Below are 72089 nucleotides of genomic sequence, written 5' to 3'. Positions count from 1 at the left end.
GAAAAGATTACACAGCCGTTGCCTCACCGGAAGATTGCGTCAATAAATACAGCATGTCTCTCCTCGTCTCTCCTCCCAGTCAGCAGAGCCACACACCCTCGTCACCAGTGAAAAGATTAGAGGAGGTTCACCGGGGTACTTTGAAGCAAGATTTATTGATGTAAAACCGGGAGGGAGACTTACAACGGCCGCTGTCCCCACCGCACTCCGTATTCCTCTCAATGTTCTGTTCCATGCGCTGCGAGCTGCGCACGGCACACACACAGCGCGTGGATCAGAATCAACGAGATACTACACAGGCATCTGTGGAAAAATAGTTTTACTACTTATTTTATGTGGCAACAACGTAGTAGTGATTTATTGTCAAGTTGCCTTTATTTTATAAGCCTGAAAAGCAACAACAAAAGGCTTTGCAGCTTATGCTGCTAATTTCTATTTTAATACTTCCCATCAGTCAGGTGTGGCACCTTCAGACAATTTGCCGTTAATGTCAATAGTGGCCTGCATTCTGGGACTTGTAGTTTTGCTTCAAACTTTGGCTTTAATATCCCAACATGTAGAGAGCCTGGATGGCTTGCTTCTTCTTCTGGTACACAGAACACTCACAATAAGCACAGCTATCAACTGTCCAAGTGTTATGAGTCATGGTGCTTTGTGAAATGTGTAAGCATGTATTCAGCATCCTCAATAAAGCAATGCTACCAATGCATACCAGTTAATATATTTACAAGACACTGGCATATTATGTTGCGTACAAAATATATAACTTTACAAGTGCTTGTAACAGTGATATGCTCTACTTAACTCTGTTTTGATGTGCACTGTTCGTGTATATGAGGTAGAACATTTATTTTGGGTGTGAAAAACACTTGACAGATTGCCCAACTCCTACTTACATTCCTTGATTTTGCTTTTCGGGAACTCGTTGGGATTTGATGTCCTAATCCTACTTTGGCCACCTTCTGTTTAATTAGCCCGTAGCTTCCTTTTTGCAATTTCTTCCTAATTTGCAAAATAGAATTGATGCCCGTTTGCTCGCAAAGTGCACACGATGGACGAGTAGATACAATAAAGAGAAATTTACAAGAAAGCGCTACTACATTGTAGCATATGTAAAATAATTTGTAGTAAATGTTGACAAATGTTGACGATATGTTATAACAAGGCTAATTTTGACTTTATTTTTCTGTTGCTTTTTCTTTTGGGAACACGTTTTAACACTTTTGAACATTTTCACACTAGTCTACAGTACTTGGCACATCTCTTTGGTTTTGAGGGGTTAATTTTTCATTTGAACAGAGCATGGGTGTACCTATTTTTTTTATTATTTTAGGTGCAATACAATGTAGCAGTGTTTCTGTAAGCTCCAGGGAACATATGTAGCATCACAGTGGGCAACAGACGCACTCTCCTGATATGAGATAATACAACTTTGATTAGACCACTGTCGAACGGCGATTCCGGCTTGAATGGAAGCAGATGCCATCAGGGTTCCCTGTATATGCAGCAGGCAGCCGAAATCTTCAGCGAACGATCCCCCCAAAGGACTGATTAGTTTACTACTTAACCCCTTCCCCGCCATGGACGTAACGGATACTTCCTTGGTTGCGGCATTGAGGCGCCAAGGACGTAACTGTTACGTCCATTGACTGGCTCATGGTAGGAGCACACCCCCCTTCATGGGCAGGGATAGAAGCGTAATCACTTCCTGTTCCACCCCTGCCCCCCCCCCCAGTGACGTCTGATGACAGCAGCACGCAATCACGGTGAGTCCAGGGTGGTGTGCTTCACATGGACCTGAACCATTTTCCTATCCGCCATCCTTGCTTGAAATCACACATTTTCCCTAAATTTTTGTGGTGGAAGCTTCCAGAATCTGCAGGAATCCACAAAACTCCTACCACCCAGCATTGTCGCATCTATAACAATAAAAATTCTGCCCCACATATCAGCCTAAATTTTTTTTTTTTCATGCTGCCCTTTTGGACCCGCTTTGCTTCCCCCTCAATTTTGACCTGTTTTTGGCTCTTCCCTGTCACAGGTGCTTGGCCCACCTACAAAAGTGAGGTATCATTTTTATCACGAAACTGAGGGGAACGTTGGGTCGTAGGAAATTTGTGCCGGTACAGTGATCCTTCACAGAAATATGGGAACAAATTGTTTTTTTAGCTAAATTTGAGGTTTGCTGAGGATTCTGGGTAAGAAAACTATGGGGGATCCACTCAAGTCACTCTTTCCTGGACTACCTCAGGTGTCTAGCTTTCAGAAATATTTGGGTTTGGTAGGTTTCTGTAGATGGCTGCTGAGCCCAGGACATAAAACGCAGGTGCCCCTGCAAAAACAGGTAGTTTGGTATTTTATAATTTTGATGTGTCCACGGAGTGCTTTGGGGCACTTCCTGTTGCGGGCACTAGGCCTACCTAAAAAAGTGAGGTACCATTTTTATCGGGAGATTTGGGGGAATGCTGGGTGAAGAAATTTTGTGGCTCCTCTCAGATTCCAGAACTTTCTATCACTGAAATATAAGGAAAAAGTGTTTTTTTGACAAATTTTGAGGTTTGCAAAGGATTCTGAGTAACAGAACATGGTGAGAGGCCCACAAGTCACCCCATCCTGGATTTCCCTAGGGATCTATTTTTAAAAAATGCACAGGTTTGGTAGGTCACCCTAGGTGCCGGCTGAGCTAGAGGCCAAAATCCACAGCTAGGCACTTTACAAAAACACTTCAGATTTCAATGTAAAAATGTGATGTGTCCATGTTGCGTTTCCTGTCACGGGCATTAGGCCTACCCACGCAAGTGAGGTACCATTTTTATTGGGAGGCTTGGGGGAACAGAGAATGGAAGAACAAGTGTTATTGCCCCTTGTCTTTCTCTACATTTTTACTTCCAAATGTAAGACAGTGTGCAAAAAAGACGACTATTTGAGAAATGCCCTGTAATTCACATGCTAGTATGAGGACCCCGCAGTTCAGGGATGTGCAAATAACCACTGATTCTCAACACCTCATCTAGGGCCAGATGTAGGAAAAAAGCTATTTGCGACTTGCAAATTGCGAGTCCTTGCGACTCGCAATTTGCAAGTCGCAAATTGCTATGCAGTTCGGTGTCTCAGACACCGACTGCAACTCGCAATGGGGTCGCATTGACCCACCTCATGAATATTCATGAGGTGGGTCGCAAATTGCGGCCCCATTGCGAGTATAGGCACTCGCTAACATGGAGGCCTGCTGACGTCAGCAGACCTCCATGTTAGCGACCTGCTTTTAAATAAAGCAGTTTTTTTTTTTGGAAGTGTAGCCCGTTTTCTCTAAGGGAAAACGAGCTGCACTTAAAAAAAAACCGAAACCTTTAGTTTCGGTTTTTTTCAGGGCAGGGAGTTTTGCAGATCTGCAGATTTGCCATGAGTTCAACAGGGCCCACTGTGTAAATCTACAATGACACCACTAATGGAACTACTAATTTGAAGTGGATCCCCAAATCCGGAGCAGAATGGAAAAAAAAAGTACACACACTCACTTGACTATCCGTGTGTGGGGTTGGCATTACATGGGGGCTTGGCAGTATAATTGGGTGTAGGGCCATATATATATGTGTGTTTGTGTGTGTGTGTGTCAGTGTGTGTTTGTTAACATTACCTTAACCTTTGTGTTTTTTTAAGTGCATTTCTAAGGAAAACAGATCTTTGTTATCACACCTAACTATACTGTTACTTTAACCTTAGTTTTTTTCAGGGAAATATATCTATATCTCTATATATCTATGTTCACATTTTTTCTCTAAGCGACAGATGTTCCCCGAGAGGAGTTAGAGTTGTTTGGCACTTATGGGCATGCAGAGTGAAATTGAAAAGCTTCATGAATACATTGTTCATCAAAATGAATAGTTTATTCTTCTCTTGAGACTGGTATAAATGGCACTGTAACAAACTGTTTTCTAGTCAGTATCCCAGTTAAAAGGCAAATTCCCTTTCTTGCCGCTGCAACATGATATGCCCTGAGTTATGATATACTCTTCACCCGTATTCTCTCTTTTTCATATTGCAGGATCCTACAGATCATGGGAGTGTCTTCTCTGGACACTGAGATGGAGATCAGTAACAACTTTTTCTGTGTGTTGGCCTGCAAGTCAAAGTGACAACTGGAAAGATTTGGCTAACATTTTTGTTGAAGTGCGTTTTCAATATCAAAACATGTGACAGGCGCATATTCACATGAAAACATGATCTCTCATTATTATTTGCAAAAACATATGGATAGTGCACCACTGACCAAAGTCAGTAGAGTCAAGTAACACAACGTTGTCTTTTAAAAATCTTCATTTTTTATTATTGCTTTTTCTTGAACAAACAAGCAATCAGTCAATGTGTTTCGTCCTACATAAAAGGACTTCTTCAGGGCTTATATTTGCATGGTCTTTAAATTGATTGTCTTTCCATATTATTAGAATTAAATGTCCAACCTATTATTACCCATAACATAAGGGATCAGCCATGTCCATCCCGGTCGGCTTTCTTTACTTATACGAATATAAATCCACCCAAATGAACCCTTTTTAGGAACATTAGGGATAATGAGCAATGGGCAAGAAAACATAACTTCCTAAACTATTTTATTCAGTTTGAGTGCAGCGCCTTGATGACAGCTTGTAACAGTCACTGCTCTATATAAAGCAATAAAAGAATCTCTGTGATAAAGCAGTAATCAACTCAGCGATCCACTTAAAATACAGATCTGTGATCTGCATAGTACACGCTCTTTGCAGCACACATTGTAGCCCCATGCAATACTTTATGGTGAGTCGAAACTGCTACTAGACAAAACCCTGATCTTTCTATCATGCAAGAACATTAATCACAAGAGTTATCCTGACATTTTCTTTTGCATCCTGAAATCTGGATGCACAAGGAGCTCTGCAGCAGGTATTTTTAAATCATTAGCTATTGCTAAACACAGCCCCCCCCCACTGAGTTCAGCAGCCTCCCCTTCTTAGGTCAGCACCCAGTGTTGCACTGCCCTAAAGCCGGCCTTGTTCATATGTGATATTTTTAGTGAATGTATTTCAAGGCACGTTTCCCATCAGTTTACTTGATGTTCCTTGCTAAAGAATATTGGAGATCCATTTCTGCATTGCTCATTTTGATACATTTTTGTTCAAATATAGAAATCAGGTGTCTTCACCCCCTGGGATCCCTGGTGAAGTACTCCAGTCTTCTGGATACCCACGGAGGGGGGTATTTACCAAGTTTTTTTGTGCCAACTGGTTTCCTCTCTGAAGGGTCCTCAATCTCTAAAGATTCAACTGTGATGGTCCTGTTTTTAGCCTATAGACACCTGGTTCAATAACAACTCTGCACCCGGAGCCTGTGGGATTACAATTCCTTACTTCTAGTATTTTCTTACTCCCCTAGCACCTGGGATCTTAACACACTTACCTTGGTTGGGCGCCCCCATTCTTATACCAATTTCTTAGTATATGTTTACCCCCTTGCAGTACATAGGGCCCCATGTAAATATACACTTAGAAACTCTGAATGTTTCTAAGTGTATATTTTGTGTGTCGATATCTCTAAGTCGAGATATACATATGTTAGTATAGTCTTTAGTGCTGTAATAAATAAACCTTTATTTTGCAACACATGGTGTGGTTCTTTCTTACGTAAGTTACTAACTGACTAATGTGGTATTGCAAGCGCTTTACACTCCTCCTAGATAACCTTTAGGTGCTCGCCACAGCTACTACTTGAGGGCTCTTGCTATTTGGACACCTAAACTCTATCAGTAAGGGTTGCCTGGACTCAGTATAGGGTGACACACCATAGGTGTCCACCACAAACTGAGACAGCCTCCTACACTGGGCAATGGGAATTTTAGAGCCCTGTGTGCTCGTTTTACTGCACATGTTTTGTTTACCATATGAAGCACTGCACACTGGGAACTCTGGCATGTACAGGGCAGCAAAGCTTGCAGGGTGCACTCATGGTGTACACACCTACCTTCACCCCCTCCCCATGACCTGCCCGGGCACTGGTGACCTTCATATGGCAGATGATGCGGATTAGAGGATTTGGCTGATAGAACATTTGATTGGCTTGAGTTCTTCATGAAACCTGCATTCTGCATTTTCCCTTGGCTTGCATTTTTTGAATCCATTTGAGACTCCTTAGAAACTATGATACAAAACAAATACCTCTGGGTTGCAGGGCTGCCAGCCTGATCTGCCCCGTGAGCATAAGCTGGTTTAGAGGGGATGTGGTTCACCCAAATACTGATGGCTGAAACTTTACTTTGTTATTGAGAAAATCCACAACAAAAAGCATTATTTATTTTAGATCAGAAAAAGAGCCTGTTAGTGAATGAACTGGTAGCACTATTAGTCTATACTTTTGAGCAATCTTCCTGTATTGTGAATATATATAGACGTGTTTGATGCAAAATAGTAGAATGTGTATTGTTGTTTTTGTGCTCTACCGTTTGATTTATTTTCATTTTGTCCTTCCCTTTGTGGTATAACTATGTTAGGCCGTGCGTGCTTGGGGTTGTGAGGCTAGTAATACAGTATAGAGGCGAAGTAGGCCAATGTAATCGTCTTACCCTAGAAATCACCTGGTAGGACCATCTATACTTGTAATATATGTTTCCAGTTACATGCTGCAGATCTTTTCTGGGATTTTTTTTAAGTGTGCACTCTCGCCACAAACTTGTAAACCTGAGTTATTTTTGCTCTCTGAAGTTTTTTGCACATCATCATTTGTCATTGATGTGATGTGTGACCTTTGAGACACTCCTGGACCCTAGGCCTTGGCAGACAGTTCACAGGGACTCTTTTGTCTCCAAACAATAGTCCCAGAAGTTTCCCACGTGGGGGCAAACAATCCAAAACATAATATGGTTTTCAGGCTGCAGGGCTTGGCAGCTGTTCTTCCTGCCCAGAAGATGGAGCAGGTGTAGGGTGATGTCACTCCATGAGGCAACCCATCCTTGTGTCTTGACTTCTTGAGTGGTGCAGACATGTAAAGCTACGGGTGTGTGGACCTTGGGCTACTGTGGGGCCAGCGTGCATGACTAAGCTGAGTTCAGTTGCTGATCCCAGAATTTGAGCCAACTTTGAGCCTATCTGATCCTGGCAGCTGCTGACTCTACAGTGACCCTGTACACAGACCCAATTGAGATAATAACTTCTAGGGAATGCTCCTGTGTTCTAACCGAACCAACCTGTCCTTTATGACCCTGCTAAAGTGATGCAGGAAGCAGGTAGACCATCCGTGTTTTTTGTGTCACCTTCAACCCTTAATTGAGTGGCAGCTGGCTCCTTGTCATGGAGGTGGATTCCAGACCCTCACTGTCATTTCATGTTTATAGCGTGTGTTGCCACTGGTCTTGCAGCAGTGCGCACAGAATGTGAGCCAGGTACATGTACGCCAGAGTGCACACTGGGTAACTGTGTTTTTGTGCAGTGTCTCAACATCTGTTTCCAAGCACTGTAAATAATAGCTGCTGTCATTACACAGTTTAATATTGCTCACTTGGGCCTTGGACACATTGAATGCTAGCTGAATTTGTAGGTACACAAACTCCCAAAAACAGTGGTAGTGGCGAGCCTGAACTCAGGATCCATCTATCCATCACTGTAAGAATGGGCTTTCGGGTGTTGGTATGGATAGTTCTGTGTTAGCAAAAACTCCAGCTTACAACCTGAGCCAGTTAATGTTTGCGTCATAATATCCCTGTGGCCAGCAGCTCTGCATTCTGGACTTAGACCTCTCTTGGGGCCCCTGGGTGACTCTGTGCATCTCCATGTTACTATATTGCCCTGCCTTTGTTCTGGGTCAGTTTGGGCGACAATGACCTTGAGTATATTGATTATTGGTGCCATTGTGAGAATATTTTGTTTGATCCCATTGCTTTAGAGTGGGCTGCTGGAGTTGGGTAATGTTCCCAGAGATTATAGATGGTATACATATGACACCTGTACAGGCATTACATTTGAATGAACTCATTTTGAAAGTTTGCATTTTTTCAGAAATTGACATGAATCCAACACCTCTGGTCCCAGTTTGTGTATTCTTTGTTAGAGAAAGCTCAAGTATTGTGGCTCAGATAAAGCAGTGTCTAGGGCTTCAGTTACTTTTCCTAGGATCTCTTGTGACTACAATTTGCGTTGTATTAATATATGCTGTCTATTTCTCTTCTTATATTTGAAAATGAGCAATAAGGAAAAGGCAAATACATATTTTCCCTGATTGGAAAATTGCTAATATGTTTGTTTATGTTTCACTTGCACAGCTTTTCCACTGTGCTTGTGAAATCTATTGTATTAAATATATCTTAAAAGGGGCTTACATCCTGCTTTCCTTTCTTATTAGTCCATGTGCTTGTTGATTTTGTTTTCCTCCTCTATAATGATTGTAGGCATTCTTTTCCTGTTGCTCCTTGTGTGTTTTTCTCTTATCAGGGTCCCGTGGACAAGCACTCATCCGTCGCTCGTCACTTTGATGGGCAGAACATCTTTAATTTGCCTGCTGCACATAGTTTATTGTTTAGCTTTTATTAGCTTTTCCTGGCTGAAGGCATTCCCTTCTGAATACATTGAAAGCATGTTCTCAAATAGTATTTTCTTAGCTTTGTTGAATGACTGCAAGCGTTGAAGTGTCCTTTTTCACAGCATTTTTATTGCCTTTGTCCGACGACGATTGCACACATTTAAAGAGTGATTTCACACAGTTGTATCACACTCCTTTCAACTAATGTTTGTCTGATTTCTTTTGAACCCGAGGCTTTGTAAATAATGTTTGCATAATTGCACTAATTTAAAGCATGCTTTTGTTTGAGCAAAAATGTCTTTTATTTAATCTTATCCTCTCAGCACGCATTGTGAATGTTTCTGCGAGCTCTATGATTCATTCATTATTTGGGCTCACTGATTTGTTATATGTTATTTTATTAACATATTTTAAAAAATATATTCAGGGAGATGTGTCGTTTGTATTTTGTTAAATTTCTCAAAATAGTAAATGCATTTAAAGTATGCCTTATTATAGCATTTTGTTGCCTTTGCCTGATGATGATTGCAAACATTAACAGTGTGATGTCACACGGTTGTTTATTTGTTTTCTCAATCTACTGTTATACTACTGAAATAGTTTCTTCTGTTTCAGCACAATCCTTACAAATAATGTGTGTCGCTTTCTTTTCAAGCTGAGTCCTTGTAAATAATGTTCGCCTATTTGCACACATTTAATACCTGCTTTTGTTTGATCAAAACATTTTTTATCTAATCTTATCCTCTCAGCACGCATTGTGAATGTTTTTGAGACATGTATAGTGTTTTTGTTTTCAGGGTGCACTGACTCGTTTTAACTAATCTTAGCGTTATTTTGATAACACATATTATGAAATATACTTGAGGGAGCAGAAATGACCATAATTCTATTTTTACAAGCACTACTTTTGATTTAACACTTTGTTTCATATCATCACATTTATTTCATTAAACCACATTGCAGATTTAACACAAATTCTTCTTCAAAGACATACAACTACTGTACAACTTCCAACAAATAAATGTATTATTGATCGCACAGGCAAAACCTAATGTATTTACCAATGCTTGTTAATTTTGACATTGTTAATCTGAAATGAGGATACGTTTTGGATATTAGTTTAATGTTGACTATAAGTATAGAAAATTCATCTAAGGAGTTTACAGGAAAAATCAATCACAGGTAAAGATAACTTAACCTCCTTCCTGGAGCTTTTGTTCTCGTCTGTGAACTGGTATCCTCCTCAGGCCGACTTGTGATGAGATGACAGCAGCTTGGCTCAGTGCGATGCCCTGTCAACTCCTAGAGGTTTTGTTGACTGCAAAAAAGATTGAGAGCTTCAGTGAGGTGAATCTGTAATTCAGGCAGGGTCACAGTTCTCTGTGGCCTGCTTGACTCTTGTTGACAGGTTGGTCACATTATTAAGCTACAATTCCCACAATGCACCTAGTCAAATCCTTAAAAATATCAATTGTATGCTGGTCACATGGGCTTTTCTTGCAGGACCTGATGGAGGGGACTCTTGCTAGCTCCTTTTTACCTGTGGCTTACAGGGAGTCCACTGCTGAATCTTGAGAGGCGAGGAAAAGTCTTTTTTTGTGGTGAAACCCAGAGTGTGCAGCAGCTGCAGTCCTTGTGGATGCAGTCCTTATTGGTGCAGTCAGGGTTTTTTAGAGCAGTCCTTCTTTTTCTGATTTCTTCCAGCAGAGATCTGGATTGATGGGTAGTTCTTCCATATTTATGCTGGTTCCGGGGTTAGAAATGGGGTGCAGAGTCCCCCTTATAGGATGGCCACTTCCTGTGAAGTGTGCCACATTTCCATCCCAGAAAGCGCTTTGTCTCAAAAATTCAAGACTATGAAAATCTCTCCTGGATGTGTAGGTCTGGCTAAGCCCACATCCAGACGTGGCTAACTTTACCCTACACTCCCCTTACAGCACCTCTCCCAATCCAATTACAAGAGCTCCCATCTGGTTGGTGGTGCAGGGAAGTCGGGTTTCTGTCCCAAGTGTCTTTCCCTCCTTTGAAGACCAGTTTGGCCACCCAGGACCCCTTCCTCCTTTGGCATCAGCTGTTGCAGTTCTCCACCCACCACATGCCTCCTTTGTCTCAGCCCTGGTCACTTACCACCTCATTAAGGTAGCTTGGCTTAGCCAGCCAAAAGCTGACCAGTCAGAAAAGGTCACTACATGGCTGCTTTTAGGTAACTTTTAGAAAGTGTGCTAAAACTCTTCCCCAGTATTAGTTATAATGAATCTGACATTAGCAAGTTGCTTGTGGCGTTCTAACTATTAATTGGATATATTGTAGCTCACTCCTCTCAAATGTTAGACTTTATTAATTTAACATAAAGCTTTCCGATGATAACTGATGGCGCTGTTGTACAATGGAGAAAAACAAAATTGGCAGTTTTTTCCTCACTAGGGATTGTTAAATAACTTTTATAATGCCCTTGCTTATAATTACACTGCACCCTACCCTTGGGGCGCCTAGGGCGGACCTTAGGGTTGACTTACGTTTAAAATTAGATAGTTTGTCACTTTGGAATTACTTTCAATTCCAAAGTCAAATCTGGGCTAAATTATATTTTGAACTCCACTGGTATCCCTAAACCTACATGCCCTACCATACACTAGGGTCCTACAGGTGTCCGACCCAATTATAATTATTCCTAATTACCATTACCTTTTAAACAGAGCACTGGCCCTAGTTAGCAGAGCCCAGGGCACAGTCAGAGCCATTAGCTTCCAGTATTAGTCAAGAAAACGGGATGATCACAGCCAAAAGTATGACTGTCTGATACTTTCAAATTTGAGAGGGGAGAACATGTTAATGGATTATAAACAACTCCATCATGGGAGGACTAAAGGATTCCATATTGAAATTCATTTTCAACTAAACATCATCAAAATTTATTTTAACACTTTCTTTAATTAATTTTGTGAACCATAATTGTAGGAGGCTGGCCTGGCTTATAGTGGGTACCTTGTGGTACTTACATCTGTGCCAGATCCAGTTATCCCTTATTAGTAGATTAGAGGTGTTCTAGCAGTCTAAGCTGATAGAGGTAGCTATAGCAGAGCAGCTTAGGCTGAACTAGGAGACATGCAAAGCTCCTACTATACCACTTATATCACTTAGCACAATATCATAAGAGAACACAATACTCAGAGTTACTAAAAATAAAGGTGCTTTATTTTAGTGACAATATGCCAAAAGTATCTCTGAGGATATACTCCCTTAGGAGGTAAGTAATATACACAAAATATACACACACAAACCAAATCCAGTAAGTAAACAGTTAGAAAAGTAGTGCAAACACTGTAGAACACAATAGAATGCAATAGGAGACAGTAGGCCTAGGGGCAACACAAACCATGTACTCCAAAAGTGGAATGAGAACCACGAATGGATCCCAGGCCTAGTGTTGTGTATAGAGGGTCACTGGGAGTGTAAGAAAACACTAAGGGTGTCCAAGATACCCCACCCCAAGACCCTGAAAAGTAGGAGTAAAGTTACCGTACTACCCCAGAAAGACAGTAAAGTCGAGATAGGGGATTCTGCAAAGACAACAACTGACTGCAAAGCACTGAAGACGGACTCCTGAACCTGAGGACCTGTAAAGGAAGAGGACCAAGTCCAAGAGTCAGGCAAGTGTCTGGGGGGTAGGAGCCCACTAAACCCCGGATGAAGGTGCAAAAGGGCTGCCTCTGGGTGGAAGACATCAAAGATTCTGCAACAACGGAAGGTGCCAGGAACTTCTCCTTTGGTCAGAAGATGTCCCACGGCATGCTGGAGGATGCAGAGTTATTTCCATGCAGAAAGACGGCAAACAAGCCTTGCTAGCTGCAAGAGTCGCGGTTGAAGGTTTTGCATGCTGCAAGGGCCCAGGAAGGACCAGGAGGTCGCCCCTTAGAGGAGAAGACAGAGGAGGCACTCAGCAACATGGAGAGCCCAAGCAGAAGCAGGCAGCACCCGCAGAAGCACCTGAACAGGTGTTCAGAATATCTGAGCATGACAGTCGACTCAGCACAACAAAACGGAGTCCCACGAAGTCAGAGTCCAACTCAGTGAGTTCGGCAATGCACGACAGAGTGCTGGGGACCTGGGATAGGCTGTGCACAAAGGAAGTCTGGAAAAAGTGCACAGAAGCCCTAGCAGCTGCAGTTCACGCAGTACACAGGATTACTGTCTGGCGTGGGGAGGCAAGGACTTACCTCCACCAACTTTGGACAGAAGGGCCACAGGACTGTCGGGGACACTTTGACCCAGCTCCTGTGTTCCAGGGACCTCGCTCGTCAGGATGAGAGGGGACCCAGAGGACCGGTGGTGCAGAAGTTTGGTGCCTGCGTTGGCAGGTGGAAGATTCTGTCGACCCATGGGAGATTTCTTCTTGGCTTCCAGTGCAGGGTGAAGGCAGACAGCCCTCAGAGCATGCACCACCAGGAAACAGTCGAGAAAGCCGGCAGGATGAGGCACTACAATGTTGCTAGTAGTCTTCTTTCTACTTTGTTGCAGTTTTGCAGGCGTCCTGGAGCAGTCAGCGCTCAATCCTTGGCAGAAGTCGAAGAGGGAAGTGCAGAGGAACTCTGGTGAGCTCTTGCATTCGTTATCTGGAGAGATACCCACAGGAGAGACCCTAAATAGCCCTCAGAGGAGGATTGGCTACATAGAAAGGTAAGCACCTATCAGTAGGGGTCTCTGACATCACCTGCTGGCACTGTCCAGTCAGAGGTGTCCATTGTGCCCTCACACCTCTGCATCCAAGATGGCAGAGGTCTTGGACACACTGGAGGAGCTCTGGGCACTTCCCCTGGGAGGTGCTGGTCAGGAGAGTGGTCACTCCCCTTTCCTATGTCCAGTTTCGCACCAGAGCAGGGCTGGGGGGGATCCCTGAACTGGTGTAGACTGGCTTATGCAAGGAGGGCAGCATCTGTGCCCTTCAAAGCATTTCCAGAGGTCAGGAGAGGCTACTCCTCTCAGGCCCTTCACACCTATTTCCAAAAGGAGAGGCTGTAACACCCTCTCTCAGAGGAAGTCCTTTGTTCTTCCTTCCTGGGACAGGGCTGCCCAGGCCCCAGGGGGGCAAAAACCTGTCTGAGGGTTGGCAGAAGCCGTAGCTGCAGAGAGAACCCCGGAAAGTTATTTTGGCAGTACCCGGGCTCTCTGCTGAATACCTGGGGATGCATGGAATTGTCCCCCCAATACCAGAATGGTATTAGGGAGACAATTCAATGATCCTATACATGTTGCATGGCCATGTTCGGAGTTACCATGGCGACGCTACATATAGGTATTGACCTATATGTAGTGCACATGTGTAATGCTGTCCCCGCAGTTACAAAGTCTTAGTAAATTGCCCTGAACAATGTGGAGGCACCTTGGCTAGTGCCAGGGTGCCCTCACACTAGGTAACTTTGCACCTAACCTTCACTAAGTGAGGGTTAGACATATAGGTGACTTATAAGTTACTTAAGTGCAGTGAAAAATGGCTGTGAAATAACGTGAGCGTTATTTCACTCAGGCTGCAGTGACAGTCCTGTGTAAGAATTGTCTGAGCTCCCTACGGGTGGCAAGAGAAATGCTGCAGCCCATAGGGATTTCCTGGAACCCCAATACCCTCGGTACCTAGATACCATATACTAGGGAATTATAAGGGTGTTCCAGTGTGCCAATCAGAATTGGTAAAATTAGTCACTAGCCTGCAGTGACAATTTTAAAAGCAGAGAGAGCATAAACACTGAGGTTCTGGTTAGCAGAGCCTCAGTGATACAGTTAGGCACCACACAGGGAACACATACAGGCCACAAACTTATGAGCGCTGGGGTCCTGGCTAGCAGGATCCCAGTGACACATATCAAACATACTGACAACATAGGGTTTTCACTATGAGCACTGGGCCCTGGCTAGCAGGATCCCAGTGAGACAGTAAAAATACCCTGACATATACTCACACACAGGCCAAAAGTGGGGGTAACAAGGCTAGAAAGAGGCTACCTTCCTACAATAATCCTAAATGTTAAACTTTTGACAAAATCCAACTACTGAAAGCATCAAACATGTGGGTATGTGAAATTAACATAATTTGCTTTTGCATAATTACATGAAGTTATGAATGATGTCACTTGTGTTCTGTTGTTTAAGTATATTTGTAGTACATTTTTACAGCGAATGATGCTTTTTGCAATAAATGTTTAAGCAATATCATTAATAAGAGTTTCACCTACAGTTAATCAAAACAAAGTAAAACAGGTAATATTTCAGATTTGTTATGGTTTTATTAAATCTCAGTAAGGTAGAAAAATGTTGAACCTCTTTCACGAAGGCAAGTAAGGACACTTTAGGTGTGGAGATGATAAAGGGAATTAGAATCAAACTAATATTTCGCTACATGTTGAAATTTTATATCAAATAAATAATCTAAAATTAACAAATTGTTATGTCCCCATCTCTTTGAAATGTCCCAAGTGTCCCAAGTGTCTTTCCCTCCTTTGAAGACCAGTTTGGCCACCCAGGACCCCTTCCTCCTTTGGCATCAGCTGTTGCAGTTCTCCACCCACCACATGCCTCCTTTGTCTCAGCCCTGGTCACTTACCACCTCATTAAGGTAGCTTGGCTTAGCCAGCCAAAAGCTGACCAGTCAGAAAAGGTCACTACATGGCTGCTTTTAGGTAACTTTTAGAAAGTGTGCTAAAACTCTTCCCCAGTATTAGTTATAATGAATCTGACATTAGCAAGTTGCTTGTGGCGTTCTAACTATTAATTGGATATATTGTAGCTCACTCCTCTCAAATGTTAGACTTTATTAATTTAACATAAAGCTTTCCGATGATAACTGATGGCGCTGTTATACAATGGAGAAAAACAAAATTGGCAGTTTTTTCCTCACTAGGGATTGTTAAATAACTTTTATAATGCCCTTGCTTATAATTACACTGCACCCTACCCTTGGGGCGCCTAGGGCGGACCTTAGGGTTGACTTACGTTTAAAATTAGATAGTTTGTCACTTTGGAATTACTTTCAATTCCAAAGTCAAATCTGGGCTAAATTATATTTTGAACTCCACTGGTATCCCTAAACCTACATGCCCTACCATACACTAGGGTCCTACAGGTGTCAGACCCAATTATAATTATTCCTAATTACCATTACCTTTTAAACAGAGCACTGGCCCTAGTTAGCAGAGCCCAGGGCACAGTCAGAGCCATTAGCTTCCAGTATTAGTCAAGAAAACGGGATGATCACAGCCAAAAGTATGACTGTCTGATACTTTCAAATTTGAGAGGGGAGAACATGTTAATGGATTATAAACAACTCCATCATGGGAGGACTAAAGGATTCCATATTGAAATTCATTTTCAACTAAACATCATCAAAATTTATTTTAACACTTTCTTTAATTAATTTTGTGAACCATAATTGTAGGAGGCTGGCCTGGCTTATAGTGGGTACCTTGTGGTACTTACATCTGTGCCAGATCCAGTTATCCCTTATTAGTAGATTAGAGGTGTTCTAGCAGTCTAAGCTGATAGAGGTAGCTATAGCAGAGCAGCTTAGGCTGAACTAGGAGACATGCAAAGCTCCTACTATACCACTTATATCACTTAGCACAATATCATAAGAGAACACAATACTCAGAGTTACTAAAAATAAAGGTGCTTTATTTTAGTGACAATATGCCAAAAGTATCTCTGAGGATATACTCCCTTAGGAGGTAAGTAATATACACAAAATATACACACACAAACCAAATCCAGTAAGTAAACAGTTAGAAAAGTAGTGCAAACACTGTAGAACACAATAGAATGCAATAGGAGACAGTAGGCCTAGGGGCAACACAAACCATGTACTCCAAAAGTGGAATGAGAACCACGAATGGATCCCAGGCCTAGTGTTGTGTATAGAGGGTCACTGGGAGTGTAAGAAAACACTAAGGGTGTCCAAGATACCCCACCCCAAGACCCTGAAAAGTAGGAGTAAAGTTACCGTACTACCCCAGAAAGACAGTAAAGTCGAGATAGGGGATTCTGCAAAGACAACAACTGACTGCAAAGCACTGAAGACGGACTCCTGAACCTGAGGACCTGTAAAGGAAGAGGACCAAGTCCAAGAGTCAGGCAAGTGTCTGGGGGGTAGGAGCCCACTAAACCCCGGATGAAGGTGCAAAAGGGCTGCCTCTGGGTGGAAGACATCAAAGATTCTGCAACAACGGAAGGTGCCAGGAACTTCTCCTTTGGTCAGAAGATGTCCCACGGCATGCTGGAGGATGCAGAGTTATCTCCATGCAGAAAGACGGCAAACAAGCCTTGCTAGCTGCAAGAGTCGCGGTTGAAGGTTTTGCATGCTGCAAGGGCCCAGGAAGGACCAGGAGGTCGCCCCTTAGAGGAGAAGACAGAGGAGGCACTCAGCAACATGGAGAGCCCAAGCAGAAGCAGGCAGCACCCGCAGAAGCACCTGAACAGGTGTTCAGAATATCTGAGCATGACAGTCGACTCAGCACAACAAAACGGAGTCCCACGAAGTCAGAGTCCAACTCAGTGAGTTCGGCAATGCATGACAGAGTGCTGGGGACCTGGGATTGGCTGTGCACAAAGGAAGTCTGGAAAAAGTGCACAGAAGCCCTAGCAGCTGCAGTTCACGCAGTACACAGGATTACTGTCTGGCGTGGGGAGGCAAGGACTTACCTCCACCAACTTTGGACAGAAGGGCCACAGGACTGTCGGGGACACTTTGACCCAGCTCCTGTGTTCCAGGGACCTCGCTCGTCAGGATGAGAGGGGACCCAGAGGACCGGTGGTGCAGAAGTTTGGTGCCTGCGTTGGCAGGTGGAAGATTCTGTCGACCCATGGGAGATTTCTTCTTGGCTTCCAGTGCAGGGTGAAGGCAGACAGCCCTCAGAGCATGCACCACCAGGAAACAGTCGAGAAAGCCGGCAGGATGAGGCACTACAATGTTGCTAGTAGTCTTCTTTCTACTTTGTTGCAGTTTTGCAGGCGTCCTGGAGCAGTCAGCGCTCAATCCTTGGCAGAAGTCGAAGAGGGAAGTGCAGAGGAACTCTGGTGAGCTCTTGCATTCGTTATCTGGAGAGATACCCACAGGAGAGACCCTAAATAGCCCTCAGAGGAGGATTGGCTACATAGAAAGGTAAGCACCTATCAGTAGGGGTCTCTGACATCACCTGCTGGCACTGTCCAGTCAGAGGTGTCCATTGTGCCCTCACACCTCTGCATCCAAGATGGCAGAGGTCTTGGACACACTGGAGGAGCTCTGGGCACTTCCCCTGGGAGGTGCTGGTCAGGAGAGTGGTCACTCCCCTTTCCTATGTCCAGTTTCGCACCAGAGCAGGGCTGGGGGGGATCCCTGAACTGGTGTAGACTGGCTTATGCAAGGAGGGCAGCATCTGTGCCCTTCAAAGCATTTCCAGAGGTCAGGAGAGGCTACTCCTCTCAGGCCCTTCACACCTATTTCCAAAGGGAGAGGCTGTAACACCCTCTCTCAGAGGAAGTCCTTTGTTCTTCCTTCCTGGGACAGGGCTGCCCAGGCCCCAGGGGGGCAAAAACCTGTCTGAGGGTTGGCAGAAGCCGTAGCTGCAGAGAGAACCCCGGAAAGTTATTTTGGCAGTACCCGGGCTCTATGCTGAATACCTGGGGATGCATGGAATTGTCCCCCCAATACCAGAATGGTATTAGGGAGACAATTCAATGATCCTATACATGTTGCATGGCCATGTTCGGAGTTACCATGGCGACGCTACATATAGGTATTGACCTATATGTAGTGCACATGTGTAATGCTGTCCCCGCAGTTACAAAGTCTTAGTAAATTGCCCTGAACAATGTGGAGGCACCTTGGCTAGTGCCAGGGTGCCCTCACACTAGGTAACTTTGCACCTAACCTTCACTAAGTGAGGGTTAGACATATAGGTGACTTATAAGTTACTTAAGTGCAGTGAAAAATGGCTGTGAAATAACGTGAGCGTTATTTCACTCAGGCTGCAGTGACAGTCCTGTGTAAGAATTGTCTGAGCTCCCTACGGGTGGCAAGAGAAATGCTGCAGCCCATAGGGATTTCCTGGAACCCCAATACCCTCGGTACCTAGATACCATATACTAGGGAATTATAAGGGTGTTCCAGTGTGCCAATCAGAATTGGTAAAATTAGTCACTAGCCTGCAGTGACAATTTTAAAAGCAGAGAGAGCATAAACACTGAGGTTCTGGTTAGCAGAGCCTCAGTGATACAGTTAGGCACCACACAGGGAACACATACAGGCCACAAACTTATGAGCGCTGGGGTCCTGGCTAGCAGGATCCCAGTGACACATATCAAACATACTGACAACATAGGGTTTTCACTATGAGCACTGGGCCCTGGCTAGCAGGATCCCAGTGAGACAGTAAAAATACCCTGACATATACTCACACACAGGCCAAAAGTGGGGGTAACAAGGCTAGAAAGAGGCTACCTTCCTACAATAATCCTAAATGTTAAACTTTTGACAAAATCCAACTACTGAAAGCATCAAACGTGTGGGTATGTGAAATTAACATAATTTGCTTTTGCATAATTACATGAAGTTATGAATGATGTCACTTGTGTTCTGTTGTTTAAGTATATTTGTAGTACATTTTTACAGCGAATGATGCTTTTTGCAATAAATGTTTAAGCAATATCATTAATAAGAGTTTCACCTACAGTTAATCAAAACAAAGTAAAACAGGTAATATTTCAGATTTGTTATGGTTTTATTAAATCTCAGTAAGGTAGAAAAATGTTGAACCTCTTTCACGAAGGCAAGTAAGGACACTTTAGGTGTGGAGATGATAAAGGGAATTAGAATCAAACTAATATTTCGCTACATGTTGAAATTGTATATCAAATAAATAATCTAAAATTAACAAATTGTTATGTCCCCATCTCTTTGAAAAGGAATTAAATCAAAATCTGCAATTACAGGTCAGAGATAAGAATAACTTTTATTTCTGAACTAAGGAGTATTCAATATTCATTAATAAATAATCAATTTGGGACTGTGAGTGATGTACCAGAGAGAAGAAAAATACTTTCTCCCAGTAGGACTGCATTGACAACATATGTCAATCAATGATAGTTGAATTTACAGCAGTATAAAATTGTTTGTGAATATATTTCACCTTAGTTCCTATCTGCTATGGAGTTACAATATCATCCCAACATTTACCACCAAGTTCTAATAATAATTTAGAAATATTGTTTCAAAAGTAATTCTTACCTGAGGTAAGAACATAAACATTAAAAAATGTTGTAAGGCTGACTGGTCTAGCAGTATTCCTTTTATAAATAACATAAAAATACATCTACATTCATCTTCTTTCTATTGAGAAACCACTGTGATGTCAGGAATGTTATTATATAGAGTAATCACTTCATTCTTCTCATACAAATCAGGGGATGCGAGAACAGTGTTTATTCAACATCTTCTGCATTTTGGTGCTTCTTTTTCAGGAAGGTGTGATTCTATATCTGCCCTAAGTCTGGTACAGTGTGATAAAAATATCTGTTTTTAGGGTTACCTAATCCTTTAACAAAACAGGTTCCAAAACTTAACCTTTTTGGTGTGAGTGTCGGTAAAGGGCCAACACCTGCATTCCCTCCACAGTGTGTCTGTCGACCATTGGCTAGCAAAGTGGAGGGTATAAGGGCCCCTCTGGTTCTTTGCACCAGAGGCAGTCTTATATTTTTTTTATCAGGCTGCTCGGCGCAAAGGATGAGCTGATGTAAATACAGTAAACTTAAAGCAAAATGAGGCAAAAGGGTTATTTTACTTTACTTTCAAAGAATCAATGCCTGGGGCATATCTCAGCCCCTTGAGCACTGATCCTCCTGGGAGAGGTATCACTGGGAGGAGGATAATCTCCCCTTTCTAATGGTACCTCTGCCCAGCAGATCCCTGCTTGGGAATTGCAGGGGAAAGTGATCCCCAAGAAGGGATCAACTTACTAGCAACCAGAGATAGAGGGACCAGCCCTTTGTGCAAGGGGTTGTGCTCCCCCCCCCCCTGGAAATTTGAGTATTTTAGTTCTTCTGCCCCCTTGGATGGCAGAATGAGGCAATTTTAAAACAAATATAGGGGTAGGGGCTGCCACTGCCCCAGCTAAATTGGACAACAGTCATTCTACGTCCCTGGGTCACTAGTTGCAAGGGAATATTATTTTTAAATGTAGGGGTTGGGGTCAACCACCATGGGCATGGTTGTGCCCCTAACTTGGATATCAGTGGTCTTCCCCTCTTGGGGGCAGATGGGAGTAACTACCCCCATTCTTTGCCCGGGGGTCATAAAGCCGACTAGACACTGGGGACTGAATTCATACAATTGTTTGGGGGGGGGAGAGCGGTTCACCTTTATCATTCTCCCACCCCAGAGCCAAGGGGAGTTTCTGCCCTCCTATGCGGCAGAAAAGTACTCATCCTAGTCTCCCATTCCCTTCCAGGGGACAAAAACCCCACTAGACATTATGGATTTCAAAATGGTACCAAAACAAACAAAAGGATGTGGCAGCTCACTCAGATAAAAATCCACCTGACACCAGTGATTTTGCCATTATGACAAATGAAAATGGTATGGTTGCATTCTGGGATTGGCCACACCCCACCCCAAAAGGGAAAAAAGCTGCCCCCCCCTCCAGGAGCAGACATAAAACATCCCAATAGCAAGCAAGAGGACAATAGATTTTTTTGGGTGCTGTTTTAACATATGGGCCAGGAGAGTGTGGGTAACTCCCAATATCGGCTCACTTGCAATGGTGAATGGCTGCACTTATTGAGCTTGGGAAGGCTGCATTTGGTCAAGACCTACCAGACCCAGATAGTTCTGAAGCTTAGATGTCCAGGAGAGTCAAGGGTGCTATGCTTCAAAAGTAACCCACATCATAGTCATACCCACAATGCCCTGCAAACCTCAAACCTTGACTAAAAACAACAATTTTCCTCACATTTCTGTGATGAAAACTTATGGAATCTGTAAGTGCCCTATATTTCCTACCACACAACTGAAAGTGTGCTTTAATCAAAACTTGAGGTTTTCAAGGGATGCTAGGTAAAACAACCCAGTGACAGCCAAACGTCACCCCAGCCTAGATTCCCCAGTTATCTAGTTTCTGAAAATGTGCAGGGTTGCTAGGTTTCAAAAAAATCGACAGCTACTCACTTTGTAGAAAAGGGTCAGTTTTGATTGAATGATTGCGTTGTATCCACTATGCGTTTTGACCTATTTCCTGTTGCAGACACTATGCCTACCAACATAAGTGAGATACTGTTTTTAGCAGAAGACTTAGTGGATTGCTGGGCGGTAGGAAGTTTGTGGCTCCCTGCAGATTTCAGGACTTTCAATCATAGAAATGTGAGGAAAAATTGTTTTTTTTTTATAATCAAAATTTGAGGTCTGCAAAGAATTCTGGGTAAAAAAACCTGGTGAGAGCTACGCAAGTAACCCCCCAGATTTCTAGTTTTTGAAAATGTGCATGTCCTGAGTTAGAGGATAAAATCCATAGCTACCCACTTTGCAAAAAAACAAATAGTCAACTTTGAGGGGAAAGTTTGTTGCTTTCAACAGATACCAGAAGTTTCCATCTCACAAAGTTGAGGAAAAGAAGAGCCACAATAGTCACCCCACCCTATATTCCTCCATGCGTCTGGTTTTAAAAAATGTGCAAATTTGATAGGTTTCCTTAGGTGCCACCTAAGTTAGGGCCAAACATCCACAGCTACACATTTTGCTAAAAAAAAGGGTCATTTGTGAGTGGACAAATTTGATCTCTCCATGTTGCATTTTGGGCCTTTTTCTCTTCACCGGCACTATGCCTACCCTTACAAGTGAGGTACAGTTTTTATCTGGAGACTTAGAGTAATACAGGGTAATAGGAAGTTTGTAAATCCCCATACATTCCAGAATTTTCTGTCACAGTATTATGCGGAAAATTTGTTTTTTTAGTCAGAATTTGATGTTTGCAAAGGGTTCTGGGCAAATCAGCCTGCTGAGCACCATGGAAGTCACCCTATTCATGATTTACCTAGGTGTCTAGCTTTAAAAAATGTATAAGTATGCTAGGTATACCTAAGTGCTGGCTGACTGAGGGCCCAAAATCCACAGCTACCCACATTGCAAAAATGGTCATATTTCAAAGGGAGTATGTAATGTGTCCTTGTTGCATTTTGGGCCATTTCCTGTCACAGGCACTAGGCTTACCCACACAAGTGAGGTCCCGTTTTTATCGGAAGACATGTGAAAGCTTAGAATAGTAGAATATTTGGCATTACCTATTGGATTTTACTGTTTTTTGCCTTCCAAATGTTATGCCAGTTTTTAAGAAAAAATACATTTTTAAAAATACCCTCTAAATCATATGCTCATATAGGTACACACAAATACAGAGATGTGCAAATAACCACTGATCCTATTTCAGAAATACATAGTTTTCCTTCATATCCTTTTTTCAATTTACATTTTTCACCAACACATTTGGTCTATACTCAATACATAATGAAAACCCATTGCACTGTGCCATCTGGTGTTGAATCTGGGTACCTCGGGTTCTTGGAGAACCTACAAACCGTGTATATCCCTGCAAAGAAAGGAGTGTAGCAAATGCTATGGCACACTGCTTTTGAAAATCGGTCATCATGATAATAAGATAAAAAGTTGCAGAATAAAATATTTTCAAAAAAGCTGTTTATTCCTAATCGTTTTTAATATCTCTTTATTTCAACATTTTGGGGTTGATTATGACTTTGAGGGATGGAAAAGCCCGTCTGCCGAAGTCACAATGGGCAGGTTGCCTTCCAGCAGGCCCCATTACAAGTTTCCCGCTGGGTTATTTCTGACCGCTGGCCCAGCGGGAAACGGCCTACAGCTTTGTCTCCAGCTCCTAATAGAGCCGGCAGCAAAGCTGTAGTGTGTAGAGTGCACCAGCATCCATCGCAATGGTCACTGTCTGCAAAGCAGACACTGAACATCACGATGGGGCTGACCGGGGGAGCCCTGCACTGTCCATGTCAAGTGGGGCCTAATGGGGCCCCTGCACCCCGTCTCCGCCACCCATTTCATGGCAGTGTTACTGCCATGAAACCGCTGGCGGAGAGGGGAGTCTGGCCGATTAGGACTGCCAGCACTACCAGTCCGTCCTGTGACAGGAAAGTGGTGGTGCTGGTTGTCCATCCGCGGCCCTACCACCGTGTGCGTAATGGGTCTTAAGACTGCCAGGGTCGTAATGTGGGCTTTAGTGTTTTACACATATGAGCCATTGCTGAATTTGGAATTTTTGCGTATTTCTCAAAAACATATTGCTTTCCTGTGTAACTCATAAGTTTCACACTGGTTTCCACCACAAACTGGAAACAAGTTGAAAGCACAAAAAATAGGAAAAATGGACTACCTCTCAACAAATGCCAAGATTGTGGTAAAAATGTAGGGTTTTTATTCAGCTTTGCATGTTCCTGAAAGCTGTGAAAGTGGTTACTGTTCATTGATGTCATATTTAGCAAACAAAACAGAGACTTTTATCCAGAATAATTTGTCCCAAATGACTCAAAATCTATCTATTTTTTGTTTTTTTTCTCAGTCCCCTCCAGGGGAACCTACAAACTATGGATACTGTTAGACTTTTCATCCTTGGTGTGGTCTCCCTTAACTTTTTGCCTCTGTTTCCCAGGTTGTTAATGTGTGCTGGACTCTGATTTTGCTTTTTTTTTGTTACTCTGGGCAGTTTACCACTGCTAGCCAGAGCTAAAGTGCAAGAGCTCCTTCACAAAATGTGTATGTAATGGGCTTATCCATGATTGGCAAATTTGATTTATTAGTAAGTCCCTATACAGTGCACTAGAGGTGGATAGGGCCTGTAAATCAAATGCTACTAGTGGGCCTGCAGCACTGGTTGTGCCACCTACATAAGTAGCTCTGTAACCATGTCTCATTTCTGACATTGCATTGTCTGTGTGTGCAGTTTTAACTGTAAATTCGACTTGACAAGTGTACCCCCTTGTCAGGCCTAAACCTTCCCTTTTCTTACATGTAAGGCACCCCTTAGGTAGGCCTTAGTTAGCCCCAAGGGCAGGGTGCAGTGTCTGGTTAAGGTAGGACATATAGGCCCTCATTACAACCTTGGCGGTTGGTGTTAAAGCGGCGGTAATACCGCCAACAGGCTGGTGGTAAAAAAAAAATGGAATCAGGACCACAGCAGAAACCGCCAACACATACAGCCACTTTAACATTCTGACCGCCACTGCGGTAGCAACAAAGAGTAACCGCCAACAGCCAGGCGGAAGACAATGTACCGCCCACCACATTACAACCCGCCCATCCACGAGCTTTTCCGGGTCGGTACCAACGCCATCAAAAGCACAGTGGAAACCGTACTTGGAAGGGAAACCAGTCACCTCTCAACACTCAAGGAAGAACCAGGACACCATGAAGCCCGAGTTGCACGTCCTGCCCATGCTGGTGTATCTTCTCATATATCAGGAGTACCAACGTGGCGAGGACGACCATGGTGAGTACAGCACCTAGTATACAGGGGAGGGGGGAGGAAAAAGAGAGTGAAACACACATGCAACACGCAACATCCCCACCCCAACCCTCACCCCCAACACCATACACACAAACACATGCAACAACATTACAGATATACCCTGTAACCCTCTGGAAGAACGCAAGGACAAAAGGAATTGAATCAAATTAGTGTAATATTAGAATTTTCGAGAAATAAATTCATAAATAAATAAACAGTATGTACAATAGATACAATATATACAAAATGAGGGACAATGTCCACACAAAAATAGTCAGTGGCCCACTGGGCCATAACACATAGGCCAAGCCCACACTTGACTCCTGCCTCAAAACGGAGAAAACACTGCAGGGGCATCAGGTAAAAAACACACAGGCACCTCAGAGGGACGGGGAAGGTGGGGTAACCTCAGCCGGAAGATAGTATGACGCCTCTGCTCCTGGAGGGGGCTCCATGCCCACAGCAATGTCCTGGGGAGTGCAAGGCCACAGTCTCTCAAGTGGGTGGTTTGCCCACTGCCTGGTCCTGGGGAGTGCAAAGCCACAGTCTCTCAAGTGGGTGGTTTGTCCACTACTTGGTCCTGGGGAGTGCAAAGCCACAGTCTCTCAACTGGGTGGTTTGCCCACTGCCTGGTCCTGGGGAGTGCAAAGCCACAGTCTGCCAAGTGGGTGGTTTGCCCACTGCTTGGTCCTGGGGAGTGCAAGGCCACAGTCTCTCAAGTGGATGGGTTCTTCTACTGGTTCTGGAGGGGCCATTGTGCCCAGTGTGCTTCATCCCGCCAAGGATAGGGTGAGTGGATGCCTTTTCTGGAGAGGGCTTAGTGCCCAGTGTGCTTCATCCTGCCAAGGATCGGGTGAGTGGATGCCTTTCTACACTGGTTCTGGAGGGGGCTTTGTGCCCAGTGTACTTCATCCTGCCAAGGATAGGATGAGTGGATGCCTTTCTCCACTGGTTCTGAAGGGGACTTTGTGCCCAGTGATGCAGCACTTGGGGCGTGCCAGGTCACAGTCCCTCACCTGGGTGTCAGAGCCACGAGATTTGCAGTGATCAGGATGCATGATAGTCCATGGATGCAGGGCTACAGTCCATCCGCCGGCGGCTACGGCTTCACAGTGGTGGTAGTGCTGGTGGTGGTGGGGGTGCTACCAGTGGTGGGGGGGGGCTCCAGCCCTTCTCCTGCATCCTCAGATGGCTGCCCACTGGGGCTGGTGCTGCTGACAGTAGTGCTGCTTGCGACGGTGCAGGTGGCAGTGCTTGCGGTGGTGCTTGCGACGGTGCTGGCCGTGGTGCAGGTGGCGGTGCCAGGCCATCCCCTGCAGGCTCTGACAGCAGAAGTGCCTTGGCTGGTGTTTTGTGCCCCTTCCTGCCCTTGGCAGCTGGTGGTGTCACCTTGGGTCTGGCAGCTGGAGTCTTTGCGGTGGCCTTGCTGGGTGGTTGTGGCTCCTTGCCCTTACTGGATTCTGACCCCTTCTTCACCTTTCTAGGGGGCAGAATGTTCTTTGCCTTGGCAGGGGTTGGTGGCACAGCAGATGTGGACTTGGTGGCTGAGCTGCTGCGCTGGATTTTGGCCACCCGGGCCCAAGGGGAAGGACGGGGCGGAGGGGTAGGTCAATGATGGCTAGGAAAAGCTTCTAAGGGACATTGGGCCGGGGAGTGGCGGGAAGAGGCTGAAGGTTTGGGAGTGGAGGAAGAGGGAGTGGTTGCAGGAGGTGTCAGTCTGCTGCATTTGGGTGCAGGTGCATGAGCCGGATGTTGTTGTCAGGTGGATGGCTGTTGGGTGGGTGTGTGCTTGCGTTTGTGTACTTTGGGAGGAGGGGCCATAGACACAGTGGGAGAGGACACAGGGGACGTGTGCATGAATGTGGGGGTAGTGACTGCCAGTGAGGGGAGTGTAGTGATGGGCGTGCTGGTGATGGAGGTAGTGGATGAGGATGTAGTGCATGCAGGTGTGAGTGGAGACGCTACTGGGAGGAAGGTGGACGAGGAGGAGGAGGGAGACACAGTGAAGACAGTGGATGTTGGTGTGTCTGCATGGGGATGGTGCTTGTGTGAGTGCCTGTGAGATGAAGTGTGGTGCTTGTGTTTGCCTGAGCCACGTTTGTGAGGGATCTCAGAAGGTCAATAGCCTCCTCACTGAGGGCAGCAGGGCCGACTGGGGCAGGGCCTGCGGTGCCTGGCATGAAGGAGATGCCCACCCTCCTGGGTGAGTGGGCACGGGTAACACGCTGAGGGGCTGCTGGGAGGGCAGTGCTGGTAGGTGGGGTGGTGGCTGTACCTGTTGTTGGGGTGGGCACAGAGGTGTCCGCCACCACCAGGGAGATTCCATTGGAGGAGGAGTCGCTGTCTGTAGTGTCCCCTCCTGTCTCCGTCGTGGTGCTCCCCTCGCCCTCCGTCCCACTGGTGCCCTCACCCTCAGTGGATTTGGCCTCCAGGGATATGTGGGATGCAGCTCCCTCCTTCGGTGCCTCTGCTCCTATGCCAGATGATGCTAATGCACACAAGGACAGGGTGACAAAAAAAAAAGGAGGGGTGAGACAGAGGATGCACTTGATCAATGCCAGCAACAACACTACCATTGGCGTACACAAAACAGGGAGCTGCCATATGCACTAGGCCATGCTCTACCAGTTACAATGCTAGTCACCAGCCCATGGGGGACATGGCATAACGCCATCACCTGCACACCTGAAACCCACAGGACCCTGCCCAGTAGTAGATGCCCACTAACACCATTGGGTTTGGAGTGCTTCAGAGCCTGCCCAACAAGGGAACTACCCTTCCATGTTCGCACTGGGCTAGGGCCACTCACAGTCCACATCCCCCACCCAGGTAAAACCTTAACGCGTGAATCTGAATTCTGATGTGATGCCCTCAAGCGCCCATCCAACTCTGGATAGGCCACCGCCAGGATGCGGAACATCCGGTGGGTCAGTGTACGACGGGCACCCCTTCCTCGTTGGGAGCCAAGCCCCAGATGGGCCTCCGCCGTCTTCCTTGCCCAGCAGCGCAGGTCCTCCCACCGTTTGTGGCAGTGGGTCCTCCGCCTGTCAAAGACCCCCAGGGTCCACACCTCCTGGGCGATGGCACGCCAAATACCCTTTTTCTGATGGGCGCTGACCTGCAGGAAAAATACAGCAGAAAAGGGATTAGAAATACCGCCAGTACCATCACACTCATGGCCCACCATATCCCTCCCATCCACTAAAGCACATATACTGACCACCATACATGCAGCACTCTGCCCAGGACACCTCAGCCTACCCCTACATGTGGCTTAAACACAGCACTCCATAAATTCATGGCACACGCATCATGCTCACAGTATACTCACCTATTTGGCTGGAGGACCATAAAGTAAAGTGTACTATGGTAGGACCCCATCCACCTGTCTCTCCAACTCCTCCACAGTGAAGGCAGGGGCCCTTTCCCCAGACACATGAGCCATTGTCGCTTCCAGACACAGGTCACAGCAGCACTTGCAGTGTAGGTCCTCTCCTGTTGAGTCAGGTAGTAAGTGAGTGAAGAGATAGAAAATTGTGGTCACGTCCGCAGCAGTGCGTACGGTCACCGCTGGCGTACATCGCCATTGGCTCCTGGAACCCGTAGGGCCCAAAGATAACCAATGCGAAGTTGCGCTGCTGTCGTCAACCGCCTACCGCAACTGCGCACAATTTCCACTTGTCTCTCCTCACAGGTCAGGCATCCATCATTTCAGGGGGGCACAGGCGATGGTACCTAACTGCTTCACAGCAGACATTGGCACATCAGCTGACTCTTGGGTTCACATACTGGTTCTGTAAATGAAGAGATGCATCATTAATGCAATAGATGTGTGAATATGACCCTCTGCTCACCGTTTTCCTCCCTAGGCTTCAACTGCTGAGGATGAATATGAGATGGAGACATCTTCCAGTGTACAGACCCCTGGTGGATCCTTGCGACAATGGAGGACAGAAACATTATCCTAACATACAGACTTGATTGGGCACAATCCAAGAACTGTGTTACCAATTGGAGCCAGAATTCTGACTCAATGCAGGTGTAATCTAATGGGAGAAATTGGAGCCAGACCTGATGTCAGCTATGCGCCAGCCCACAGGTATCCCCCCTCTAGTGCAGGTCCTGTCAGTGCTCCATTTCCTGGCAAGTGGTTCCTTCCAAACAACAGTGGCCATGGCATCAGGGATGTCTCAACCAATGTTCTCAAACATGTTGACCAGAGTGTTGTCTCCCCTGCTGAAACACATGCACAGCTACATCATATTCCCCCAGGTGGAGGATTTGGCCACAGTGAGAGCTGACTTTTATGCCCTGGCACATATCCCCAACCTCATTGGTGCCATAGATGGTACACATGTAGCATTTGTACCCCCCCCATGCAGCAGTACTTCCAGTGACACACAGGTAAGACACTGTAACTTCACTTTACTTTTCAGTTTTCTGTTGGATATTGCACATGGCAGCATGATTTTCCAATGTCTATGGCCACTTACTGTGCCTTTTGGCATCTCTATTTTCAGATCTCTGTGCCCCACTCTGGCTCCTGGTATGCTTACTGCTGGCCACTACAGGTCATACCAATGTATACATTACTGTACATATAAAAATGCAATGTTTTCAGAATGTTGTACTAACAAATATTTCAATCAATTGACAGACTCCAGAATTGTATTTGTTCCAAGGGTGTTTATTTAAGTGCTAATAAGTAGAGGGGGATGTGCAATGGGCTGGGGTGATGGTGGTGGAATGTCCAGTTAGAGTCTAGTCTCTTGGTATCACAGGTGCATTGTCCAAAGGAAGGGGAGCAATGGTATTTCAAGGTGGACAAGGTGAGTGGGACAGAGGGGTGGCAATCAGGAGAGTCTTATTTCCTGGCGGGGGTCTTGGCAATGTTTTCTGGCTATTGCCTGGATCGCAGGAACCCTTTGCAGGGTGTTTCTCCTTCTGTAGGGGGTGGGGTGCTGATGGCCTGTTGGTCCAGTGGCAGGGCCTCCTGTCCACTAGTGCTGGTGGAGGTGGAGGGCTGTTCATCAGTGTGGCTAGTGTCAGGGGCCCGTTGTTGTGCCACTGCCTCCCTCATGGTGTTGGCCATGTCAGCCAGCACCCCTGCAATGGTGACCAGGATGGTGTGGATGTGTTTGAGGTCCTCTCTGATCCCCAGGTACTGTCCTTCCTGCAGCTGCTGGGTCTCCTGCAACTTTGCCAATATCTGGCCCAAGGTCTCCTGGGATTGTTGGAATGCACCCAGGATCCCTGCAAGTGCCTTGTGGAGAGTGGGTTCCCTGGGCCTGTCCTCCCCCTGTTGCACAGCAGTCCTCCCAGCTTCCCTGTTGTCCTGTGCCTCTGTCCCCTGAACCGTGTGCCCACTGCCACTGACCCCAGGGCCCTGATTTTCCTTGGTTTGTGGGGTTCCCTGGGGTCCTTGTAGTGGTGGACACACTCCTGATTGACGTGTCCTGGGGACAGTGGTATGGGCCCACTGGGTGGGTGCTGTGGTGGTGCTTCCTGAAGTGGGAGGCTCTGTGGTGGTATGGGACTCTGGCAGGGTAACCGACTGTCTAGAGCTCCCTGATGGGCTAGGTTGGTCATCGTGATCCAGGCGTGCAGAGCTGCTGTCATCACTGTGGGCCTCTTCTGTGGGGTGACTGGATGTTGGTGGCACCTCCTCTCCGGTGACGTTGAGTGGGGGTCCTGTGGGGATGAAAATGCAGTGTTATTGTATCTGCATGTGCCATCTTGTGCATGGGTGTGTATGGTTGTGATCGCCCTGTCAGCTTTGCCTTGTGTGCGTGGCGATTTTGTGGGCTAGGTGATTCTCTCTACTGGGCATGCTGTGGTGATGGGTGTCCATGCAGGTCTGTGATGGGGATCCATGCATTGGTGTGACATGCAGGGCTTGGTATTGGGATGGGAGGGTTGTGATAGTGGGGTATATTTGAGGTGGTGGAGTGATGGGGTGAGGGTAGGGGTAGGAGTGTGTGATGGAATGCAGGTATGGTGGGGGATATAGTAGTAAAGTTTTGACTTACTAGAGTCCAGTCCTCCTGCTACTCTTGCGAGGCCCTCAGGATGCATGATCGCCAACACTTGCTCCTCCCATGTTGTTAGTTGTGGGGGAGGAGATGGGGGTCCCCGTCAGTCTTCTGTACTGCTACCTGGTGTCTTGCTATCACGGAACGCACCTTCCCCCGTAGGTCATTCCACCTCTTCCTGATGTCATCCCTTGTTCTGGGGTGCTGTCCCACGGAGTTGACCCTGTTCACGACTCTCCACCATAGCTCCATCTCCTTGCAATGGACGTCTGCTGCACCTGTGATCCAAAAAGCTGTGGCTCTACTCAGATGATTTCCTCCACCATGACCGTTAGCTCCTCCTCAGAAAACCTGGGATGTCTTTGGGGTGCCATGGATTTGGTGTGAGTGGTATGGGTGAGGATGTATGGGGTGATGTGTGGGGTGATGTGTTGTGGTGTGTGCTGTGAGATGCGTGGATGGTGTATGGGTAATGGTCTTCTGTGGCTCATATTGAGTGGGTGCTCGTGGCTTGTCTCTCTCTGTTGGCAATCTTTTTTTTTGTTGAAAGGGTTGTGGGTAATGTGGGTGTGTGTTTTATAGTGGTGTGTAGGTGTAGTGTGTGTATGTGTGTCAGGTGTGTATAGTTTGAATTGTCCAATGTGGTGTAGTTTTGTTAGTGTGTGTGTATTTTTAGCGCACCACCAATGGTTTACAGCATTTGAAAGACCGCCGCAGTGATTTGTGGGTCCTGATACTGTGGGTGTATTCCTGTTGGCGTAACGGTGGGTTTTTGTACCGCCAATTTATCAATGACCTTTGGGCTAGCAGACTTTTGTGAGTGTCTGTATAGTGGTGGATTTCTCTGTGGGTCATAATACCCGTAGCGGTATACCGCCACGATCACGGTATGCTGGCAACCATCAGCACGAAGGCAGGCGGCATTTACCACCAAGGTTGTAATGAGGGCCATAGTAATGTGTTTTATATGCCCTGACAGTGAAATATTGCTAAATTCATTTTTCACTGTTGTAAGGACTGTCCCTCTCATAGGTTAACATGGGGGCTACCTTTAAATCTGATTAAAGTGTAGACTCCCTTTGGGAGCGGATGGACATCTGGAGTTTGGGGTCTCTGAGCTCACAATTTAAAAATACATCTTTTAGTAAAGTTGATTTTAAGATTATGGCGGTCATTATGAACATTGCGGGAAAGACCGCCGACCGCCGTGTCGGCGGTGAACAGAATCCCGCCGTTGGCGGCGAATGGAAACCCACCATATAATTCCCAGACCACCACTCCCTGCCAGGACCCTGTCGGCGGGAATCCCGGTCCACCCCACCACGCCACCGCCAAGGGCACCCACAACCCGCTCTCCAAATAATGATGCACAAATCACCTCGGCGGACAGTGGCAGTGACCGCCACGGGCAGCAAGTGGACACAACAGCAACAAGTTCACACATTGGATAGGCATATCACCCACACACCTGACACACACCCAGAACCCCATAAAACACCCCACACACATCCCACAATCCCTTGCAACAAAACCAGGACCAGAAGACGGAGAGCACCAGAGCCAGACAGCGAACACCAGCATACAGGCATATCGACCCACACAGGAGCACCCATACCCCGTCACCAGTTCCAACGCCATCCACCACACTCACCATGTCCCCCCCAAAAAATCCACACTTCACCGAAAGGGAGCTAAGGACCATGGTGGATGAGATCCTGAAGGTGGAGCCACAAATATTCGGGGCCGAGGTGCAGCACACAACCATCAGGCGGAAATTGGAGCTGTGGCTGACCATTGTGAACAGGGTGAATGCAGTGGGACACCATCCATGCATCAGGGACGACATCCAGAAGAGATGGAACGACGTTCGGGGGAAGGTCAGGGCCATGGCATCTAGGCACCACATCGCAGTGCAGAAGACTGGGGGAGGACCGCCACCAACACCACCCGAATACACCGACTGGGAGGAGAAGTTATTCGCCATCTTGCACCTAGAGGGACTCACTGGGGGAATGGGCTTGGGTAAGTCATCTACAATTACCCCATATACAACACATCTGCAATGCATGCACCACCCCACCCCACCCACACCCACCTAGACCTACACCCCACCCAGCCATTACCCACCACATCCACCACCCGGCATCACCTACAACCCACTAACATGCCCATATCACTCCCGCTGTGCACAGCCACCCACCCCTGCACGTACCCACAATGGAATAATACCCCCCACCACAATGCAACCCCACCACTGCCACTAAATGCAATGTTCATCTCAAAAAGGCACCCTGGAAGGCCACAGAAAGTAACACCAGCACAAAATCTGTACACCTCAAACCTTCAGACATATGTAACAGATATGTCTATGTCCCCCAACAGGCACCACCACCCATGCAACCCTAATGGAGGGGACAAGGAGTGCCACAGCCCTCCAGGGAGATAGAGGCACATCACAAGACCTTGTCGAAGGATCCCTGGACACTGATGAGCAGGCAGGCCCCTCACACAGTCCTGGATTCTCACCATGCAGCAGCCCCACCCAGGAAACCACTGTCACCCCTACCACCCAGTCAAGACCAGCAGGCCAGGTTAGGCGTACCCACACCAGTGTACCCAGGGCACAGACTGGTGGAACACAGCTACAGAGAACACATTTCACACCTGTAACACTGTCCCTTGCCTTCAATGTTGAACAAAGTGGAGTATGGATGCAACTGGCAGAGAACAACTTTATTGTCAATTTGTGCTTGATGGTGGTACTGTGTGTATTAAATTAGGCAAGGAGGGAATGCATATATTGTCTGTCAGTACCATGCAGAAGTGGTCCATGTATCCCCTATCATGACTAATCCCCCCTATATGACAGAGCACACTGACGGTATCAGTCACTAACCAAATGACAGGCTTAAGTCCCACACAGTTATTGGAAGTAGAGTTGTATCAGTTGGTTCCTGGAATTGACATCTTCCCCTTCCTCATCCTCACCATCACTCTCCTCACCTCTCTGAGTTAGCTGATCAGGACCTATATCACCCTCCACCTCCAAAAGGGGGATAGAATGTCTCACTGCCACGTTGTGCAGCATGCAGCATGCCACCACTATTCTACACACCTTATCAGGCCCATAGGCCAGGGAACCCCCAGATATATGTAGACACCGGAATCTAGCCTTCAGGAGACCTATACTATGCTCTATCACCCTCCTAGTATGTCCATGGGCCTCATTGTATTTCCTCTCTGCATTCGTCCTGGGATTCCTCACTGGTGTCAGGAGCCAACGCAAGTTTGGATATCCAGAATCACCTAGAAAATGGTTTAATACAGAGTCGTTATTGTAATGTCCCTTAGTCAGACAGGCTGGTTTTCTGCAATGTGTCAGTTAGTGACAGGCAAACTTACCTATGATCCACCCTCTGTCCTCTTGTAGTTGTTCCATCTTCTGTGGCACACTACTGTTCCTCAACACAAATGAATCATGGACTGAACCCGGAAACATGGCATTCACATGGGAAATGTACTGGTCTGCAGTACACACCAATTGGATGTTCAAGAGGTGAAAGTTCTTCCTGTTTCTGTATACCTGTTCACACACTCTTGGGGGGATGATGGGTATGTGTGTGCCATTGATGGCACCTATGACATGGGGAATGTTTGCAAAGGCATAGAAGTCAGACTTGGTGGCAAGAAGGTCAGCACTTTGGGGGAATCACACATAGGGCCAGATGTAGGTACGAAAACATTTGCAACTCGGAAATAGTGACTCCATGCAAATCGCTATTTCCGACTCGCAAAATGAAATTCCAGAAAGAATCGCTAATCCAAATAGCGAGTCGCAGAGGAGTCGACCGCATTTTGCAACCTCGTTTTTAGCAAGGTCGCAAATTGCACAAAGGGTGTGGTCTGGTGTCGCAAATTGTGACTGACTCGCAAATTGCCTGCAGGTGGAACAAAACAGTTGAAATACCCACTTTCTGGTTCTGTGTGATGACATCAGGACCAGGAAGTAACCAAATGGAACAGGGAGGAGGGAGGGGCCAACCCGTCCAAACTGCAGAGCCACACCCAGTTGAGAGAAGCGGCAGCAACAATGGCTACACAGGAGAAGGAGACACCCAGTGGAGGCAGAAAACAAACAATCAAGTTTTCTGACAAGGAGTTGGAGGTGCTGACTGAGGAGTGCTGCCTGCACCATGAACAATTATTTGGACAGGCAGCAATGAGTGTTTCTGACACCCAAAAAAAGAAGATCTGGCAGGACATCCAGAACAAGATCAATGCCATTGGTGTCAGCTAACGCACCCTGGATGAAATCCACAAAAGGTGGTATGACCTTCGCTCCAGGAACAAGGAGAGGGTGGCGGAGCGCATGAGGGAGATGCATGGCACTGGAGGAGGCCCATCCACTGTTCCACCCCCTACAGCAATAGAAACCATGGTGGAGACAACTATGGAGCCAGAGCCTGTACTGGGCATTGGAGATGTAGACAGTTCGGCACCAGGAACATCAAAAAGTAAGTACCAAAATATATTCATTCACACCCACAAATGCACTATACACACAATCCCAGTACACATCAGCAGGCACCTCCAGACTAACTCCATTCACAGTCTAGCAACCTCTAGAATAGTGCATTATGGGCAATGTAGTACAGTAGCCCAAATATAGGCAAATGTTTATTTTGAGGCATCAAACATATGTACAAGACTGACAGTGTTTCCCCTATGTCCCACAGGTCTCCCACAAGGCCCCCCCATCAGCACCACTATGCAGGGAGAGGAACATGGCACAGACCCACAGGAGGAGGCTGCCACTAACACTGCAGGAGAGTGCAGGACAACACCACCCATGGAATTGGCACAGGAGACCATGGACGATCCTGCGCTGGGTATGGAGGCAGCCGTTGCAACACCAGGGCCAATGCCTATGGAAAGGCACACACAGCTATCATCAGGCACAGTGTGTAGACGCCACCGCAGATTGCAGTCTGTGCGCAGTGAGGATGTTCCAGATGTAGATTTTGTGGGACTTGAGGCATCCTTATTGCAGGATCAGCACCTGCAAAATAGACAAATGAGGTTAATGAACCGGAACCTCTCAAGACTGCAGACCCCTGTCACACATGGGCTGGCAAATGTGGACAACCAGTTCACAACAATGAACACACATCTGGGTAACCTGACGACCTATATTGACAATTTGGTCAGGGAACTGGTGGCTGACAGGGCACAGGCACGGCGCAGGGAGCTCAACACTGCTGCCCGTTTAGACAGCTTGCTGCATCCATAGGGCGCCTGGCAACAAACACGACCTGCCTGTCAAGGCGCACTGTCAGCCTGCAAGTAGAACTGGGGCATTTTGAAGGAGATGTGGCACGTGGACTTGACCGCATCAGCCATGTGGTGGATCTGCTGGAGACCAGACAGGCTGCAAGGGGCATAGGGGATACCCCGCAGGACAGTGAGGAGGGCTCAACAGTGAGTAGTGTGTCTGCCACTGATGCACGTGTGCTGCGGAGTAGCAGTGCACAGCGGGACTCTGGGGACCAAGCTGGAGTGAGCCATGGTGGCCGAATTTGTAGGAGGCTGTGAGCCACTGTCACGTACTGGTACAGAGGCACATGAACATAATGTGTCTGATTTGACTGTTTCATTACCATACTGTTGCATAGTTCACAATGATATCATTATAGTTCTGCAATAAAAAGGTTTTGTTTGTTTGACTACACAACTGGGCTATGTGTGTCTGACATTAGTGGGTGTGGCCACGGTTGGCACGTACCTGCCAAAGTAGTGGGATGCTATGTGGTTCTGTCTCTGTCTGCCCTCCATTGTGATGCTTCTATCCCCAGGCTGTCGGTGTGGTAGCTCTTGCTCCTCATCCTCCGTATCTGTGTCTTCAGGGGTGAGATATAGCCCACGTCTGGTGGCAATGTTGTGTAGGATGGCACAGGTGGCAACTATCTTGCATGCTGTTTCTGGGGCATACTGGAGTGCGCCTCCACTTTTGTGGAGGTATCGGAATCTTGACTTTAACAAGCCAAACTTCCTCTCGACTACAGTTCTGGTCCGCCGATGTGCAATGTTGTATCGCCTCTCATTCTGATTGGCAGGTGTTAGGTGTGGGGTGAGTATCCAAGGTCTCAGGGCATATGCACTGTCACCTGTTTGAAAAAAGAGGCAAATTTAGCAGGGCATCACAGGGTTACACAGTGACCTGTATGTAAGGCTTCAGAGTGTAGACACCAATACCTAGTAAATATCCTTCTCCAAACTACCCACGTTCTAGGCATTGGTGTATCCCACTCTGCCTGAATATGTATGAGTCATGTGTACTCCCTGGATATTTAGCCACAATGTCAGTAATAACATTATCGGCATCACATACCATCAGGATGTTTAGTGAGTGGGTACATTTCCTATTGCGAAACACATATTCCAGATTTGCTGGTGGGCAAATTGTTATATGTGTCCCGTCCACACACCCTATTACATGGGGGAACTTGGCAATTCTGTAGAAGTCCAACTTGGTGCTGTTCATTTCTGCCTAATTTCTGGGTAGATATATATATATGGACATGTGTGCAAGTATGGCATCTACAAAACATCTGAAGAATCGTGAGAGTGCACTTTGGGATACCCCACCTGCCACTGCAATTACCCCCTGATAGCTACCCGAGGCCAAGAGGTGCAGTGAGCATAGCACTTGCACATGTGTGGGGATGGCGCTGCCACGCATTGTCTGTCGTTCAAACTGAGGTTTCAGCAGTTCAATAATCTCTAAAATAAAAGGACTGCTCAGTCTGTATTTGTCATAAATCTCCTCCTCAGTTTGTTGAAATAGTGTCTGCCTGGTTCGGTACATCCTCTCCTGTCTCTGCCTCCTCCTCCTCTGCTGGGCAGCCTGGACTCTCCTCCTCCATGCAATCACGTATAGTGCAGCCATTTTGAGTAGCCCAGATGTCTTCTGGGTCTCCTTTTATACTTTGGTTCTGGTTACCACCTGCTGTGAATCAGTGGTAGTCTGGGTGTGCAAAACGGGCTTTTTGAGACTGGCTTTTGCATACGGTTTGCGACTCGCAATTTGCGGGTTCCTAATTGCAGGTCGCAAACTCAGGTCGCAAATTTAGCGAGTCGGTGATGGGTTGCATCGCTATTTGGTGATCAGAAATGGGATTTGTACATCCCATTTTGGATTTTGCGGGGTCGCAAATAGCGATGCGAGCCGTTTGTGACTCCCAATCCTTTGCTACATCTGGCCCCTAGGATTGCAGATGTTGTACAAATTCATTCAGAAATCTTGTCAGTACCTGGCTGAACATTGTCTGTGAGAAACCAGCACCCATGCCCACTGTCACTTGAAAAGAGCCTGTGGCCAGGAAATGGAGTGCGGAGAGCACCTGCACCTCAGTTGGAATGGCATGCTGATTATGATTTCCGGGAGTTAGTGCAGGATCCAGTAATGCACATAGGTTCTGAATAGTTGCACGTGTGAGCCTGTAAGTGATAATGATCTGACGCTCCACCATGGTCCCCATATCCACAAGTGGTCTGTATACCGATGGTGCCCTTCCTCACCACAAGGTTCGGTACCTACCAGGGGTTACAAAAAGGAGTGATGTGCACACATACATAGGCAAAATGTGCAAAATACATGCACTGCATTGTTCATGGTAGTGTCTTTACAATAACTGCTACCTGACAGATGTACATGTACATCACTAGTAGGGAACAGAGTAATTCATGTGTGCTACTATACGGAATGGATAGAGGCCTAGGTGCTTCATGTGGCTGATAGGCCCTGCATTGTGAGTAGTAGGAGTTTCAAGATGCGTAGGTGATGGCAAAATGTCTGCCCACTGTAGTTCTGCCTCTTCATTGTGGAAGTGACCTAATATCGCTAGCGGTTGACGCCACAGCGTACGGCAGTGTTGACCGCTGTGCGCACCCTCATTGGATACCATGGATGCCAATGGGGAATCCTGGTGCATCATGATTGCCACCGGCGGTGACCTTGCATACCGCCGCGGAACGTATGCGCATTCGTCATCGTTTGTTCACTTAACTCCCTGATCTCATGCGGACAGGTACTCCACTCTGTGTACTGCTGTGGCCTGCCTCTGGCTATGGATGTTCCACGTGGTGCAGAGGAAAGGGCCCCGGCCTTCACCCAGGAAGAACTGGAGAAGCTAGTGGAAGGGGTCCTGCCCGTGTACAGCAGACTATACGGACGGCCAGAGGTACAGGTGAGTCTGGCTTAGGGGGGCACTGTGTGAGTAATGGATGGTGTGGATTGCACATATGTGTGCTCTTCTGAGCCTGGATGGGCCATGGTGCACGGAATGCTGTGTGCCACTGTCCTGCATGTCTGAGAGTACTGTCAGTCCTATGTTGGACAATCTGCCAGCTGTTCCTATCGTTCAAGTGCCTGACCTCTGTGTTCCATTTCTGTGTCACCTTTCTAGGTCAGCGCCCAGCAGAAGAGGGCACATTAGCATGCCATCGTCAAGGAGGTTTGGACCCTGGGGGTCTATAACCGGCGGAGCACCCGCTGTCGAAAGAGGTGGGAGGACCTGCGGCGCTGGGCGCAAAAGATCACTGAGGCCCAACTAGGGAAGTTGTCCCAACGTGGAAGGGGTGCCCGTCGGGCACTGACCCCCCTCATACAAAGGATCCTGGCGGTGCCGTGCTCAGATCTGTATGGGCGCTTGAAGGCTGCACAGCAGCCACAAGGAGATGAGTACTCACTGACCATACTTCAGTCTGGAAGGATGACTGTGTGTGCGATAGGGCTCATGCTGCTTAGAGCAGGGAATTTGACTGGTGTCCATCTACTGTATGTTCCCCAAAGGGTGTAGGGAGTGTCCCTGTCATGTTTCACCTACCTCAGCTCCAAAAGTATTTCAGGGGATGGTTGTAGATCAGTATTTTGGTCAGTAGTCAGGGGCATGGTCATGGGCAGAGTGCACGGTGCTGCCTGTTGGGTGTGTTTGCTGGGTGGGTGTATGTCTGGTCATTGTGTATCAGCATTCAGCTATTTACAAGTGTCGCTCCTGTTTTGTCTCCCCATCCCTGTTCTCTTGTGTTGGTTTGGTACAGCATCAACATCAGGTGAGGGAGCTGAGGCATCGGCAAGTGGGGAGGCAGCGGCCCACAGATCCTCCTAGGCAGAGACAACGGACGCCCAGGGGACCAATGGATGAGAGGGCGAGGGGAGTTCCACAGGGGAGGCTACTACCACAGGATGTAGTGACTCTGAGACCTCCTCCGATGGGGGTCATCTGGCAGTGGCGGACCCTAGTGCACACACTACTACCGTGAGATCTTCCTCCACCACCCATACCATCACTACCCTGCCTTCTGCTCCCCACCAAGTTGCCCGTGCCCGCCCACCCACAAAGGTGGGCATCTCCTTCGCCCCGGGCACCTCCTCTCCTGCCCTAGTCAGCCCTGCTGCCCTCACAGAGGAGGCTATTGACCTCCTGAAAACCATCTCTGTAGGGCAGACAACCATCGTCAATGCCATCCAGGGTCTGGCATCAGAGGTGCAGGAGACCAGTGCCTATCTGGATGACATTCACGGTGCCGTGTCTGCCCTCCAGAGATCTTTTCAGGCTGTGGCCTCCTCTCAGACGGCAGCCAGTTTCCCTGGCCATTCCACCCCCCCTCCAACCTCCTCTACCCCTTCCAGCAACCCACTCCCTTCACCAGTCCAAAGCACACAATCAGACACGCTTGCAGGCACATCAACACACAAGAAGCAAACTTCAAAACAAAAGCACCACACCTCCCACCACAAGCATTCACACAGCCAACAGACACCTGCACACACAACAACGTCCACTTCCCCCAGTGTGCCCACCTTTTCCGCCTCCCTGTCTGTCCCCTCTACATTGACACCCTCATGCACTGCACCTTCACTCACTGTTACTACTCCTCTTCCTGCACTCCCCACAATAGCAGACAGCCATACATGCACCCCATACACCACACCTGCACTCACCACCTCTACTGTAGTTGACACATGCATCACACTCACCAGACTTGCAGACACCCACCCAACATACATCCACACTAGCTGTCTGTCTTCCCCCACTGTGTCCACCCCCCCACCTCCCAAAACACACAAACGCACCAAGGCACCCACCTATCAGACATCCACGACACCACAGCATACTGAGCAGTCACCTGCACCCACTACACGCACACACACACCCCATACATCAACTCCCTCTGCCTCCACTCCCACGCCCTCATCCACGCCCACCCCAATTGCTCCCAAAAAACTTTTCCTCTCCCGTGCAGACCTCTTCCAACTCACTGGCCCACCCTGTCTTGTCCCCAAACGTGCCCACCTCCTTGCTCTTTCCGCTCCTTCCACATCACAGCCCACCCAGGTCCAGCCTTCCCATTCCCGTGCACCTTCCCCAGTGAAGAAGAAGGCCCAGTCAAAGCCTAGGCCATCCAGCTCCACCTGAGCCAAACAGCCCCCACCCCCTTCAAAGGAGAAGTCCACCCTCCCAACCTCCACAAAAAAGTCAAAGTTCCACCCCGTCGAAAATCCCCACCCCCACCCCCATTCCATGAGGTGCCTGGATCCCCATATGGTGCCCGTTCTGTGGAGTACCCAGCACTTGTGGGAGTCAGGTGTGGCCATTTGTGGCCCAGGAAAACATACATTTTATGGACTGGCCATTGGCCCTGTTAGCACTGTTTGGCTCAGTGAGCTAATAATTAAAGTTTCTGTGTGGAGTGTGTTTGGGCTGCACGCAGTTACACTCTGGTGTTTGTTTTAATTTTTTTATGGGTGTGGGGCTAATGTGTGTACTATGGTCAAGTTGCAGTGGCCTTCGGTCTGATACGTACCTCTTGGTGTGGGGTGTCTGAGGTGCTGCTTGGAAGGGTTGGGGGGGCGTTGCAGTGTGGGTGGGGTGGGTGGGTATGTAACTATGCCCTTTCCCCCTTGTGTCGTAGGTTGAGGTACTCACCGTCGTCGTCTTCGTCTGCGGTCTCGGTCATGTAGGTATATGGCAAGGAGAAGGGCTGGCATGATCAGCAGCTCTCTGTCCATGGCTGCCACTGCACATTCTGTGGAACTCCAGTGAGTGTTTCCTTATATTTGGTTCATTTCCGCCTGGCTTTGTGTGGCGGTGGTTCCCGCCCCAGAACTGGCGGCGCAATGGTGGTTCATAATTTGATGGGCGGGTTGGGCCTTTCCGATGGCCTGTGGGCAGACTCTGCCATCGTCGGCGGGACTCCTTTCCTGGCAGTGGGTGGTTCACGGGATGCATGTGTTTCGTTCGGATCATTATTTGGCCGTCCGGACCGCTCCTCTGTTGACGGTTTTTACCTCCGGCGTAGCGGAACAGACCGCCATGTTCATAATGAGGGCCTATGTGTTTGAAAAGGCCACTTTTAGAAAGTGAGCATTTTCTTGCTTCTACCATTTCTGTGACTCTGCCTGATTGTGGATTGTCTCTCTGGGCCAGTTTGACAGTTGTGCTGGTTGCACCTCACACTAGACAGTGACACAAAGGGAGCTGGGGTGCAGCCTGCATATCCTGATGAGCCATCTGTGCTAGGAGTGAGGGAAGGAGTGCTCACTCACACCTGAAAGGGATGTGCCTGCCCTCACAAAATGGGGCCTGGCCTGAGTAAGGCAGGATTTCACATTCAAGAGAGACTTTGCTTTGAAGTAGGCCTAAGAAGGACACCCAAACCACAGACTTTAGAATACTTCTGGAAACCAAGAGGAACCTCTGCCTGGAGAAGAGCTGAAGAGCTGAGGAAGAAGAGCTGCCATGCCTGTGACTGTGCTTTGTGGAGCTATCCTGCAGTTGATGCTTCTGCCAGAGTAAGAGGGCAAATACTGAAGTTTGTGTGCCTTTCATCATGTGAAGATCTCCAAAGGCTTGATTAAGAGCTTGCCTCCTGTTGTTTAAAGGGACAGCAAAGACTTCTCTCTGCAAGCACCTGGAGTCTGGAGAGACTCCTACTCTGCTATATGGTCCCCATCCAGTTCCTGGGACCCTGAAAGGAGAAGCTGTCAGCCTAAGAGGAAGAAATCCACGCACAGAACGCTGTGCGGGGAAAAGATCAACATGGCTCCGATCTGCGGCTGAAAAATAGACGTGCCGCTGGCTTCATGGCTGAAAATCGACGCTTGCCTGCAACATGACCGAAGAATCGATGCACAGAGCTGGAGAAATGACGTGCAGCATAGCTGACGGAGGCTGGTGAGATCGCAACCTGCGCTGTGTGGTTTTCGGATCATCGTGCGGCTGGATTTCTGACACAAACACCTCTGGGCGTGTAAAAACAACGCATGGCCTGCCCGGACCCGAGAGTGCTGACCGGATCAATGCATAGCTCTCCAGTGGAGAGAATAAACGATGCACCCCAACCTGATGAAAGGAGAAACGATGCAAGGTCTCTCTCATGAGTGGAATCGATGTATCTCAAGCCCTTTTTGACACACACTCGCACGTGCAGAGTTATTTTTTACGCAGCCAAGGTACATTTTCACTCTAACAGCGTTGGGGTGTGCTTAAAACTACATAAAGACTCTTTTTGCTTTTTAATATAACTTGACTTCTGTATTGTGGATTTGTGTAATTTTGGTCTGCTTTTGTTTAGATAAATATTCTCTATTTTTCTAAACCTGTGTTGTGTCATTTTGTAGTGTTTTCATTCAGTGACTGTGTGTGTTGGTCCAAATATTTTCACCTAGCACTCTGAAGTTAAGCCTACTGCTCATGCCAAGCTACCAAGGGGGCAAGCAGGGGTTAGCTGAGGGTGATTCTCCTCTATCCTGACTAGAGTGAGGGTCCTTGCTTGGACAGGGGGCAACCTGACTGCCAACCAAAGACCCCATTATTAACATTGGTGATCAGCAGATGGGATTGGACTTGTATTTGTACTTGACATACAGTAATTAAGTGTACACTACTGTTTTGAGTTCAGACCACTAGATGACCACATACTACTTGTCTTGTGATTTTTGCTTTTCTCTTTGGGACTTCATTTTTTGTTCTATTTCTCGCTGATCCCTTGACTGACTTTTTTTTAAAACTTCTTTGGGAACTTGTATTTCTGCCTTTGGAACTTTGCACTTGTTTTTTAATCTTCATCATGTCTCAATCTGGAGATGCATCAGCTGAAGTTGCATTTGACATAGAGAAAGCGGAGAGCCACACAGTAGCTCAGGTGAAGCAATTTTGCAAGGATTTGTCCTGTCCCTTTAAGAGCTCATCCAAGAAGGAGGAGCTGCAAAAGGCGCTGAGGGCCTGTGTGACAGCCAAACAAGCTGAGGGGCACACAGAGGTTCAGCAGGAAGGGTAGGGGGAAGTGCAAGTAAATCACAATAAAGTAGTGGGTGGGCCTGATCTGCCTAGGGAGCGAGCCTCTAAGGCAGGTAGCAGTGTGTCCTCCTAGGGTCTGACCCCTGAAGAGTTACAGGACAGACAGACAGAGAGAGAGTACCAATTGGAGCTGGAAAGGCTCAAGCTCAAGAGGGAGATGGAAAGGGAGGACAGGAGGTTGGACATTGAGGAAAGAAAGATACTTCTGGCTCATGAACTTAGCTTAAAGGAGTTAGATCATAGGAGCCAGTCCAGTAGAGATGGTGGCAGCAATAGCACAGTGCAGCCTGAAAGAAGGGTACACATCCAAAAAGACCTAGTGAAGGATTATTAGAGAGATGATGACATATACTTGTGGTTCAAGGGTTATAAGTCTGCTCTCCACATGTATCTGGTCCCTGAAGCTCATTGGAGGGTGGTTCTGTGGAAGCACTTTGAGGTAGAGGGGAGGGATACACTGACAGCCTTAGGGGATGCTCAGAGTCTCACCTACACTATCATGACAGATGCCCTACTCACAAGGTATGGTCTCACCCCTGAGAAGTATAAGGACAAGTTTAGGTCCTCTAAGAAGAAGAAATCCCAAACATGGTTAGAATGGTTAGATTCTTATTGCAGGTCACTGGATGGTTGGGTGAAGGGCAGTAAGGTAACTGCGTATGAGAGGCTTTACAATCTGATTGCTTGGGAGCACTTGTACAGTTTATGTTTTCCAGAGCTGCACCAGCACCTGATTGACAGCAAGCTGACTGGTCCCAGGAAGCTTGCACAGGAAGTGAACCACTGGGAGAGAACCAGGGTCCAAAAGAGGTATGGGGGAGACCACGCCAAGGGTGGGCAGGGTCCCTCTCAGAAGAAAGGGGGGGGTAAGGGTAAACAGGGGGAGTTCTCTAAAGGGCCCCAAACTGATTCCCAGGGTAAGGATTCCCAAACCCCCCAGTGAGAAGAAGCCATGGTTCTCCCAAAGGAAGAAAGTGGCAGGTGGTCCCCCATGTAAATGCTATGCATGTGACCAGGTGGCTCATGTGAGGGGGGACCCCAAATGCCCCCAAAGTACACCGGCACCCACTGGTGCGCCGTCCAGGGTTTAGCCAGTGTAGCACTTGGGGAGGAGTTGGTTCCAGGTGTGTGGGAGCCAGCTGAGATGACCCTTGTCTCATTAGGGGACAGTGAGATGTTCCAGAGAACCCTTGTGCCTGAGAACACTAAGAAGTTCAGGCAGTGGGTGACCATCAATGGACAGAGGGTGGAGGCTCTGAGAGACACAGGAGCCAGTGTGACTACAGTGCGGAGTCACCTGGTGTCTGAAGAGCAGATTGATCCCTGGGTACTTCACCAAGTAGTTGCAGTGGACAACTCAGAGCGCCTGTGTTGAGTGGTATAGGTTTCCTTTGAATGGGAGGGGTCTAAGGTTACTTGAAGGTAGCTGTGAGTCCAACCATGCCTGTTGATTGTTTGCTAGGCAATGACCTGGAGGATTTCCCTTGGAAGAAGGTGGAACACAGGTCTCGCTTGGAGATGTTGTGTCTTCCTGAGTGGGAATGCATATCCACCTGGTCAATGGCAGCCTGTCAGGGGGGTAAGGAGCCCTGGAGCCTGAAACAGTGGCCCAGGGGACCGCCAAGAAGAGGAAGGGCAGGGGGTGCGGGAAACCGGCCCCAGAAGTTCCCACAGTCCAGTAGGAGGCGGAGCCTGAGGGTGACGCCCGGAGCTTACAGGGGAACAGGTGGCTGAACTGGGGGAGGTCCCTGAGCTGTCGCAGTGGCAGCAGGAGAGGGGACCCACCAGGGTTGCATTCTGTGAAGCACAGAAGACTTGTCCTACTCTTGAGGGACTGTGGCCGCAGCCTGCAGCCCAGGCGGCTGGAGAGGAGCCCAGCACACACCTGATCTATTGGGAGGATGGCCTCCTGTATAGTGAGCCTAAGGTTCCTGAGCCTGGGTCAGCTTGTATGCTGGTGGTACCCCAGTGCTTCAGGGCCTTCCTACTAGGGTTGGCTCATGATGTACCTTTGGAAGGACATCTGGGGCAGGACAAGACCTATAAGAGGCTTGTCTCCCACTTCTATTGTCCCCAGACGAGCAAGCATTCTACTGCACACTGTAGGTCTTGCCCAACTTGTCGGGCAAGTGGCAAGAGAGAGGGGAAATGTAAGGCTCCCCTCCAACCTTTACCTGTGGTTAGTACTCCCTTTGAGAGGGTAGGTATTGACATTGTGGGTCCTCTGGACCCCAAGACAGCCTTGGGTAACAGGTTTATCCTGGTCTTGGTGGACCACGCCACCCAGTACCCAGAAGCCATTCCTCTGAGGTCAGTCACTTCCCCTGTGGTGGGTCATGAAGTGATGGGGGTTTTTACCCGCATGGGGTTCCACAAGGAAGTGGCATCTGATAGGGGTACCAACTTCATATCCACATATATGAAGTCTGTTGCAAGTGTGTGGGTGACCTACAAGTTCACCACACCTTACCACCCCCAAAGTAATGGTCTGGTTGAGAGATTCAACCACACCTTGAAAGGTATGATTCAGGGCCTGTCAGAGCCCTTGAGACGAAAGTGTGACATCCTCTTGCCGTGCCTTCTGTTCACTTACAGGGAGGTGCCTCAAAAGAGACTTGGGTTTAGTCCCTTAGAGCTCATCTATGACCACCCTGTGAGGGGACCCTTGAGTCTGGTGAAGGAGGCTTTGGAGAAAGCTCCTAGTAAACCCCCCCAGGATGTATTTAGCTACATGCTGGCTTTGAGAAACCAGACTGCCCGCTTCAGGAGTATCGCACAGGAGAACCTGGAACAAGCCAGGACGATATGAAACGGTGGTATGACCGGAATGCCACTCTGGTCGAGTTTCAACCTGGTCAGAAAGTGTGGGCGATGGCGCCAGTGGAGCATATGGCGCTCCAGGATAAGTGGACAGGGCCATTTGAGGTGGTGGAGCACAAGAGTGAAGTCACCTATCTGGTGGACTTGCAGTCTCCAAGGACCCCTTTTAAGGGTCCTGGATGTCAACTGCCTCAAACCTCACTTTGAGCAGACTGAACTGTCCATGCTCCTTGCGACAGATGATGGGGTGGAGGAGGAGAGTGAGCCTCTTCCTGACCTCCTGTCTGTTAGGAGAAAAAGATGGGTCTGTGGAGGGAGTGATCCTCTCCCCCTCCCTGACTGAAGAGTAGCAGATGAAAAAGGTGCATTCACAATTGCAAACAAATCTTCATCAAGCAAAGAAAAAATATAAAATGCAGTATGACAACAAACACCAGCCTGGTCCTCAATATACAGACAAAGATAGAGTTTGGTTATCCACAAAAAACTTTGTATTCAAAAATAAAAATATGTTTCATCCAAGATTCATAGGGCCTTATGAAGTTCTACGACAAGTAAACCCAGTAACATATAAACTAAAATTACCATTGTCTTTGAAAATATACCCAGTGTTTCACACTTTGCTTCTTAAACTTGCTTCGCCCTCAAGTGTCACACAACCTGCTTCTCTAGTAGTGCAAGGTCATTGGGAGTATGAGGTGCGATCTATTTTAGACTCCAAATATCGAGGATCTTCTCTTTGCTACTTGGTGTCCTGGAAAGGGTACGGACCAGAAAATGACTCTTGGGAACCTGCAAAAAATATCCATGCACCACGTTTGGTGTGACGATTTCACCTCCTCCATCCTGATAAACCGGGCCCAGGACCGCGCTTGGGTGAGGGGTGTAATGTCAGGAATAAAGCTGTGCACGGTCCAGGCCCCACACGAAACTCTGCTGTGCAGATTTGCGGCGCTTTATGCGCGCCACTTGTCATTTCCGCTTGTTCCAAAAGTGGCCATCAGTGTCGTCTGCCCTGTGGTAATTGGACATTGGTGGACAAGAGGCACTTATCAGTGCTATCCTATGAAAGGACTACAATTCCCATGTTTTTAGAGGCAGCAGCCATCTTGGGGTGTGACAGGCCTATAAAGCCCAGTCACACCCAAGCACATTGCTCACTATTTTGAAGACTTCGATGCAGTCAGTCCTCGTGGGGGTTTCCTCTGAAGAAGAGCAGATTTCCTGCAGAGCAGATTAGCAGTAATTCAGAGTATCCTTGTATCCATGGTGAATTCAGATACGAGTAGGTCGTACTCTTAGCGGTAAGGTCTTGATGAACCCAATCTAGATGGGAGTTATTACTTCCAAAGGTAAAGCGACCCCTTAGCATAATGAGCCAAGCGTTTCAGGCCACATTGGTAAAGCACCCCGGGCACGACATTCCAAGCGCTTCGGTTCACAGGGGTAAATCGCTCTTGGCTCAATATTCAAAGCGCTACATTTCACAGGAGTAAAGCGCTCTTGGCTAGATATTCAAAGCACTTCAGTTCACAGGAGTAAAGAGCACTTGCCTTGATATTCAAAGCGCTTCAGTTCACAGGAGTAAAGCGCACTTGCCTCGATATTCAAAGCGCTTCAGTTCACATGAGTAAAGCGCATTTGCCTCGATATTCAAAGCACTTCAGTTCACAGGAGTAAAGCGCATTTGCCTCGATATTCAAAACGCTTCAGTTCACAGGAGTAAAGCGCACTTGCCTCGATATTCAAAGGGCTTCAGTTCACAGGAATAAAGCGCACTTGCCTCAGGATTCAAAGCGCTTCAGTTCACAGGAAGCAAAGCGCCTTAGGCTCGGAAAGCAAAGTGCTTCAGTTCACACGAGTAAGGCGCCCTTGACACAGCATTCAAGCGCTTCAGTTCACAGAAAGTAAAGCGCCCTTTGCACAGTATTCAAAGCGCTTCAGTTCACATGCGTAAAGCGCCCTTGGTCAAATAATCAAAGTACTTCAGTTTAAATGAGTAAAACTTTCAGGCCTAGATGGCAATTGTTAAAATGTTTCAAAGATAAGCAAATCAGTTTCATTGTTTTTGGAAGCATAATATGTGAGATACATATTTAAGTCTTTGATGATATGTGAGATATATATTTACGTTTTTGCAAATTTCTATACTGAGATCAAACGTTTTATGCTTATGAATGCATAGTAGTTGCATGATTGATATTTAGAGTATGTCCATAGTCTAAGGGTCTTGCCTTCTCAAGGTTCAGAGGTCTCAGTTCATTACTTGTTTCATGATTCAAAGAAGGGGCTATGCCCAATTCATAAAGGGTCTCAATCTGATATTACGGACACGCCTTTACTCAAGAATCTATTGGCGAGTTACATTGTTATGAATGAATACATGCATATTTGTTCTAACCTTTTCCTTTCAGATCTCTCTCCCTGCAGTTCCCTACCCTAATTCCCTTCCCCCTGCCTGGCTTCATCATAACTCTGCTATAATAGCTCTCTGAGTTGGTGACCCCGGTAGGTGGGCCTTTTTTTTCAGCAACGTGCAGATCCAGAGGAAAGGGCACCTTGACAGTAGATATCTAACTAGATCATGTGTTGGTAGATACATTGAATGTTCATCCACTATTTCAATATGTGGAGGAATGTGTGTTGTTGGTTAATTTAGATGTCTTGTTTTGCTTAATTTGAAGGGCAACTATTAAAGTTAATTTTGTTCCGGGTGAAGGCAACTCCAGTAAGGGTTATTAGAGAACATTGAGTGAAAAAGAATGGGAATATGAACTGATATAAGCTTATATATAGAAATTAAAGGATTTGCAGAATGTTGCAGAACTACTAATGAACCAGGAGTATAATATGTATGTATAGCAAGTTCTTCAATAAAACACAAAGAATATTGATACACTCTCACAATATGGAAAAACAAAAAGAAGACAATGACATATATCTGTATTTGTACCACTACATCATAAATAAATAGGTATTTGAATCTTGTCAGCAGACACAAAAAAAGCAAAGTTCACTCAAGAGTGCATATTTAAATAGCTCAAAGTTGTTTTCTTGAAGGTAGTCACAATGCCTTCATATCTCTTCCATGTACAAGTTGTAAATCTATACTGAAATTGAGAAATTGGGTTGTTGGTTGACTGGGGTGTGAGCCCTGGTCAAGCAACAGACACAATTCCTTGCAGGGCGAACCACAAAAAGTCACTAATTTAGCTTGTGCTTAACCCTGGGTAGCTTGCACAAAAAACAGTCAGGCTAAACCTATAGTCAACATGTTAAGTATTAATGCAGTACACAAACAGCAACACAGTGAAAACACAAAGCAATAACAACCCTAAAGCAATTAGAGGAATAGAGAACATCTTAACAAATTATTTGACACCAAAATCATTAAAATCCAATTAGTAGAACTGAATTTATGATTTTTTTAAATATAGGCTCAAAATAGCAAGTGCTCAGTTGTAATGCCCAACTGGGTACCTTCAGCACATCAACCAAGGGTCCAGGAGTGGATGGAGACCTGTTGGTGGTTCAAAACACTCAGGCTGGGTCCCAGGTACAGAGTTAATATGTTGGGATCCTGTTATGTCCCTGGGGCTCTGAAACGGGGCCAGCAAAACTAACCCTTTGAGACACTTCTAGAAGTCTTGGGTGTAGGTGAAGATGCAGGGCTGGCTTCTGAGGGTTCAAGACAGGTTCCAGGCAGCAAAGCAGTCCTTCCATGTACAGCAGCATTCTAGTAGAATGCAGAGCAAGTCACAGTAGCATGTAGTCCTCTGAGAGTCCTTCCGCAGGTCCAGTAGTGAACTGAAGAGTATATCTGAGAGGCCTATGTTTATTATTCCCTGGTGTTCTGCTCCTAGAAGTTGAGAGAAGTATCCAGAAGGGTTCTCTAAAGTTCCAGAAATGTCTTACTCCTTCTGCCCTAGCTCCTAGCTGGCTCCTTTGACAATACAGAGTGATTAAGCCTCTTGTGTGGTGGCAGAGTCCAGCCTATTCATTTGTAAGAGGGGCTGTGCTTTAGCTCTGCCTATCCATCAAGTCAGTTAATGGCTCCTTCAGGCTCTGCTAGTCCCACTATTGTGTGACTGTCTGGGGTGAACTCACAAAGTCTCAACTGTCAGTTACATCGAGTCACGTGCCCTAAGGCAGGCTAAATACACAGTGGGCTAAGGGCAGGACAATGGCAACTTTTTAGAAGTGGAATTTTCAAACTGACAATGATAAGCCTGATTTTACCATTAAAGATGGGTTATCATTACAAGTTCATAGATGCCAAACATGACTGATCTACCACCTTTGGTTTAGGAATCACAGCTTATTAAATATAATAAGGAATTCCCAATGTTATTTTGTTGGAGGGGTAGGCCTCACAGTAGTGAATAAATGAATTTGAATGTACATGTCCTACCTTTTAATGGCACAGAACCCTGCCATGTGGGGCTACCTAGGGTCTGCCTTAGGGGGTGACTTATATTTGATAAAAGGGGGATTTAAGTCTTGGCAAGGTGTTTTAAATGGCAGATCAACATGGTTGTGGGACACTGCCTTCAGGCTGCAATGGCAGGCCTGGGACATGTTTTAAAGTGTTACCTAAGTAGATGGCACAATAAGTCCTGTAGATCCACTGCTAGCCTTTAATTTGGAAGCTCTAGGTATATGTTATACCACTCTACAAGGGACGTACATGTAAAATAAATATGCCAACCAGAGATATGCCAATTAAACCAAGATTTAGGGAGAGAGTATAGGTACTTTAGAACCGGTTTGTAGTGGTAAAGTGTACGGAGTCCTAGGACAAACAATAAACAATCCAGCAAAAGGTAGGAGGAAGGCAAAGAGTTTAGGGGTGACCCGATAGAGAGGGCCCTTTCCAACACTGAAGGATAGCTTTTGGCAGCAAAATATTTGCTACTTGTTGGCAGGTAACTGTTGAGTGAGTCCCCTGGCTAGGTGTTGTATTTATTATCTTGCAAATTGCCTTGAACTATTTAATATCTGTTTGTTTTCAGTTCTAAGTTTGCTGTTGATGTTTTTACTTGATTTTTTTATTGTACATTTTTTGTTTTTTTGTTTATTGATATAAAGGGAATAACGTGAGAAATCTAATATCTATTGAAATATCTCTCACAGATATTAAATCTCAGCTTTCCACTGCATTATGAAAAGGCAATTCTATTTATCTTCATGAAAAAGGGAAAGTATTATTTCTTTAAAATATTGACATCCAGTAGTTCTAAATTCAAAGATGACCAATGTCTTATTGAAGACAAAGAATGGCAAGAATTACACAAGCTTCTTCAAAAAGTGGTCATGATCCTATTCAGAATCTACACTTGATGCAGTTCTCCAAAATATTATTCTATTGATGATTAGGTTCTTACAAAATGTTCATCACTGCTTGAATTCAAACCACCCATCAATTGAAAGAAAGAAAAAAGCCTGAATTAACAACAAAAATGTCTCCATAAGACTCACCGTTATAGAGAGTCTTCAGAACGTAGCCATTTTGCACTGCATCCAAGGCACGCCCCCCCTCCCATATTTCATTTAATTCATTCCCCTGTGCTGGATTTTTGGGAACAGCTCTGTGTGTTTCCATTGGGTATAAAGGGTGGGGGTGTAGAATTCAACTTTGAAAGATAAAGATCTCGCTCCATCTTAGAGGCACCCTTAGGTTCATGAACTCACTTCAGATTGTTCCCAGTGCATTGCCATGCCAAGGTATATGCTTCAGCAGCCATCAACTGGAATGAAACATATAGCTGTTGAGATCAGGAAAAGTAAGGGAATGTATTTCCTTTCAGTCCTCCTCCCCACTCACATTCATAAAACTGGCTGAGCAGAGTACGCATTCCAAGCACCAGACAAAAAATCCACCTTGTTCTCAGACAGTCCCACATGAAATAAACAACATATCATTCTCCATGCACAACAACTATCAAATGAGTGCATATAAAAAATTGAAAAAAAATCAAACAACAAAAAACAAAGGCTAACTAAATTAATGTTAATATGTGGATGAATGAAGGAGTAGGAAATACATTGTATTAACTACAATTGATATCAGAAACCTAGGAGGAAATAAACAGAAGGGATACAATACACAACATATACCAACAGTCAACTGGTATGGAAAGTACGACATGCACCAATGAGCTGAGAACATTTTGAACATTTAGGGCCAGATGTAGGTAGGTAAAATTTTGCGACTTTCAATTTGCGAGTCATACCGACTCGCAAATTGCAACTCGCAAAAGTGCATGCAGAAAGGTGTCTCAGACACCTTCTGCGATTCGCTATGGGGTCACAAAGACCCACCTCATGAATATTAATGAGGTGGGTCGCATTTTGCGACCCCATAGCGAGTCTATGCACTCACAGGGATGGTGGCCTGCTGGATACAGCAGACCTCCATGTCTGTGACTGCTTTTTTAATAAAGCAGTTTTTCTTTTCTTTTTGCAGCCCGTTTTCCTTAAAGGAAAACGAGTTGCAAAAAGAAAAACGTCCGAAACCATTTGGTTTCGTTTTTTTCAGAGTAGGCAGTGGTCCATAGGACCACTGCCTGCTCTGAAAAAACATTTTTTTCGTCATTCACAAAGAGGAAGGGGTCCCATGGGGACCCCTTCCCTTTTGCAAATGAGTTACCACCCACTTCAAGTGGGTGGTAATTGCGAGTTGGTTTGCGACCGCATTCGCGGTCACAAAGCAACTCAGCATGGCGATGCGGTCGCAAATAGGAAGGGAACACCCCTTCCTATTTGCAAGTCGCAGCCTCAAATTGCGAGTCGGTACCGACTCGCAATTTGAGGTTGTGCATCGCGTTAGGCCTTTTGCACGTCGCAAACTGCGTTTTTCGCAGTTTGCGACGTGCAAAAGGCTTTCTACATCTGGCCCTTATTTTACATAATCTTTCATCCAGTTTGGCAGGGACATCCAGTGATCTTAGAAAATAATGGATATAATGCTTACGCAACATTCCAGCAAATGAGTGAAAGTGAATGAGCCTGACTTCTTTCATAAGGTTATGCACCCAAGACAATTTAAAACAATAGGGTTAAATAATAAATGCAACTGCATCATTTTGACATCCATTTGCTCAAAAGGAGCCATTGGTGTGCCAGTGCTGGTGAAGCAGGAAACTCCAAAGTAGTAGACTAGGGGCCTGATTTAGATGTCAGAGGAGGGGTTACTCCATAACAACAGTGAGGGATAACCCATCCGTAAAAATCTAATTCCGATAAGAAACAATGGGATTTAGGTTTTGGCAGACAGGATATCTGTTACTGTCGTGACAGAGTAACCCCTCAGCTGAAATATAAATCAGGCCCTTAATTTTTTACAAATTGTGATTTTTTGTGGTTCTCTTCTAGATGGGAACTGGAATGGCCAGTTTGGGCAGCCCGACACTGTTTAAATCATAATAATTCACATAAAAATAAACATAAGCATACACAAAAACTTGTGGGTTGTATGTTCAAAATTATCTTTGTTGTACCATTGCCATGGGAGTCCTTATGTAAAGGCCTGTCCCCTATATGCCAAAACCAGCATTTTGCCATGATTGCCTCTGTTTGCCAAGAAATACTCCCAATGTAACAATATTTTGACACAGGTGCCAATAATGATGTATACTGTGTTAGCATTTCACCATGGTTGTCTCTTATGCACAAATTATCACTAGTATGCCAGCACCAGTATTTTGTTGTGGCTGTCCCTGATGCAACTAACTACTTCCTGAATCCCAGCACCAGCATTTTGACATCTGTGCCTTTTTTGCTAACAGGTTCCTCCAAAATTACAGCACCAGCATTTTTCAACATTGCTGTCCCTTAAGCCAGCTATTTCTAATGTGCCAGCACAAGCACTCTGCCATGTGTACCACATTTTGCCAAGAATGACCTTGAATATTTTATGTTGATACTCATATATGAAATCACAGTTGTATTTAGTCAAATGCAATCAATAGCTCGCAATGAGAAATTCTTCTTTTGGCCCTGACTGATAATGGTGGTCACTTACTCCGAATGCAACCTGGACCCTTCTAACCAGACCCAGGGCCAGTACTCTTTAAAAGGTATGTGGTAATTAGGCATACAAATAATTGGCTCTGACAACTTACCTAAATGGCCCTAGTATACAGTAGGACATGTAGGTTTAGGAACCACAGTGAAGCTAAATCGTTTATGGGTGCACTGCTGTGGTACCAGATGTCATTGTAAAGGCTGGTTGTCTTGCTAGATGTTTTTAATTTAAAATTAAGCCGAAACTTGACTTTTGAATTAAAAGTATTTCCAAAGACTTAAACTGCCTTATTTCTATTTATGTCACCCCAAAGGTGTAACCTAGGTGCCCCAAGAGTTGGGTGCAGTGTAACCATAAGCAAGGACATTATCAAAGTTGTTTAATAAGTACTGGTGAAGGCAAAAACTACCAATTTATGTTTTCCCTCGTTGTAGTGCATTAGATCTATAGGCTAACACGGGAAGTCTTTATTTAAAATTAATAAAGTCTTACTTTTGATAGGAGCGAGCTAAAGATATCATTCTAGGTATTGAATTCAGGTATTGAATTGTTAAATCAAACAACCTGGCAATGTTATATTTATTAGAAATATTACAGGAAAATAGTTTTAGAACTATTTTCTGAAGTTGCATAAAATCAGCCCTGTAGTAGTCATTGCTGATTGATCAGCCTTTGACAGGCCAATCCCAGCTACCCTAATGAGTTGTGAAGTGACCTAGCTAAAATGAAGGAACCATCTGGTGGGAGGAGAACTACAGCAGCAGATGCCAGGGCAGGAAGGGAGCTGGGTGGCCAAACTGGTTTTCCAAGGAGGGACAGACAGTTAGGATGGAGACCAGGACTCCCTCAGCGCTTAGAGACGTCACCATTTTCCACTCTAGAGGGTTGCTTTCAATTCAAGGTGATGCCCTTCGATTTGATGAATGTCCCTCTCACTTTCTAAGGTTTGGTGAGCAAATTCCTGCCAGAATTCTAAGGGAGTTGTCATCACAGAGGGTGGCACCCTGTACCATAATGGTTAGGAGGGTCTCACTGCTTACCAGTCCAGAAACCTGGATAAATATGGGAGAGCTGCCGAGCAATTCAGATTATTGACTGGAAATCTCAAGAGAAGAAGGACTTTCCTGCTGAACCCCCAGTCTGCACCACAAGAGGACTGCACTTATGAGGTATTCACCTGCAACTCACTCTGGTCTTCATAAAAAGAGGATGTTAGGATGATTCCAAGATTAAGGCATGGACTCCCTGAAAGTAACAGGTACAAAAGAGCTACCAAGACCCAGCTTCATCAACTTCAGAGCCCAGCTGACCAGCGCTTAGTGGACTTTTAAGGATTTGACAATGTGCATTGCGGGAATTATAGTTCCAACACTCCAAGGGGAAACTCAGAGCTTCTGAAACTTTGGTTAGTGTTGTGGACCCTTGAGGGACCCAAAACAAATCCAGAGAAAATGGGCGGCCGGGGTGAATGGCTGATGTGTATTCCAAGAGGACTGCACTCTCAAAGACTGGACCTGCTGCATACTCTGGTCTTCACAAAATTACAACTTTGCTTTGCTGTCAAGTATAAGGAGTGGACTTCGTGATGAGCAACAGGTAGAAAAGTGCTGGAAGAGCTATCTGCATACATCAACAACAAGGACAACTCCAGTTGAAAGCTTCACCTGGATTTTACTTGCACTGACCAGTTGCATTGTGGGTGTTGTAATCCCAGAACCCAAAAGGCAAATCTGAGCTTCTGAACTCTAGCCTGGTGTGGTGGATCATGTTCCTGCATAAAGAAAAATATCTGTAAGCAAGTGTAAAAGTGTTACATCGCAGGCGGACTGAACTCTTGGCTTTGTGCAGGTCCAGTGCAACCTTTTTTAACCCTGCAATTGCTAATTGCTTCTAAGCACCAATTTTACTTTTAAACTTTAATATGTCCGGTTCCCAACATTGGGTTTTGGTCACTTTGGTGTCATTTTAATCATAAAAAGGTTTTCTACTTTTATAAAGTGGTATCGGATATTTATTGTGTCGTGTCTTACTTATTTACTGTATTAGTACTTTTAAATGCTTTACACACCTTTCTCCTAAACTAAGCCTACCTGCTCACAGCCACGCCACTAAGGGTTAAGCAAGAATTCATTTATTGAGAACTTTATTTGTGATTGAGGTGTTACTACTAGCTGTAGGTATCCACCTGCACTCACTAATAAATCACTTTCCTACACCCACACACATACTTACACACCCACTCACAGACCAACACAGCCACTCACACACTTGGACTAAAGTATGGTAATATAAATATTACTTTACGTAATAAAAACAGACGAAATTCACTGAAAAAAAGAAAGGTTACAATGACATTATAATAAGGAAAAAGAATTTTAAAAACCTTAGAAATTCACTAAAAAAAGCAAAGGGAACAAGGATGTTATAATTATGTTCAGAATTTACACACACAAACCACAGACATTCAGTATAGTTAAAGTTAGCCCAAATAGCAATAACTCATGACCTAGGGTCAATGTAACTCATTGCCGTCATCATGTAGTGATAATTACCACTCATATTACATCAGTCAGACACCTTCAATTACAGAATAATATAACTGCAACATTCATAAATATATATATATATGTCTGTCTATCTATCTATCTATCTATCTATCTATCTATCTATCTATCTATCTATCTAGCTATCTATCAGAAAACAGTTGGGAACACACTGCCTCACAAACCAGCATGCATCTTGCACCATTGCGTTATGGTGAATGTAGTACAAATTCGTGCTTACTTCATTTGCAGTCTGTAGTTTTTCACCTTAGTGGGTGCGGCTGGTGCTGTATATCTCTAGACATGTGTTTCTGGGTGTAGACCTTCATCAGTAGAGAGTACCAGGTTTTTTTCTGGGGTTGCTGGAAATGCTGCCAAAGTCCTCTCAGGTCCCAGTGCCACTCACTGGCACACAGGTGCATTAACCACAGCTCATTAGCTTGCTGGCTCAAGGGAGCCTTTTTAAATAGGAAACAATTGGGTGCACACTGCCTCACAAACAAGCATGGTTTGCCCCATTGCAGTATGGTAAATGCAGTACAAGTTTGTGCATACTTCATTTGTAGTCTGTAGTTTTTCACCTTAGTGGGTGCATCTAGTGCTGTATATCCTCAGACACATGTTATTGGGTTTAGCCCTTAATTATTATAGAGGAGCAGGCTTTTTTTCTGTGGTTACGGGAAATGCTGCCAAAGTCCTCTCAGGTCTCAGTACCACTCACTGCACCCAGGTGCATCAACCAAAGCTGGGCAGCTTGCTGGTTCAATGGATCCTTTTTAAGTACGAAACAGTTGGGAACACACTGCCTCACACTCCAGTATACAGTTTGTCATATTGCTTTATGGTAAATACAATACAAATGTGTGCTTACTTCATTAGTAGTCTGTAGTTGTTTGTCTTAGTGGATGCAGCTAGTGATGTATATCTCTAGACATGTGTATCTGGGTTTAACATGTTTAAAAGGCTCTCTTGAGCCAAAGAGCTGACAAGCTCATCTAGGATGCACTTGTGTGTCTATGGGCTGGTATTGTGACCTATGAAGACGTGGGCAGCATACCAGCAACCCCAAGTGACTTTTCAATGCTCTCTGCTACTTCGGCTCTCTACTGATGCAGGGCTAAACCCAGAAACACGTGTCTAGAGATAACAGCACTACTTGCACCAACTTTGATTAAAAACTACAGCAACTTTGAAGTAAGTGTACTGCATTTACCAAGATGCAATGGGGTGAACTGTGAGAGGCAGTATGCTCCCTCCCCCTTCTATCTATCTATCTATCTATCTATCTATCTATCTATCTATCTATCTATCTATCTATCTATCTATCTATCTATCTATCTATCTATCTATCTAGCTAGACACAAAAATACACACACACAGTTATATACATATATATTTCTGTACAGTGTTCCTTGCAGAAAATGAGAATCAAGCCCAAGTGGGCATGGTACACTCGAGCAGCAAGGTATAGCAGGATATGGACCTCAATCAGTATAATATTGAGCCTGAGGTTTCAAATCCAGCTAAAAAAGCTAATGTGGCCCCGTAAAGAGCAGAGCCCACAAAGACCCTGGGGTGCCATCATATACTAGTTACAGTGCTGTCAAATAATTCCTCCCCAGTTAGGCAAGACAGCGCTGCTGTGAGACATGGCCTGTAGATTAAAGTGCAGCACTGAAGAGTGACATGGCCTCTGGGTCTGAGTACAGTCCGAATGGGAATCGCAGGACGCTTATGTGGAAGGAAGATAAAAGGCTGCCCAGTGAAAGAACATAAATAAAGGCTGCCAGTAATGGGAGTTGGACAACAATCTCACTAGATTCTGTAGAGAATACCAGTCCGAAAACAATTAGGTGATTAAAGTGCAAAAACAGACCACAACACCACATGAGTACCACTGTCCTGGAAGATTAGGATAGGGAAACCTGGCCGGGGCCTTATCTCCAAACCTAGCACGCCAGGGAGGAGTCTCTTATCCTCCTCCCTGTAATAAAAACAAAGTAATATCACAAAGTTGAATAAAAAAACTATACACATCAAAAATCTTCATGAAGTTTCATAACTAGTTTGCCCCTCACTTGAGCTGCTGTTTTGAAAGTTTCAGGGTGATCCATGAAGCTGGGGCCAACAAAAATGGGGTCCCAAAATGCATTTTCCCCATGCAATTTCCCATAGGGATTTTGGAAACCACTGCAACCCGAACCCCTAGACAGAATTAGACTGAACTTGGCAGAAAACTAGATCTTCCTTCATTCATCCCTAGGGGATGTCTAGAGTGCATGGCTACCAGAAGGGCCTCTCGGTGCTATGGCAATTAGGTACCAATCAGAGAAGAACTCAATTAGAAAAGTGTTGATTTTAGCAGTTTCCTGAATACAAGTTCTGATTTAGTTTGCCCTAGGTTCTGTGGGTGTGTTCAAGAGCTTGGGTACAAGGAAAGCGAGGGGTCAGCCACTCCTGCTCCTCATAATCCTAGGGACTACAAACAATTGCTGATTGATTGATGCATTGTTCCGGTGGGGTTGTACGGAGTGAGTACATTTTAAATCAATTTGGGACCCTTTTTATGCTGTCGCCGTTTTTTAAATTGAGACTCGCCCCCAGGGCCCGAAACTTTACTCATAAGTGTGATAAGAGTGTCTGAAAGGGATCCCTCCTGGAGATAAATTTTCGGAAAAAAAAAAATTCACATGCGTTTATCCACAGGTCCATGGCACCCCACAGTGTGAATTCATGACAGATCAGTGAACCCATAGCCCATTCAAAAAAAAAAATATACACCCACTTCTACACACACACAACTACACTTACAACAATTTGCACATCCATGAACCCACTCACATACCCACTCACACACTCACTAAACCAATCACACACCCACTCAGACCCACAGAACCACTCATCCTCACTCACACACCCATATAGCCACTCACACACCCACTCACATACCCACAAAACTATTCACATACCCATTCACACAACCATACTGCCACTCCCACACCAACAAAACCAATCACACACTCACACTCAGAGACCCACATACATCTCAAAGACACACTCACAGACACACACAGCCACTCACACACCAACTCACATACCCATACAACTACTCATTCACCCACTCACAGACCCACACACCCACTCACTGATAAACACAATCAGTCACATGTTCACTCACAGAAGCACACACCTATTCATACACCCATTCACAGACTAATACGACTACTCACACACAACTCACACACCCACAATATGATTTACAAGCACACCAACTGTAGCAATTGTCAGGTGGTTCTCCTAAGTAGAGGGATGTGTTTATTTCTGATTAACTTTTATTACAATGATTTCATCAATGAACCTAATCGTTGTTTTGATGGTCTTGCTGATTGCATTTCAGAAATTATAGAGTGGAGACCACTTAAAGGCCTAGAAACTTTTTTATGTTTAGCTAGTGATGTCAATGCAAGACTGAACACAGCCCGTACGGGGGGAGAACTAAACAATTACAGTAGGAGGGACAATAGAAGAAATGAATTGGACGCTTTACAAGCCAGTTTTGACTTGTTTAATTAAGTAGATATTGTGGGTAGAAACAATTTGGGTTGCCTACGTTTGGGGGAAGAAATTGTAATTCAACAATTGGCTATATTTTTGTATCTCATAACTTAGTTGATGTGCTGCAATATGGAGTGATTATTAGTGAAGATTTCGGAGACCATAACCCATTGGAAATTGCCATCAATGTTACACTCAGAAGGTGGTTCCAATCATTAGCAGGTCTCATCAATGTATCCTCAACAACTGATAATCTTAGAATATGCTGGAGACTTGCCAACATTTTCAGTGTCTTTCTAAACCTGTTAAACCTAGGCAACCGGTCCCATGTTGGTTTGACCAGAAATTATCTCAAGCCAATCACCTCCTGTGAGGGCACTATGTAGAGATAATGCTCCTGTAGCTTCTAGGTGGAAAGAATACAAAATAGCGATAGGGAGGAGACGCAATAAAATAATTAGCAACAATTGGGATTTATTGTCATGCTGGGTACACACGATGGATAGTAAATCATTTTGGAATGCTGTGTCAGGCATACACTCGCTAGATAAAACCACCACTGTCCTCAGCTGCCATATAAATAGTGCTACCTGGGAGGATCATTTTTCTGCAATATACCAGTCTCCCTAGGCCCTGGTAATGTGTTGTCAGAATGTTATCCCCACTTTGTTTTTCAAGTTTTTCAAGTGATACTAGAGGAGTCAACCATTTCTCTGCAGCAGAGCAACGTTAGTAAGGCTCCAGATCCGTATATGTTTCCGATCATTGTAATTAAATGTGAGGTGGATTTTTGGGCACCACTGTTGGTTAATGTTTTTAACAACTTAAGTTATTATGGTATACTGGTCTCCTGGAGGAACTCAGTGATTGTCCCCCTTTTTAAGAAAGGCTACAGTTCCAAACCCCACTTTTACCATCCACTTTGTTTAATAGAAATCACAGCAAAATCTCGGAAAGAGTACTTCATAATAGTATATTCGATTAGGCACAAGAGCATAATATTATAGATGTATGCCAGTATGGGTTTTATTCTGAGATTGGAACAGTGGGACACTTCTTAAATTTGAATCTAGTGATAAGAAAGTACACAGTGGCAAAACAGTCGCCCATCTACTTAGCCTTATGGAACTAACAACGGCGTTGATCCTTCTCTCCCGCAAGAGAGTGATGCGTGGTTCAGGACGGGCACCTCAGGTCCGGGTAGGCTTTGCATTGATTTTCCACGCCCAGCGATGTTGCGTTGAAATCATGTCGCACGGTGTCAAGAAATCGCGCTGCGTGGGGACTTGCGTCATTAACAGCAGCCGCTTTGAGTGTTGCACATCGTTTCTCCGGCCGTGTTGCGTCACTCTTCCAGTTGCGATGCAGGTGGAGTGTCAATTTTAGCCACGAGGCCGGCAGCATGCCGTTTATCAGCCACGAGGCGGGTGGTGCACCAAACGTTTCCCTGCAAGGTGGTCTTTCAATGGATTTCTGTCCTTTTCCACGAGCTGCACCTTTCAAGGGCCTACAGACAGGTTAGGGCACCACATGGCAGGTAGGACTCTCAGCAGAAAGCCCAAGTGCAGACAGAGAGAAGTCTTTGTTGTCCCTGAGACTTCAACAACAGGAGGCACGCTCAGTCCAAGCCCTTGGAGATTCTTCTTAATCAGGAATGCACAACAAAGTTCAGTCTTTGTCCCCTTTCACTGGCAGAAGCAGCAACTTTAGGATAGCCCATCAAAGCACAGTCACCGGCAGGGACAGCATTTCTTCTCCGCTCTTCAGCTCTTCTCCTTGGCAGAGGATCCTCTTGATTCCAGAAGTGATCTGATTCAGGGGTTTTGGGTGCACTTTCTTATACCTCTTGCTGCTTTGGAGTAGGACTACTTCAAAGAGAAGTCTCTGTTGTATTCAAGATCCTGCCTTGCCCATGCCAGGCCCCAGACACACACCAGGGGGTTGGAGACAGATTGTGAGGGTAGGCACGGCCCTTTCAGGTGTAAGTGACCACTTCTTTCCTCCCCTTAGCCCAGATGAGCCCTCAGGATATGCTGGCTACGCACCATCTCCCTTTCTGTCACTGTCTAGAGGAGAGGTGCAAAAACACAACTGTCAAACTGACCCAGACAGGGAATCCACAAACAAGCAGAGCCACAAAAAGGTTTAAGCAAGAAAATGCCTACTTTCTAAAAGTGGCATTTTCAAACACACAATATCAAAACAAACTTTACTAAAATATGTATTTTTAAATTGTGAGTTCAGAGACCATCAACTCCAGATTTCTATCTGCTCCCAAAGCGAATCTGCACTTTAATAATATTTAACCTATGAGAGAGATTGGCCTTCCAACAGTGAACACTGAATTTGGCAGTATTTCACTGTCAGGACATGTAAAACACATAAGTATATGTCCCACCTTTAGAAATTGGGTTTTTGGTTGGCAGTCAGGTTACCCCCTGTCCAAGCAAAGACCCTCACTCTAGTCAGGGTACGTCACACACAATTCAAATTATCCTGTGCCCACCCTCTGGTAGCTTTGCACTAAGCAGTCAGGCTTAACTTAGAAAGCAATGTGGAATAATTCATGCAATAACAGAGTATATAGCACCACACAAATACACCACACAGTGTTTAGAAAAATATAGAATATTTATCTGGTTAAATGTAGGTCAAAACGATCAAGATTTGATAAGTACACGTTGAAATATCACTTCAGAGAATGATAAAAAGAGTCTTTATTCTTTAAAAAGCAACAAGTGTCCTGCAGTCCTTTGCAGAAAAGCAGTCAGGTGAGTCCTTTGGGCAGCCAGGCAGTTCCACTTGGCAGGTTACAGAGTCTTGGTCAGAGTTTCTTCACCAGTGGTATCTTGTCCAGAAGTGTCTGAGTTAGTTGGGTCAGAGGCCCTGTTTAAATACCCAAGTGTGCCTTTGAAGTATGGGAGACTTCAAAGAGTGGCTTAGAAGTGCACAAGGTCCCCTTTCAGTTCCATCCTGTCTGCCAGGGTCCCAGTAGGGGGTTTGACAGTCCATTGTGTTAGGGCAGGCCTCTGTCCTTTGACATATAAGTGTCAGGCCCTCTACCGTCCCAGCCCAGAAAGACCCATTTAGTATACAGATGTGTGCAGGTGTGAAGGAGCATCCTGTGTTGGGGGTTGTGATAGTTTGTATTGTCAGTGGGAGTCTGTTGTGGGTAGCATAGTTTGGGGGGTTAGTTGGGCTATTTTTCTCCTTCTTCTTTTTCTTGCACACCTCTACCTTTCCCCATTTCCCACTTTTACTTTCATATTTATTTTTGTCCAGCATTAGTCCTCTCAATATGTCAGGTAGGCCTCGCCTGTCCAGGATGGGTGAAGACGAATTGGGGGGGGTTCCTATGGCTAGTAAGCCATTTCCTGCCACTAATGCTGGAAGCTGGGGGGAGTGAAATGCACAAGGGAACTGTCAAGTAACCCAGCAGACGTGGATTGTAAGGCACAGAAGGATTTAAGTTCAGAGAAATGCTCACTTTCTAAAAGTGGCATTTCTAAAATAGTAATATTAAATCCAACTTCACCAGTCAGCAGGATTTCGTATTAGCATTCTGGCCATACTAAATATGACCTTGTCACTCCTTCTAGATCTGAATCTACCACTCAGATAGAATAGGATGGTAGCCCTAATGTTAGCCTACGAAAGGAACAGGCCTCACAGCAGTGTAAAACGAATTGAGGAGTTCTACTTTACTGGGACATATATACTACACAGGCATATGTCCTGCCATTTACCTACACAGCACCCTGCCCTATGGGTTACCTAGGGCCTACCTTAGAGGTGACATATGTAGCAAAAAGGGAGTTTAAAGCTTGGCAAGTACTTTTAAATGCCAAGTCGAAGTGGCAGTGAAACTACACACACAGGCCTTGCAATGGCAGCCCTGAGGCATGGTTAAGGGGCTACTTATGTGGGTGGCACAATCAGTGCTGCAGGCCCACCAGTAGCATTTCATCTACAGATACCTGGGCACATGTAGTGCACTTTACTGGGGACTTACAAGTAGATTAAATAAGCCAGTTGAGTATGAACCAATGTCACCATGTTTTAAGGGAGAGAGCATATGCACTTCAGCACTGGTTAGCAGTGCTAAAGTGCGCAGAGTCCTAAAACCAACCAAAAACAGTATCCAAAAACTGGAGGGAGGCAGGCAAAAAGTTAGGGGTGACCACCATAAGGCTGTCAGGTCTAACACCCACCTTTTACATACACTGCACCCTGCCCATGGGGCTACCTAGGGCCTATCTGAGGGGTGCCTTACATGTGTAAAAAGGGAAGGTTTAGGCCTGGCAAGTGGGTACACTTGCCAAGTCGAACTGGCAGTTTAAAACTACACACGCAGACACAACAGTGGCAGGTCTGGGCCATTTCTACGGGACTACTAATGTGGTAATGTGGGTCACACAACCAGTGCTGCAGGCCCACTAGTAGCATTTGATTTACAGGCCCTGGGCATCTCTAGGTCACTGTACCAGGGACCTATTAGTAAATCAAATATGCTAATCATGGAAAGTGAATTTCTCATACATTTTACATAGGAGCACTTGGACTTTAGCACTGAATAGCAGTGGTAAAGTGCCCAGAGTAACACAAACAGCATACATCAACAACCTGGGAAAAAGAGGCAAAGAGTTAGGGTAGACCACACCAAGGATGCCAAGTCTAACATTAAGGGATAGTACATTTATGTATTTTTATTTCTGTTTTAGTTTGTTTTATGCTTTTATGGCTAATTCATGTGCCAAACAAAGTTTGGCTATTCTCACAAAACTCACACATCCATACAGCTGACACACCCTCTCGCTGACCCACACAACTACTCACACACCCACTCAGTCCCTCAAAACTACTTACACACCGACTCATGCACTCAAAAACCACTCATACACCTACTCACACACCCACATAACTACTCACACACCCTTACAGCTACTCAAACACCCACTCACAGAAGTGCACAGACACTCACACACCCACTCACAGAGCTATACAGCTATGCACACACCCACTCACATACCCACACACCCACTCACACATCCACAAAACCACTCACACAGCTTCTCACTGACCCACACAAGCAGTCACACATCCACTCAGAGAACCACACAGCCACACACCCATTCACTGACCCATACAGGTAGTCATTCACTATTCACAGACCCACAAAACCACTCACACACCCAAAATCCACTCACAAACTCACTCGCAGAACCAAACACTACCAAGTGTACTCACAGACCCATACAGCTACACCCATTCACCAACCCAAACAGCCAGAGACACATCCCCTCATTGACCAACACCACCACTGAGACCCCACTGAGAACCTCATACAATCACTCACTCACACACTCACAAACACTCACACACCCACTCACAAAACCATACAGCCATTCACATACCACAAACACTCACACACCCACTCACAAAACCACACAGCCATTCACACACCCACAATACCACTCACACACCCACTCAACAGACACACACAACCACTCACATACCCACTCACACACCCATACAGTCACTCACACATCTACTCAGATAACCACTTACACATCTACTCAAACAACCACTAGCACACCAAGTCACAGACCCATATGGATACTTACACACCCATTCATACCCACAGAGCCACTCATATATCCACAAAACAGACACCCATTCACAGACCCACAAAACCACTCAGAGACATACAGCTTCTCACACCATCATTCGCACATCTATACTTCCACTTACACACACACTCACTGACCCACACAGCCATTCACTCACCCACTCCCAGACCCATGCAACCACTCACAAACTCACTCACAGAAGCACACAGCCCCCCCCCACACACACACACACACATACACACACTCATATACTTAGGGTCTTATTTACAAGCTTCTGTCACTTTTAATGACGTCTGGCAGCATACACTGCAGAGGCATATCTACAAGGATACAGCAAGCCACCCTGCATGGCTTTTCATGGCCTTGTCGATATGAAGTGAGGCAAGGCAGCGGCGCAGGTTGCTGCATTGCCTCACACTGCAAAAGGGAGGTGTGCCATGGGTGTTAAGGTGGGTGTTCCCACATAACACCCATGGCATTTGACATATTCCCAGATTTATAACATGCTTTAAAGGGATGCACAATTAGGGGAAATAGCATTATTTCTCCTGGTTTTTCCACATTCTATGTGCGCTGCATTCTGCAGCACACATAGTAAGAGCAGATCACCTCCATTTATTGTTTTTGTGCCAAAAGGTGTCTTTCCCTGCACAAAAACAATCATCCCTACAATGCAGACACCCTTGCTCTATGGTGCAAGGGTGCTTGCATTGGCGCTTGGTAGACAATTGTGCACTGGCACTGTGGAAGAGGACAGGAATGTACTGTATCTTATAGATAGGGTGCATTCCTGCCCTTTTCGTTTGACACAGGGCAGCACAGCAAGAAGTCTTGCAACTCTGCCCTGTCCTATAACATTGTAGATGAGGCCTTTAGTCACACACCTACAAAGCCATTCATACATCCACTTACAGAGCTATGCAGTGTTTCACAAGCCCACTATATTAAATGTGTGGTTATTTTAACTATTATATTCCATCCATAACAAAGTGTAAGTTGCTTTCCTATATAGAGCCCATGTTGTGGTCTCATAGGAATGAAGGAACAGTTTTACTGACATATTTCCTGGATTTGTCTATCTGTGTACAACATTCTATTGACCTCTGCCACTTCAGTGTTTGGCAAATGTTAGAGAACACCAAGACAGCATGTGGGAACAGTGTCAGTAATTTATCCAAGGTATCCTTCATTAGGATTTCCAGTCCTACTCCAGTAATTGTGCCTATGTCATTGTCACCACAGTGCACAATCATGAGGTCTGGAATCTGACAATTCACAATGCTTTCAGCCAAAGGCAGCAAGTGATGTCACCTTAACCTTCTCTGGCCAACCCAAGGAATATCCACATTAAATAAAGCTAGATCCCTGTTAATGACACTTTCTAGACTCTCTGTGGCCTAAAACACAAAACCATGGCCCACAATCCTCACTCTGATTATTTTGAAAGCAAGCAGGAGTAGCACACAGGAGAAGGCTGTGGCTGAATGAGGTAAGTTTGAAGATGAAGGGCAGTTTAAATGGACAGAACCTAAAATATAAAATAACATATCTGATTGGATGTTGGAGATACGCACAGAGTAAAATTAGGTAGTGTTTTTATTTAGAATAAAAGTAACTATATCTGTGATTGGCTTAGAAAAAAGAAAAAAGTTGTAGGAGGCTGGCTCTCTATATAGTATACAAAAATGTCTTGCAATATGTAGAGAGTCTGAGCAACCCAACCTTGATATCCAGAGGTAAAAAGCAGACCACCTAATGCTCTTTTTTTGTGGTAGTGTGGGCGAGCAGTTAGGTTAACCCAGAAGATGTGATAAGCATTTGTTATAATGACAGTATCAATAAATGTGGGCACATGCTCAGAAGAATACTAGAGACCAATACTCAAGACCAATTTACGAAAATACTTCAGATTTTTATAAAACGTTTAGGATCAAGATCATCAAAGAAAATGTTGCTTTTCTGTGTGTAGTAACGCATCATAGGAATCCAAGGGGATAAACTTTAAAAATGCATATAACATCAGGCAATGCTCTCACAAATGCCACCTCCTATTTTTAGGTCCAGGCCATCAAAGTGCCCAATGGGTCAGCTGGAGAATGTTGGGCAGTTCCTCGTTCAATAGGGAGCAACGACTGAAGGTGTTGGAGCTGGTGGCCAAAGGTGAAGAGGACCACTTGGAAACACACTGCAAAGATGGATTTACAGGTAAGTCCAGTGGGTCTCCTTGGAGGATGGAGGTTGTAAGAGGTTAAGGACCCCTAAAGCACAGCTGGTTCATCGATGCAAGGGCCAGATAGGCCGGGTGCAGAGCAGTTAGGTCAGCCAGGAGCCATGCATCTTGGAATCTTTGGAGTCAGGAGTAGATCACTTGGAGGATGGATTGCAGGTCAGCATGGCCACTCTGGGGGTGGTTCTTGGGTGTCCATAAGTCCCTTGGCTGGTGCTTGCTTCTGGGCTTTTAGGAGTCCAAAGTGGACTTTGCTTCTGGGTGTCTGACATTGGGGGTCGGTGCCCTGGGTAGTGGCACACCACAACCCTGGAGAGTCACACTGCGACCAAACCTGGCTCCGTGGCAGGTCTTTTCCTTATTTTTGGCAAGTGAATTATGTTACAGGGTAAGTAAGTACCTACACGTAGCAATAGGCAACTAACCTCCACTTAGGTCTCAATAAATTAAACCCAGCTCAATTCTTGGCAGCCTGGCAACAAGTGACAAGGCTTAACTTAGGAGACAGGTGTGTAAAACAGTGAATAAGTAAAACACAAAAGACAATAAAAATCCAACACAAATTTATAATATTAGAGTATATTTTTATCTTTAAAATTACACCAACATGATTAAAATCGGATAAGGGGAACCAAAGATATGAATTTTTAAAGAATTAATGTTTTCTAGCACAGAGAAACTAAAAGTGCCAATTTGGTCTCACTAGACCGAGGCAAAGTCAAAGTTTGAGGCCAACCGCGATGGAGCCCTGCTCGACTACAGCAAGCGGGAGGTCTCGGTCAAAGTTTACCTTTGGACTTAGAGGGTCATTACAACCCTGGCAGATTGTGTTAAAGCTGCGGTAATACCGCAAACAGCGCGGCGGACAAAAAAAGGGAATTATGACCGTGGCGGAAACCGCCAACATAGACAGCCACTTTAACACTCCGACCGCCACGGCGGTACAGACAAGCAGCTCGGCGGTCACCGCCAACAGACAGGCGGAAGACAATGTACCGCCCACAGTATCACAACCCGCCAATCCACCACCTTTTCCTGGGCGGATTCACTGTTTATATAAACACGACGGAAACAGCTCTTACAATGGGAAAACGCTCACCTTAACACACTCCACGAGGAAGGAGGCCACCATGGACCCGGAACTACAAATACTCCTTGCGCTTGTCTTCCTGCTCCTCTACGAACACCAGCAACGTAGGCACCGAAGACAACGATGAGTACTGCACCTACGACATAGGGGAGAGGAGGCAAAAGTCAGGGACACACACACGCAACACCCCCACCCACAACCCGACCCTCATCCACTACAACATACACACCAATGCATTTCCAAACAGCACAGTAACAATCCACAACCCCCCCGGAAGAATGCAAAGACAAAAGGGAATCAGTTCAAACATTTTAATGTATCAAAATACTGTAACCAAATATATACAGATATTTTAAAAAATTCAAAAAATCATACATCACGATTAGTACTGCATGTATGCACATATCAATGTCCGTGGACCACTGGGCCCACAATGCATGGGCGAGGCCCACACTAGATACCTGTCCACAAACGGAGAGAACACTGCAGGGGCATCAGATAGAAATACAACAGGCACCTCAGGGGGAAGGGAAGGAGGGGGCACCTCAGCCGGATTACAGCACCACCCCAGATCCACGACGGGGCTCCATGCCCATTGATGTATCCTGGGGAGTGCAAAGCCACAGTCTCTCAAGTCTCTCCAGTGGGTGGGTTGCCCATTGATGTATCCTGGGGAGTGCCAAGCCACAGTCTCTCAAGTCTCTACAGTGGCTAGTTTACCCACTGATCAATCCTGGGGCGTGCAAAGCCACAGTCTCTCAAGTCACTCCAGTGGGTGGTTTGCCCACTGCTTTATCCTGGGGAGTGCAAAGCCACAGTTTCTCAAGTCTCTCCAGTGGGTGGTATGCCCACTGATCAATCCTGGGGAGTGCCAAGCCACAGTCTCTCAAGTCTCTCCAGTGGGTGGGTTGCCCACTGATCAATCCTGGGGAGTGCAAAGCCACAGTCCCTCAAGTCAATCCAGTGGGTGGTTTGTCCACTGCTTTATCCTGGGGAGTGGAAAGCCACAGTCTCTCAAGTCTCTCCAGTGGGTGGTTTGCCCACTGATCAATCCTGGGGAGTGCCAAGCCACAGTCTCTCAAGTCTCTCCAATGGGTGGGTTCCCACTGATCAATCCTGGGGAGTGCCAAGCCACAGTCTCTCAAGTCTCTACAGTGGGTGGGTTGCCCACTGTACCATCCTGGGGAGTCAAAGCCACAGTCTCTCAAGTGGATAACAGTCTCCACTGGTTCTGGAGGGGGACTGGTGCCCAGAGTGCATCACGCTCCCCGTGACGGTCCCAGTTCCGTCACTGTCCCAGCTGCACATGGGCTAACGATGCTTGATTTGGCGGTCTTTGCCCTGTTCAGTGGTGCTTGACTTTGCTGTCTCTGACCTGTTCAGCGGTCTTCACCATGGCGGTCTTTGCCCTGTTTAGCGGTGCTTGCCTTTGCTGTCTCTGACCTGTTCAGCTGTGCTTTGCCATGGCGGTCTTTGCCCTGTTCAGCTGTGCTTTGCCATGGCGGTCTTTGCCCTGTTCAGCGGTGCTTGCCTTTGCTGTCTCTGACCTGTTCAGCGGTGCTTTGCCATGGCGGTCTTTGCCCTGTTCAGCGGTGCTTTGCCCTGTTCAGCGGTCTTCACCATGGCGGTCTTTGACCTGTTCAGCGGTGCTTGCCTTTGCTGTCTCTGACCTGTTCAGCGGTGCTTTGCCTTGGCGGTCTTTGCCCTGTTCAGCGGTGCTTTG

Source organism: Pleurodeles waltl, chromosome 7 (genome assembly GCF_031143425.1).
Source record: "Pleurodeles waltl isolate 20211129_DDA chromosome 7, aPleWal1.hap1.20221129, whole genome shotgun sequence".
Classification (NCBI taxonomy): Eukaryota; Metazoa; Chordata; class Amphibia; order Caudata; family Salamandridae; genus Pleurodeles; species Pleurodeles waltl.
Note: the sequence above shows the minus strand (reverse complement) of the source record.